At 37.3% G+C, this 60,948-nt stretch overlaps 2 protein-coding genes across 2 annotated transcripts; one reads left to right on the top strand and one right to left on the bottom strand.

The window, feature by feature from the left end:
* Positions 1–308: 308 nt before the first annotated feature.
* On the bottom strand, positions 309–12,778 carry LOC139694971 (ubiquitin-like protein 7). The gene is made up of 7 exons (XM_071593523.1): positions 12,355–12,778; positions 11,879–11,977; positions 11,694–11,800; positions 9,443–9,576; positions 8,866–9,013; positions 4,200–4,481; positions 309–1,099 (listed from the first exon to the last, which is right to left on the bottom strand). The coding sequence occupies exons 1-7, from the start codon at positions 12,572–12,574 to the stop codon at positions 857–859; spliced, it is 1,233 nt and encodes a 410-aa protein (XP_071449624.1). The 5' UTR covers positions 12,575–12,778; the 3' UTR covers positions 309–856.
* Positions 12,779–12,879: 101 nt separating this feature from the next.
* Impbeta11 (importin beta11) lies at positions 12,880–42,168 on the top strand. The gene is made up of 19 exons (XM_071593764.1): positions 12,880–13,141; positions 13,233–13,333; positions 13,412–13,525; positions 19,654–19,885; positions 20,875–21,043; positions 21,138–21,401; positions 23,379–23,534; positions 23,622–23,662; positions 24,686–24,868; positions 27,478–27,810; positions 30,209–30,373; positions 32,431–32,623; positions 32,999–33,078; positions 33,717–33,874; positions 34,008–34,104; positions 34,273–34,430; positions 38,319–38,411; positions 38,927–39,068; positions 40,655–42,168. Exons 1-19 carry the CDS (start codon positions 13,004–13,006, stop codon positions 40,757–40,759), a joined length of 2,922 nt encoding a protein of 973 aa, XP_071449865.1. The 5' UTR covers positions 12,880–13,003; the 3' UTR covers positions 40,760–42,168.
* The last annotated feature ends 18,780 nt before the right edge of the window (positions 42,169–60,948 follow it).

Here is a 60,948-nt window from a genome sequence, read left to right as displayed (position 1 = left end):
TCAAAATTAGGTCTTGAGAACTTTAATCAATTTTTTACGGGCTAATTTAAATGCTATCAAGAAAGTGATGAGGGCCTTTTTTACATAAAATTAGCTTCTCTATCGTATAAAAGTGTTAATTTCCGAAAAATTTCCATAATAAAGACAATATATACGTGATTTTTGTTATTTCCAATGCGGAGACAGAGAGACAGAAGTCATGCTGCAAACAACTTGCCCCTGGAAGATAGGCCACCGCGTGTATTGTCCCAGGACATACATTTTCTCCCTATTATTAGGGCATTGAAATAATAAATTTAGCAATATACATTTTTATTTCAAAACACCAACTGTATTTCATATTACACAAAGGATACAAAATAAAAGTGCACAATTATGAGATCAATGGCAAAATTGAGTCAGCTATATTTCAAAATAAACCAAATTAATAAGGATTTACTTCAAGAAGGCTACTTTTTGCAATTTAATGTTATGGACCCGAAGGTTGGTTTAATAGGCGAGGGTAAAGCTCACCCAGTAGTAAGCCCCATATGGCACGTGAAATTCACATATCAGGAAAATCAATTAGCTTGGGAGAGGCTGAGGATGTCCAGGGGCATCACCCAGAATTGGCCCGGGACCCTCCAAGTCGGTAACCCAGCGCTCTACCCACTGGGCTACCACACCTCCACCTTTTGCAATATAATCAATCTTAAGTGTGTATTTCATTCCATCCAGATCTTAGAGAATGATACAAAGTGTATCTATTTGACTACACCAATCAGTGAGACAAACTAAACACTTAAAGAGACCCTGCTATAGGAAAAATGATTTTCCCACAGGTCACAAAACAAAAGATGCATGCAATACCACCAAGTTACTCTGATTCTTGCATACTCTCGAGCTCCACTTCAGGGCCTTCATCACCAAGCCAGAGACCACCAAAAATCAAGTCTACTGCTCCTTGGACGTCCCCGCCAGTGATGCGCAAGGCTCTAAGGTTGACAGCCTCATCCACGAGACCCAACTCCTGCATTTGGCCCATTTGGTGGGAAAGCTGCTCCCTAGACAACTCGGGTGGACCTTCCGGCTGCCTACGGCTCAAACTGGACGGCCCATTCTTCAGGAATAACAAATTTGGTCAATTTTCTCATAATCATATTTCAAGTAATGAAAAAATGATTCAGTGGAAGCTTGCTTACTGAGCACCTTGCATAGTGAGTAATTCGTAAAATGAGCAGAAATATTTTTACCAAAAATGACTCGCATATTGAGTGGATTTTTGCACAATGAAGGCAATTCCTGGAATGATTGCACACCTGCTACTTCAGTTTGTGCACAGCACTCATTCTGCTAGCATATTTTTACTATTTTTTTCAAACATATATGTTCAGACACATTATACGCGAATTTTTGTGTAAAACTTAATAACCTTGGCAAAGATGTCCCCGTAAAAAAGATACCACAAGATAGCCACAGGAATATAAAAATATCCAGAAATTAGGTCTGTTCAAACAGTATCGCAAATTTTGAATTTCTGCGGGTGGCGTATACTTTATTTTTGATTGTTTTGAGGCGATATGTTGGTACTTATGTTTCTCACTCATGCTGAAAAGTTCAGTTAATTGTTGAAAGCTGTTTGGGTTGGACGTATTTTGGCTTGTCTTTGATATTTGCCTGTTCCAAAAAATGGATCAAAGAATCTGTATCTACTTCAGTGTGAAAAACAAAATTAAGTGCGTCGACGCATTCCGAATGTTGACTGTGGCATATATGGGACTATATACTTTGTGGCATACATACATATGTATATATGTGGCATACATACTTATGACTATACATATATGGCATATATACTTAGGACCGAAGCAACGTTTATCGTTGGTACAAAATGTTCTCAGAGGGCCGAGAAGATGCGAATTACAAAGAGCGTGCCGGACACCTGAGCACATCAACAACAGACGAAAACATAGATGAAGTGAAGAAAATAGTATTGGACTATCGTTGAATCACCATTAGAAAAGTTGCTGAGGACCTAAACATATCGATTGGCACGTGCCATTCGATTTTTACCAATCGAGGCTTGGTGCATCTGGAGTTCTTGCCACAGGGTAGAACAATAAATAATGAATATTACCTGCAAGTTATGCGCAATTTGTGCAAAGCAATCCGCCACAAACGCCCAGATTTGTAGAAGAACAAATATTGGCTTATGCACAATGACAACGCCCCCATCTCACACATTGTTGCTTGTGCATGAATTTTTGGCCAAAAACAACACACCAATCATGCCACAGCCACCGTATTCCCCAGATCTGGCCCCCATTACTTTTTCTTGATCCCGAAACTAAAGAGGCCCCTGAAAGGATGACGCTACACTACGATTGACTAGATAGAGACTGCATCGAAGGAGGAGCTGAACAAGATCACAAAAACTGATTTTTTGAAGTGCTTTGAGGATTGGAAGAACCATTGGCACAAGTGCATAATATCTAATGGGGATTACCTTGAAGGGGACAAAATAGATATTCATGAATAAATAAATAATTTTTGAAAAAAACACAAAAGTCGCGATACTTCTTGAACAGACCTCGTAGCGCAAAATTTCAAATGAATTAAATGAAAAGTACAAGGTCTGTACAAAAAAATGGAGAAGATGTGAATAAACACTTCATTTAATTAGTTACCCTTTAGTCATTGAATAGGGAGAACAAGATGTCAGTGTTGGTAGCATGGACATAGCATGCGGTCGACTTAAACAATTTACATTATCCTAGAGAACAAGGAGGATATCTTTCCAGATTGCGAGGACTATGCTCCATGGGTTTGCCGCATTATGCGAATCCTCATTTGCGGATTCATTAGTCTTATGGAATTGAATAAGTTACCTTCCATGGCAGGAAAACTATACATCCTATGGGTTTAAAAAAATTAAGACAATTTTCCCTGAAATCATAAAAAGCAGCATCTAATTGTTGCAAAGTTATACTCTACACTATAGAGTAAAATGTATTTAATAACTCTTTACAAAAGAATTTTCCCATTTTTTTGACAAAGTCAATTTTCACCTTCATAGTGTTCCCTTTCTGCCTATGAAGTACTAGCATGAATGATAACAAATGTGAAGACTTCCACAATTTTCCACTCAATTAAAATTTATTCACGACCAGTTTCGATTCACTATATCTTTTACGAGTCAAGCTCTCACTCGCAGATACATACAGACGCTGCACGTAGACATACAATCAAGTGGAAAAGCAATTAATGCTAAAGCAAAACCTCACTAAACGAAGCACGACTGTGATAAATAAAATTCAAATCGATAAAATCCAGGGTAAATGAAACAGTTTCTGGCGTCACTTGGTGGAAATTCTTCATATTGAAATTAAATTTAAAATACTTTGCCTTTCCACATAAACCACTTTTATTACTACCTAGGTTTCGTTATGGTACAGGGTTCGTCCGGGAAATAAGTGTACTGACTCCTGGGCTGGGCGCGCCGCTCCAGGCACGCCCAGCACCGCTCTGACGGGCTGCGATTGGAGGGGGGTATGTTGGCAAGCGACGCTGAAAAAGGCAGTCGGCTCTGAGCTGTGGTGTAGTGAGGAGCTCTGTTAACGCGAACCTCCACGCTCGACCCACGTCACAGAACGCGATGCCGAAGTTTTTGGAGCGGAGTTATTCCATCAAATTTGCGGTAAAGCTTGGGAAATCGTCTACCGAAACTGTCGGTATGATTAACCAGGCTTATGGGGAGTCAGCCATGTCCAGAAACATGATCTTTCGGTGGCACAAGATGTTCGTGGAGGGCAGAGAAGAGGTCGACGACGAGTCTTCGAGAGGTTCCCGATGATGCCTTCGCGGGAGCGTTCCAGGAATGGGAACGCCGCTGGAACAAGTGTATCGACTCACAAGGGTCCTATTTTGAGGAATATTAGCTTAAGATATGTAAAAGTGCAATACATTTTTTTTCCTGAGCTCAGTACACTTATTTTCCGGACGAACCCTGTATAACATCATCATCAACACCTGATGATGTTATACCATAACGAAACCTAGGTAGTAATAAAAGTGGTTTATGTAGAAAGGCGAAGTATTTTAAATTTAATTTCAAAATTCAGGGTAGCAAACAAGCAACAACTATTTCTCTTGAGTTTCATAAAGGATGCTTTACTGAAGCATTAGAGCGAATAGAAAACATGCAACTCCTGGTATCGTACCTCATGAGACCGAGATGGCATGTTTGCATAGGCACGCTGCACTGCATCATTAAACATTTCTGGAGTCACAAAGTCATGGCCGGTAGATGGTGGGTGGAACATTGGCGTGCGAGTTGAGAGTGGTGGCATTACTGGAGAGAGTTCAGACGAAGAAGACCTTGAGGTCGATGGCCCACCAAGTGCTGCGGCAAGTGCAGCGGCCAGTTGGGTGGCAGTGACGACGGGCTCATCTCGCAACCGCTGACCAAACTCAAGGGCCGGGGAAGGAAGGTGATCGGGGACCTGCAGCAGAGTAATTGCGTAATCATGAATGGCATTTACCAAATTACCCATTTTTAAATTTTTTAATCAAATCCATACATCTGCAATGCCCTTTAATCCAAAAAAACTATTCTTCCACCTTTTGTAAACGCACATCAAGTAAAAAATTAAAAATAATTTCAATAATAGACAAGTTTTTCACCTTTGCTGAATGCAAGTAACAATACTAGCACCAGAGTAGTCAATTTAACAGATTTTGTTACTCAAGCAGTCTTTTTCTACATGATAACTCCTAAGAAATCAGTGATAACTGGGGACTTTTGATGAATTCCAGCCTTACATCTATCTTTAAAGCTATTTTTTCCCCGTTTATCAGCTTATGAAATATTTTCTGATGTACCTAACAGCATCCGAGTGATAATTTTGACTGCTGGTCATAAAATCCTGTATCATCATTCTTTATATTAATTCTTTGCCTCTGATAACTCATTGTTTTCATTATATTTTTTCCATCAGTAATATTAAAAATGGACCACATTGACTTCTTGCTTCCTTGAAATTTTCCTTTCTAATTACAAAATTATTCCCAGTTAATATAAAATTTATCTGACATTCCAAGAAGCATTATGAACTAAGAATTTGTATAAATTCAGAAATATGAAACTAATTAACAATACTGACTTAATGATAATGTAAATGATGAAAATAATAAAACTGATCATGAAAGTCTTATACTTATACAAAAATTAGGAAATAAAAATGAGAGAATGTTGATGGAAAACCAAAGGTACACTAAGAGCAATAGGGCAATAATATGGGAAAAATTACTAAAATAGGAGTCATGAGTATATCATTGTGAATGTGTACATGAAATGTGTGATGTGAAAATTCTACAAGCAAATTAAACATACCATTGAAGAGTCAAGGGAGTTAACTGAGAACAATAACTTATTCAAAAAGTATGCAGTGAAATTTGTGAACTATAGCAACATTCATGTGAGTGACTCATGTAGGGACTTCATGAATGTAAGTTAAACTTAAAAATGAGATACCTATATTGAAACCAAATGTACGAGAATGTCTTGTATCTTTGTTAGGTTGGAAACTTTTCGGACCTCCCTCGTATCATACCAATGTGAAAAATATGTAGGTTTCAGTCATTGTAGAATATATTTAAAGGATCAGCAACTATCAAAAGGAAGGGGACAGGCACGAGTGATACCACAGCAATAATGAGGTCACTCATACAGAGGAACATACAATAAAATCAAGATGCGTTCGTTTTGTGGTTTTGAACATGTGCAAAAAAGTGAATCGAGTAGAATTAATAAAAGACTTAGGAGATGATAGGAGTAGATTAGAGTGATAAGCAACTTTATCTGGACACAACATTTATCAGATTGCTCAGGAACATTTGTTGGATGGAGTATGGGGTTTAGTCTAATTTTTTTTGGGGAGGTGACTGACATGTAAGGTAATTTGCACCATTAGGGATGGATGGGAAAAGAGGAAGGGTGGAGAGAAACCCAACATCGGAAGAAGCCAACTCTTGTCGAAAGGCGCCAATGGGTCCGCAGTTTAACGTTCCATCCGACGGACGTCGTACTCACTCAAAAGTGCTTTCCATAAAGCACCTCAAGTAAGAATTGGGATACCACTGAAAAATGTGTCTCCAGGATTTGAACCCGGATCCTCTCGGTGAGAAGCCTGTGCATTAGCCACCGCAACCCCTCGATCCCCCTGAGTATTGGGATGGGGAGAGTCAGAAAGAGGGGTGTAGAGAGAGTCCATTATCACCTGCGCTTTTCAACATATGCATGGAGGATATGGAGTTAGGAATGAAAGTGGGCAGGGGAATGCATAAAATCAGGTCAGCAGATGGTCAAGTTTTAACTTATCAGTCAGCTAAGAAGTTACAAGAATTGCTAGAAATTCGGTGCAATAGGTATGGGATAAGAATCACTGTTAACAAAGTGAAGGTAATGAGGTTCCTGAGAAAGAGAATGACCAAGTTATACATTTAAATAGGTCATCAATTACAGCAGGCAGAAAAGTTTACCTACCACAAAGGAAGCGCTCAGTACCAAAATAGTTGATATGTCAGGGACATGAGAAAAATTACATTAAGCAGAGAAGCTTTCACAAGGAAGAATTGATAACAGGGAGTAGGGATGCTAAGAAAAGATTAGTGAAAACCTTGAAACGGAGCACGGTTTTATTCAGCAGTACAGCAAGAAAAGATGGTACTTATACGAATGTTATAGGTGTACAATGAAGACCTTTGAAATGTGAGTGTGGGGAAGGATGGAATAGGTGAAACGCACAGAAAGGAAAAAAAATTAATTAAAAGGCATGGTGGGGGAGGAGAGGGGATTGGTGGAAGAGAGTCAAAGGAAGCATGAAAGGTATTTGCTGAGCATATTGATTGCACTGGGATGAAGACTTTAATAAAGAGAAGAGAATGTTGGGGAAGCGGGATGGGGAGGAAAAGGATGTTGGATGGAATGATGAGAAACAGGAAGTATGAGGATTTGAAGAAGGGTATGTTCCTGTCCTGTTGAGAGTCAGGCTGTGTTTCGTTAGAAGAGGCAGGGGACATTGTTGTTCAGTCTGTCTAAAACCTATAGTAAACAGTAGACTACATCATAATAATAATTATTGATCTTACTAAGAACAAAACTGTCAATAAAAATTATTGCCAATATGGACTATACAGTGGAACCTTGCACAGTAAATAATTCACAAAATGAGTTAAAACAGTGGTCCCAAAATTGCCTCGCTTAATGAGTGATGAGGCGCCTGTCGGTAGTGATCATATATTTTTTCAATCTTGTGTTCAGACATATTATGTGCTTTTTTTGTGCAAGGCTTAGTAATATTTTGATCATAGCTTTAAAAATGTCCCCAAAGAAAAATCCACAAGAAGACAACCATAGAAGAATAATGATAACGGGGAAATGAGAAGTAAAAGTGGGCACATGGCGTGAGAACAGCTGATCAAGAGTGCATGTCAACAATCAGTCAACATCAACGATTTACAATCACCAGATGGTCTCATCCGGAAAAAGATGTCGAGATGAACCTATATTTGTACACGCAACAGTAGAAGAGCCCAGCCACAAGCTAATGAAAGGCCGTCTCACGCTGTTAAACCTTGACTTGTTTACCATTTAGAAACTCTTTGAGCCTACAAGAAGTGTAAATCCCACAACAACAGGCTAAATGTAACGTAGATGTCATGGGAAGCTGTTGCATCGTATCATGCATACAAGGCATCACCATTATAAGGAAGCCGGGATTAGCACGAGAAATTTATGTAATGATAATTCTGAGCCACGTTTTTACAAAATTTTGGAGCGATGGTGAAAACAAATGTCTCTAGACAGCTTTCTAGTTAACAGGAATTAGCTACGTATCATAAAGAATTAAACATTTATTTTGACTCTTTATTGCTTTTACAAATGGAGTTTGCATTTGCGGTTGCTTCACTCTGCGATAGAAGAAAAGATTAACGAGATCCACGATTCTAAACAATGTATACATAACTTCCTTTGAATCAACCATCTACATAATTTATTTCTTCTTTTGGCATGGACCACATTATCATATTTTACATTAATTTATAAGCGAAAAGTCGTCCCACTATACAAGTGTTTCGCTTTATAAGAAACGTCAGTGAACGAATTATGCTCATTGTACAAGGGTCTACTGCATTGTCCAAGTGATGACATAGCTGCAAGAAGTAGTAGTATTTAGGGGAGATACAGACAGCCGAGGTTCATTTGCGCCATTAGGGATGGGCACGAAAGGATGGAGGGTGGAGAGAAACCCGGCGTTGGCATTAGCCTACTCTTTACGAAAGGCACCAAGGGGTCCGCAGCTTAACGTCCCATCCGACGGACGGCGTACTCACTCGAAGTGCCCTCCACAAAGCACCTCCAGTAGGGATCAAGATACCACACTAAAATATTCAACACCGCCGGGATTTGAACCCGGGCCTTCTGGGTGAGAATAGCCACCTCACCATCTTGAACCCCTAGCTGCAAGAAACTTAGCTCTATGTATGACATTGTGAAATTATCATGTGTCCAAGGATATTGGAATTTTTGATCAAAATACTTGAGAAATACACTTGCAACATCAGTGTGAATGCTATTTTGAATTTCCTTATTGCAAAATAAATATTGCACAGCCAAGTTATTAATATTAAAATATCAGAACTGATTACATATAATAAAATTTGTAAATTTAAGTTAAATAAAACTTTTCAAATTCAAACAAAAATTAAGATTCAACATTTAAGAGCACAGGCACTAATTTGAGTGTGATATTCCAGTTCTTCAACTGTTAAAAAACAACTAGGCTGAGCATTTTATTGTTTATGATACTTTAAACACCAGCACACCCGAGGAGTATCCCTGTCTTCATCGTCACTGAAACCCAAGAGGTTGTTGGCAGTCTCGGGTACGTCAGGCATGTTGACTCTTTCCTCTTCCACAATGGCCATGAAATTCCAGGCGGCCACAGCAACCCACGGGTGATGCTGAATTGCTCTGTGGAAATGAAAAATAATCATCACATCCTCCCAGACATATCCACTCAATCGACGCTAAATCACGTCTTCAAGACAACATGTACAGAATATTGGAATATTAATAAATGGGTGAATAAGGTGATTTGATGGCCAAGTTGACTTGAAGCCCACAAAACCAATTCCAGGAAGACATTTAGGTGCACCATATCATCTTTTGGGCTGAGAGGAGTTTAAAATCTCACCAAAAACTTCTAAGAAAATAATTAAAATTTACAAAAAAGAGGGAAAACATGAAGAACATTAATAAGTTATGGGAAGTATGATTGCCAAAACAGTTAAATTACAGCCTTGGGCACTGATGCAGGAATAATGGGACAACATAGATGCAAAGTTAAATGCATGGTGATTTACCACTAATATTCACTTACTAGCAACACATTAAACATACCTCCTAATAACGTCAGCATCTCCCATTTGGATAAACAAACGAGGGTTTGCAACCAATGAATATCCAGAAAGATCATCTTCCAAGCCAGGAACGGTGTCAATGAGTTTTTTCAGAAAACTGGCATCATGAAGTTTCTAAAAGTTAAATTGAAACAATATTTACCTAGTAATACCTCGATTTCAACAGTAATTCTAGTTGTCTACCTATGTAATCCACAAATACCTGGAAAGTATCACAAAGAATAACTAAGGAAATCCCTTTTCAAATCTGATAAATACACTCTGTAAGGTAGTAGCCACTTAGTTTGTTTTGTAGTTTTATCAAGGAGGCAACCGACAGTTGAGGTCATTTTTGCCATTAGGGGTGGATGGGAAAGGAGGAAGGGTGGAGAGAAACCTGGTGTCGGCATTAGCCTACTCTTGTTAAAGGTGCCAAGGTGTCCGCAGTGTAACGTCCCATCCGATGGACGTTGTACTCACTCGAAGTGCTCTCCACAAAGCACCTCAAGCAGGGATCGGGATACCACTGAAAAATATTTGTTGTGTCCTGGATTTGAACCCGGGCCCTCTCCATAGGTAGCCTGTACGTTAGCCTTTGCACCATAGTAGCCACTTAGTCACTAATATTTACATAGTTACACTAGTTACATAAATAAAATTGTTACAAGTGAAAATAATGAAATTGATAAAAATGCTTACTGATTTCAAATAATGATACCTGGCACCCTCGGGGTAAACAATGAATGTATCTGTATCTTCCCTGATTTTTTTAAAATTCAGGATTATTTTTTGGCTTCCGGTGTTTCTTTTTGATTATAAGAAAACATGATAATGGCATAAAAAGAGCCAATCAGACTGCATGATGACCACAGAAAAAGTGATATTATAAGTACTAAAAACAGTTAAAAAAAAGACAAAGACAAAAGAGTGTACCTTCAGATGTTCTAACAGATAGTCTCGGAATTTTTTCTCACACACATATTGCTTGCCATAAAACTGAGGCACTTTTGGCAAAAATAATGTTCATTCATGAGAAAAGAATCAAGATGAAGAAACTTCAAAACAAAATGTTTCATAATGCCCACTTATTTTCATATAACTGGACAATGGGTATCAAAAGTATGAGGGTCAGCATCAGGTACACATTAGTCTTGAGGGGATCATCCCATTGTGGAAGCTATGTGGTCAGTATGAGAGTCTGATATTTTTTGTCCATGAAGTATGGATGCCAAAAAATATTGGAGTTGGTCGTTAAAAGCTTATATGCCTCCACGTGTAGCCATACAAAATTCTTGCTTTGAAATTCAACTTTCATAGATGTGTCAAATATACTTAGGAAGAGCATATTAGCCCCTGAAGAAATACAGAGAAATGCTCAAGAATCCCTAAATTTGAAGGATAATAATGAGGAAGGCAGATGCCTTAGGAAAATATTTTGCAAAAACTGTAAACATGGTCACAGATAGTAGATCAAAACAAAGACCAGAAGTGCATAGTATGCAAGGGCTGCATCAAATATATATGTGCTTGGGGGCTATCAAAAAATCCTTCATTGTTTTTCAAAAATATGTACCTATGTGCATCAGAAATAATTTACATTTATCCATTAAAAAAAATACTGTCTGCCCAAATACCTTTTGGAAAAATATTAGAGAATAAATGTAATTCTTAGCAAAAAATTCCGGCCACCATTTAGTACTAATGAATTGCAACGTCAGATTCAACAGGATAGCAACAACGAACATAACATACGAACCGAATACTTTCTATTACCCAGCTATACAAAATCATCGAAATCGCTAAAACAGATTTAAATACAAAATATACCAAAATAAAACCACAGATATCGACCCGGAGATTATTTTGACAGGCGAGGATGTATCTCACGAAATATTTAGCTCAGCAACGCGTAAAATTCACACATGAGTGCACGGGGTAGAGTTGCTTTCCCTGCGCCGCCTATGATTTCACAGGAACAATCTCACTATTTAACCCGAAAAATCACCCTGCTTGGGTAAACCCGGTCGTGGTGCCCTAACGCGTGGTAAAACGCTCTAGCCACTGGTCTACCACGTCCCCCTACTTAATTAACATTACAAAAAACATAAAAAAATCGTCTTATCTGTCATAGTCATGTCTCAAACATTGGATTTGAGGATTGTTTTGACTTAGGAATGACAACTAAGTTAAGTCTAGATGTTTAAATCTAAAAAATAGGTATTTTGGAGCATATTAAACATTCAATACTGAACCTCAAACACTGCTTTACTTTTGGGATCCTTCTTATAACCTTTGTAGGCCTTGATGATAGTTTGAATTTCAGATTCAGTCAACTTCTTTGGCTCTGCTGGCTGCTCTCCTTTAAAATAAAATCTCAATAGTTAATATCAACTCCGTGAGCTCAGATTTATATCATAATTTTAGAAAAAATATTTACCCACAAATGCTCTTGTTATCATCAACGTGTCTCCAGTTTTAACTCCATATGATCTTAGAGAAGCCTCATCTCTCAGGACTCTCTCATTGTGGGTCACCACTAAAAAAAACATTTGGTATTCAGAGTAGTCATTTGGAACCATTAATGTTCGTTTGTACACACATGTATTATAATTAGAGGAGAGCTAATGGGACTTTTAGAAAGGCCTCATCTTCGTGCATATGGAATTCAGGACATCTTATGTTCTCAAAGAATCAATTATCTATGACCTACCAGAAATATTCCAGTTATGGGTAACCAGATAGTTGCTTATTCTTTACTGATTAACCTTAAATACTTGACAGACATAAACAATCATGATGAGTGACTAAAAACCCATATGCCACAAATAACTACAGCTGATAAGTGCAAGTTCCCCTTAGTTCACAAAAACTGAGTAAACGCGGCGTTTTTATCATTAGAGTCACGTTACTCACCCAGGGCATCTTTCGAGACATTGGATAATCTGGATGCCTCGGACTTCACATCGTCAACTGTACTGAGATCGATACTTTCATACCCCTTCATGAGAAAACATTCTGGATAAATAAACAATGCCAGGATCAGCGTTAGTTGTGTTGGATCGCTGGGTTCCCTACAGTCTCCTTCACTCATGTTATTCTCGCCTTCCTGGCCATTGCAAACGCTAATAACCATTAAAATGAATTTATTTGCGCAACTACCAAAATACTCTTCAGTACAAAGTTCAATGAACGGCCTGAAGACTATCACCCCGGCAGTTTTCTCTTGGAGGAATTATCTGAATAGTCTCTCGTCCGGATCAATTCTTAACCCACACCTGTCGTGTCAGGTAACGCAATTGACGAATTTCATTGACAGTGTGCACAGTGTAATCAATTTCGATTTAGAATATCGCATCAACTTTGCATCGCAAACAGCTAATCGAGATCTTTCAGGTTCAATGTGTCGATAGTGTCGATGCTTTCGACCTAAGTCTGTTAGAGAAGACAGGACCCAATTCTTTAATGATAATGAATTTACAATGACGGTGAAAATTTGCGTAATACATAGTAGTAGCAAAGATAAATACCTAATGACTGTTCTAAGTAAATACCATAGGTGAATATGGATATAAATATTGCTCGTTCAATGGTCTTGGATGCTCTTCAAAGAGCATCGAGTCAAAGTAGTGAGGTTCTCAAACCGGCGGAGACGAAGTTGAAAGAATGGGAAACTGAACCAGGGTTTTATGCTATTCTACTGGTAACAGATCCTGAGACTTACAGCAAATATGAACACTATGCTTATTGTTTATTTTAAATTATAGGCTTATAACATTTTTTATGCGTTACAGAACATATTTTCAGATCATTCCATAGACGTCCACGCCAGGTGGCTTGCTGTTTTATATTTTAAAAACGGTGTGGATCGTTATTGGAGGAAAACGGCACCTAAGTAATCTCATTAAAATATTTTTCTAACATGTTGTTGCTTTACTAACATATATGATGGAATGTATTTTATTTTGTTCAGTGCCATATCCGAGGCGGAGAAATCAACACTCCGACAAGGTCTGGTGTCCAACTTCAGGGAGCCAGTAAATCAAATTGCCGTTCAACTAGCTGTTTTGGTTTCTAAAGTCGCAAGGTATGTATTAGTTACAATATTCGAGGCAAGCTCCATTGTGGATTTTGGGCTTCTTGTTGGTAATATGAAATCTAGATTAACAGTAGCGATTTAAAAGTGCTGTTGTTAAAAAACAATTTTTGCGACGAAATTGGTTTGTTTATGAAATCGGCTCTCATGTTCACTGGGGCAACAGCGACACTTGAAAAACTAATGTGTATTCTAAAGATATTATCAACTTTAGTCTCTGAGAACGCAAAGATTTCTCATATACTACCTTTAAGTTTCTGAGTGAAATTTTTTTCCGCGAGTAATTGCTTCACGGAAGGACTATCGTCAGGTCATCTTCCCATGTTAAAGTAATAGGAAGTATTTATATATTGTCTCTTATTTGAATTGTTTTTTGCGTCGTGAAAAATGCTATTTTTAATGCGGTGGTATATCCGTTGCTAACAGTGTGTATGCGATTTTATTTTTCTGTAATACGAAGCCTCCCTCTCCTTCAGAAGTTAATTTGGGTTGCCTGGGCCTTATGCAAGCTCTGTTATTAGAGATGGTTTTAATTTCCCAATCTTTGGTTATTTAACATTGTGATTTTAGTTGGAAGAATTGTTCATCTTGCCTAATATTCGCAAAAATTGAGCTCTCTCCTTCTGCTTTATTCTCCTAGTGTCAACTGTTCAGCTCCAGTATCATATCTACTGAATTTATGTAATCAATTATTGTTGACATTCGGTGGAGTGGTTGAGAAATTATTGCCTAGCTAGTTTGTCAGTAATTGTTTTCCTCGCATTTTTGTTAGTTAATCACACAAAACAAAGTAATTGAGGACGTGGTAATCCAGTGGGTGGACTACCGACCGGAGAGCTCGAGTTCGATTCCCAGGGACTGGGATCTTTTTGGGAAACCATAGGCTGCACAGGGAATGGAACAGCCCCCACACCCGCACTCTGACATGTGAATTTTTACACGCCATAGGGCTTAGTACGAGGTGAGCTCTAAACAAACCATCCTGCGGGTAGTTAACTGTGGTTTTTTAATATAGAAAGTTATTGCTCTTATGAAAGAGCATAGATTTGTGTTGATTATATTTAATTTTCACTGGTGTAGTTAGACATTCAGGAAGGAATGTGTAGGCAAATAGAAGAAGTTAAATGACATGAGAGCGATAGATAACTTTTGGACATTTAATTCGAATGAGTAAATATCAGATTATTTCATTTTTTATGAAATTGCTGGGCTATCTCCTAGTGAATCAGCCTTTGGATTCAAAGTGAGACTGTATCCTGGTTTGACTCTTGGTTTTGTGCTATGAGAAAATCAGGGTTGAAGGCCGGAAAAGAATTTTGATTTTCGACTTATTATATTCTCTTATGTTGGATGAACTGGTTATTGACTTGATTATCTCACATGGCTGACTGAAAATGACACGATGATGATGCCTACTTCTATAGGGCTTTAGAAGTGATGGTTTGCCAAGCAGCCTTTGATTTCTGGAGTTATACCAAACCATGTCAGTTGGAACAGCTGTGTGGGATGATCTAGACAGCTTACTGGAGGATTCTGATCATAGACATCAGACCCGGTTGAGTTGGACTGGATTTTCATGATCTTTATGGTGCTGCCTGTCCTGCTGGGCCCAGGCTTTATGGTGCTTCATGATGCTCCTCCGAAAGAAAAAATGCTCCTGATGTCACATTACAACACTATTAAGGAAGACAATGGGAAACCACTTCCATTATTTATCTCAATACTTCAAGGATTGGCACCATAGTGAAAATGAGTCGTGGCAGCTGTGAGAATCAACCTGATTGGAAGTGGGATGGGCAAAGCTTCTGAAGTTGTCATCACACGAAATCCTTGTAGAGTGAAAGTAACAGCAGCAGACGAACAGAAGAGGACCAACTTTCTTTAAATAGGAATTTTATGATGATATGGAGGATGGGAAAGTTAGAAAATATAAGAGAGAGATGAAGAGTGGAAATATAGATGATTTAAGGCTGTGCGCGGTGAGATAGAAGAATAGCAGGGATTAAGGCTGTAAGGAAAATCATGAGTGAGGAAAAAGAAATGGGTGCAATAGAAGGAAAATGAGAACATTTACGAAAAGGGGCATTGAAAGCTATAGACGAAAAAATTAGAGCAGTAAATAGGAAAAGGTCAAGAAAATCATGGGTTAGGTGTGGAATTAGAAACAGATAAGAGAAGTAAACGGAAGAAAGTAAAAACAGAGGTAGGTTGAAGGAACTATAAATAGTTAAATATTAAACTGAGGTGGGAAACATATATGCAAGGAAAGGTGAAATGGGTGAACTATATAGAAAGGTGACAGGTCTATCAGGAAGGAAGAAGAGAAAATCGATCCGTACCATCAAAGATAAGTCAGAAAGGTTATTAATTGGACCAGGAAAGATTCAAGATAGATGGAAGGAGCATATAGAGGAACTGAATGGTAAATGCATTTGGCCAGCAAGCTTTGACACAGAAACAGAAAGAGAATATGATGTAGATGAGGGTAGTGTAGGAGCTGACGTACTTGATGACAAGAAAGAAGGGCCATCAAGTGGATTTACGTCAAAGAAGGTGTAATAATAATAATATGTTTATTCATTTTGAAAAATGGTACAACCATATTAAATGTTGTCAATATAAATATTACTTAAAATGTAAAAATAATTTCTTAAATGTGATGAAGATTGTCACAAAAGAATTCATCAAATGAGTAAAGTGGGTGACCAAGTGACCAGGTATATACCCTATTCTTGAAACTCTGGATGCAGTCAATTTTCATTTGAGTAGGCAGATAATTATCCAGTCATATTTTCACATTATGAAATGTGTTGTAAGTTGATGACAATCTACAATATGTAGTATTTAGATTTGATTTACCTCTTGTGGTGTAGTTATGGATATTAGATCTTAATTGGTAAGTTTTCTAGATTAACTTTCACATGAATCAGAGCCTTGAAGATATAGAAACTAAATACAGTCATGGTTCCATACCTAATAAAAAAAGGTTTGCAGGAATCACGAGGTGGTATATTAGCAAGAGAGCAAATAGCTCTCTTTTGTAGTAGCAAAATTTGTTTAACATGTGCGGAATGACCCCATAACTCAACACCATGATTCAAATGACATTGAAAGAAGGCATGATAAAGTATTAAACGATACTCATTTGAAATGAGAAAGTTGAGCTTTCTTAAAATGTAAAAAGCTTTCCTCAGTTTATTTCAGATCTGTTTGATGTGGGTCTCCTAGTTAAGTTTTGTATCAAAGATAGCATTCCTACAGAATTACTTAAGGATTTTGGAAAATGTTAGAGGGACAGTTTTTATGGACTAACTACTGCATATCATTTATGAGCGAATAACTTGGCTGGAAAATTTTTGGGGGCATTGTTTCCACTCCAGCCATATGTAGACTGTAGATCAATAAGTTTGATTTAGCATGCAGCCAAAATGGTTCTCAGGATCATTAACAAGAGGATGTAGAGAAGGGTAAATAAATTCTCAGTGGATAATTAGTTGGCTTCAGGAAGAGTAAAGGCACTTGTGATGCCCTTGTAGTAATGAAGTCATCAGTAGAGAGGATCACAGAATATAATTTTGTTTCTCATAGATTTCCAGAAAGCATTCAATAATGAAAGTGGGTAGAATTAATGAATGTATTGCAGAAAATAGGAGTAAATAATAGAGTCTGCAACCTGTACAGATCTCAGTCTTCTCAGGTGCATATGGTTGTCTTAAAGACATGGGAAGGACGACCCGACTTTGGGTAAGAGTGAAGCCAGCAAGACACTCTGCGATCCTCAGCCGTTTATTAGAGGGGTCAGATTGGTAATGTTGACTCGATCAAGCACCGGAACGGGTAAGGCAGGGAACTTACAGGGGAAAGGAAGTATTCGGGCGGGAATCATCCGCAGACGTGCTGGCAGCCGACTGATGAACGCGGGGCTTCGTCGATGGCGGTGGCCTAGCGGGGAGTCCGATGTCGGTGGTCTAGCGGGGAGTCCCTCGGATACTCCAATGCGGCGGCGACCAACGGGCGAACACAGGGTCTCGGCAGCAGGTTATATCAGTCGACTGACCCTCTATCGCGTCGGTCCGGATCGCCTCCCTGGTCCTCTCTTTCTCCACCCCCACACCACACTCCGACCCAAGCTGGTCCGTGCGCGGCGGCACCCCTCCCTAGGGCCTTCCCCGTGACGTTGGTCACTGGCCCGGTAGCCCCTCCTCCCACCTGGGATTCCCTCCCTGGAGGCGTAGGAAGGATCATTGCCCCCGAGGCCCTTTGGCGGTGCCCAAGAAACCGCTAGGGTTATAGAAACCCTTCCTACGACCTCGCCGAGGCTTTCCCGCTTTAGGTCTTCCGGGCCTTTCCCGTGACGTCAAAGAGTCCGTCGCCTATCACAGGCATTGTCTGGTCATGCCCCAAAAGCTTACAACGGCGAGAACAGAGCCCTCACCACATGGTGAATTGAGTGTGGAGGCTTAAGAAGAGGAGAATGTTTTCAAGAAAAAGAGAAGTCATAAAATGGTTAAGGATTTCAGGCATTCCGTGTCAGGATGTCTCTTGGCAACAACAGTGTCTCCAGAATTAATATGCATAGTGCCCTAAGTAATGATTGCATCGTTTGACTGACTAGCTAACTGATGCTTAATCATCTTCAGCTCTGATATAATGAATTTCCTACCTCCATTCACCCCAGCCCTTTTGCCATGACTCTCTTTTGCCATTTCCTTCAAATGTATGCATATTAGAAAGAAAAAGTGGTAATGGACATCTCTGTGCTGCTCTTCTGCCTAGCACTCCCCTTTCCAGACTCCATTTTCTATCCAAACTTGTGCTCTCTGGGACATTCGCAGGTTCTGGATAAGTCCTCTTTCTTTCCATTCTAGACCTGTCTTTGCAAAATATTCATTATTTGTGCCAGATTTGTTTTGTTGAATGCCTTTTCTATATCCATGGAAAATACAAATCTTGGCTTTATATTCCTTTCCTTCAATGACCTCATTATTGCTTTGGCATCTTGAGATTGAAGGGAATGATTCATAGGCATCATCACACTAATTAAGTGACACACGTGTGTACTCAGATAATTTTAATTTTAATTTGTTAACGAGCAGATTGGTAATGAACATTCAACCACGAATAGTTCAATACCATACCATGTGATGTCTCTAATTGTATAGTTGGTTACAAATTATTGAGATTTCAAGTACAAACCTGTGTTCACCGTGAAGTCTTCCATGCTGTGTAGCAATTGAAGATCCAAATCTTCCACGATTTCTTCCATGTGGATCCATTTTCCATTTGTGGTGGACAGTTTTGCCGGTGTTGCAGTCAGTGTCCTCAGAGCAGAAGTGGTTGATGTTTATTTTCACCCGTCTTATATAGGCCTCCCATCAAAGAAGATGAGCTGTTATGGGTCGACTTACATTTTTTGTCTAAAACACATTTCCAGAGAGCTTTCTTCATTGTTGAAATTGTTGGACTTGCTGTTATCACAGCTTCATGAATGAGTCGTGGGAAATAACAGCTTTCTTTAGCTTCCAGTTTAGTTTCTTTGAAGTTGATATTGTGTGGTGGACCTGTCCAGGTGTGCTCTGTGTAGGCTGAGACGCATAGTTTTGTATGCTTTGTAGCTGTCTTGTGTTCTTGAAAGTGACACTCTAGAAAATGCACCCACGTTTGCGAGATACTGGAAGGTTTAGATCCGCATTACCTATCTATTTATGTATTAATGTAGCATTCCATGACAAAAGAGTGCATATTTGCCCTGCAGAACTTTTATTATATATATATAATATATACATGATAATATATATATATATATATATATATATATATATACATACATACACACACACACATATATATATATACATACACACACACACACACATATATATATATATATATATATATATATATATATATATATATATATATATATACACACACACACATATATATATATATATATATACACACACACACACACACATATATATATATATATATATATATATATATATATATATATGTACATATATACTTACATACATGCATACATACATATATATAAACACACACACACACATATATATATTTATTCTGCAGAATATATAGAATATTCTATTTCATAGGTTTGATTGCCCAAGAGAATGGCCAGAGTTGGTCCCAACTCTGCTGAGTGCCGTGAGGAGTGAAGACCAACTTGTTCAGCACCGAGTCCTCCTAACTCTTCATCATGTAGTGAAGACACTCTCCTCTAAAAGACTAGCGGGTGACAGAAGGCTCTTTGAAGACCTCACCAGGACTGTTTTTACATTTGTCTACGAGCTATGGCATAATCATCTGGAAACCTTTTTAAAGCTGGTATGTAATGTCCTCAGTCTTTCTAAATTGTCCTTTGTGTTAGTGTATTGGTATATGTGAGGCAACTAGGCTAGGAAAGGCTGTAGTTATTTAAAGTTTTAAAAGAATTGAAAAAAATGTTTCATTCGTGTCTGATTCTTTCATGTATTTAAGGTGCTTAATCCAGATGTGTACTTATTTACATTTGGTTGTATTTTGTCATGTCATGGCAGTTTTTGCTTGAATTCAGTTGGTCTAAATATTTTCTTTCGCCTATGCCTAAACTATCCCGAATTTCCTCAAAAGTTAGAAAAATTGTCAAGGGATTAAAATTTTGGTGCATTACCAGTGAATAGTATATTCTTGGTAAAGCAGAAAAGTTGATACAGAAAGTATGAAAAGGTCTCTGTATTTTGACTAATCTTCTAGGTAGTTAGTGTGCAAGTTTCCTGGCAATGCATAGTTATCACTGTAATACATAATTATCATTGAAGCTTGGAATGATATCAGGACGAGGTTGCTATTTTTTTCATTTTTTGTTTATTATTCTTTATATATTATCCAAAGAAACTGCGGGAGATGCCGCAACAGTAACTTTTAACGGAGTCATCCGCTAATGTGCATTTCAATGCAACAATTTCAGAGTGTAAAAATCATTCGCCTTGACTGGGATCCCAGTCAAGGCGAATGATTTTTACACTCTGAAATTGTTGCATTTTTATATATTATATTATATATATTTCTCCTTATTTTTTGTCATTTATATGGTTTCTATTTGTTTTTCCCTAGTAATTTTGTGCTGGAAGAGTTCAGTTAAAACAGCTAAAAAAAGGCACAGTTGTTGTTAAATAACTTTAAAGTTTCACCATCTTCAATAAACAGAATTAAGTGGAAAGTGGATACATTTTGGTCTCTAGAGAACTAATATTTTATCCTCTCTTCATTATTCTCATTCTCAATGTTAGCATAGCCTCTCCTTATTTGATAGTCTTTGCCTGTTTACTCTGCAGATGTCTGAAGATGATTCTGGAATGGTATCATCCTTGGAGAAGGCACTCCTTTCCCTGAGAATCCTGAGGAAACTGACAGTTCACGGATTCAAGAGGCCACATGAATCTGTAGATGCAGTCACTTTCCTGAAAGTTGTGTTTGACCGCGCAAAAACAATGTTGGAATGCCGTAAGTGTACAGGGATTGTGTAAAGTTGTCATTTTATTTATTCTAGAAGAATGTTTGATTCACTGCTCATGATGTTTCCTCGTCCAATTTGCAGGGAAGTCTCTTCAGAACAAGAGTCAATCACCTGAACTCTGTGAGAAGTTCATAATCCATCTGACCAAAGTGTTAGCTGATGTTTTGGAACATCATCCTTTCTCATTCATTCCATTTATTCGAATGACCTTGGAGTTCTCTGTTTATTATATTTTCACCCCAGCTGGAGAAGGATTGCTCTTTGAAAGATTTGTGATTCAACAACTTAATCTAATTAAGGGAATTTTAATTTGTATTGAGTATAAACCATCAAAGGTTGTTGAAGGTGAGTTAATTATTACATTTGTTTACGCACATCTTTTGCGATACTAGATGTTGAGCACATCCATATGAGACTCAGTTTTAAGAATTACGGATGGCAAAATATTACTCGGGAAGAGATGTTGGCGGTGAACTAATCGGAGCACTCATGACAAGTCAACTTAAATTCAAGGAGTTGAAGGAAACAATGAAAGTTTAAGAAAAGAGAAATTGAGTGGCATTCCTGCAGGAACGAAAGAACAAATTGAATGATCAGCTCATTACTATGAGGGTAAGGTGAAAAGTTCTCGGCCCGACACAAGATGCCATTACAATCGGCGAAAATTTATGATTCCTACCCGAGTTCATGAGTCATTAGTTCGTAAGACAAATTTTGACTTGTTCTCTCAATTAGTTTTTGTACACCTATTCTTGCAGTCAAGGTCTTTCATGTTCTTCATCAAAATGGAAAAACTTGGAACTTCGTGTGGTCATAAAATTCATCGTTTTGGATTGATTGAACCCCTAAGGAAATTCATCCGAAGTTGACAGGAGAAAGTGCACTCTGCTCCTTCACTATCAACCGTTAAATAGTGGGCTGCTGAATTTCAATGTGGTCGCACATCTCTTGAAGATGACCTATCTGAAGGACGGCCAAAAACTAAGACCATACCGGAAACCATCAAAAAGGTGCATGTTATCAAGTTGGACGATGGGCGAGTGAAAGTGAGTGAGATAGTTTAGGCCATGTGGGGGATACATTGGAAGAAAGGGTGCGAAACATCTTGCACTAAGAATTAGGGATGCCAAAGCCGTGTCCAAGGTGGGTGTCGCATTTGCTCAGTGCCGATCAAAGGCAAATGCACAAATGATTTTCGCAGCAATGTTTGGACTGATTCAAGAGGGAACCGACCAATTTTGTGCCACAATTTGTCACCATGGATGAGACATGGGTCCCCCACTACAAGCCAGAAATGAAACAGTAGTCGAAGCAGTGAGTGGAAGCCAGTGGCTCAGTACCAAAGAAAGTGCAGTCGATGTCATCTGCCGGAAAGGTCATGGCGAGTGTGTTTTGGGATGCACAAGGGATCCTGTTAATTGATTACCTTGGGAGAGGAAGAAAAATTATGGGCAAGTATTACTCCAACCTTCTTGACCAGCTTGATGCCAAAATTCGTGAGAAGAGCCTGGCTTGAAGAAGAAAAAAAAATCATCTTTCACCGGGACAACCTGCTCTCACTTGCTCACAAAGGTGGGTTGGTGATGGGAAAACTATGGGATTTGGGGTACGATTTGCTCGGCCATCCCCCCTATTCTCCTGATTTAGCACCCTCAGACTTCCATCTGTTTCCTAATTTGAAGAATTTGTTCCTGGGAAGCACTTCGCATCCAAGATGAAGAAATTGGGAGGGCCATAGATGGATATTTTCACAGCCTTACACACTCTTACTCCTGGGAAGGAATTCTGGTGTTGGAGAAACGCTGGGCCAAGTTTTTTGAAGTCAAGGGTGATTATGTAGAAAAATAATATCATTTTTAACTAAAAATCACAGTATTTCATCGTCAGGCCGAGAACCTTTCACCTTACCACTTAGGGGACCTTGAAAGATTATTATAACTGATAATGCCCACCCTAATCCAATCTACAGTTAAAATAAATCCAGATGGGATGGATGAGTTTCAGCGTGAAACTAAACTAAGGCATTACGATCAGTGAAAATTCATTGTAGGGACATATCATTCCCCATTTAGTTTTACCCTTCCTGCTGTAAACCAAGCAGTACTTGATAATTTTTGCTATGAGTTGGTGCATATATTTTTCATATGAATATTTTGGGCAATTTCCCTATTTCCAAGGGATGCATGTGAATTTGTTTTACATTATAGTATTTTTTTTTGTTGTAATTTCGAAAGTGGCATGTGGTAATGCAGGTGATCAATTCAGTTTATTTTGCGTTAAAGATGGCACTGCATATATAGAACAGGCACTGTTTATTTCCAGTAACTAAAGAGCCTGCCACAGTGGAAGCTCACCAAATAAAAATGGCCTTTTTTGTACCACCCACGTTGACTGAAATGTGTCACAAGTTGGTGACACAGTACTTCCCTCTTACACGAGAGGAATTGAGGCTTTGGGATGACAATCCAGAAGGATTTGGTGAGTTGAGCAAGGAAGATGTATAATGAAGTTATTTGATGCCTAAATGTCCTCTCTTTTCAATGAGCTCTTGCATTTTTCTTACAGCAACTGATGAGGGAGGAGAATCTTGGAAGTACAGCTTAAGAGTATGCATTTAATTTTACATTAAGAGAATACACCCTAGAAATAAATCATTGGATATTATCTAACCACATTTCGTCTCTATATTTACTCTTATCATCTTTTTGTTTAGGCTTGTGGGATAAATTTATTTTTGGGTTTTGGGGAAGTTAAATGTTTCTCTATGCGTAAGCAGAAATTACACGTCAATTTTGATGATTCAAAAATGACTTAATTTTATTGAAAGAATTCTGTCTGCTTGGCACTATTGCCAAAAGCTTAAACATATTTTTTAATCATTGAATTATTTTTGCATGCTCTCATACCCATTTTATATGACAAGCATTATTGAATTACTTATCTATATTGAACAAGACATTTAATAGATGTATCAATTTTAGGTTTGAAATACTTAATCTTAAATTTTTGATTCTTATGTAAATATGCATTACCTCTTAAATGGACAAAAATAAAAAGTACATTAAAAGTCATGGAAGGGTTAACAACTCATTGACTATGGAATGGACTATAAGAAAGTCATCAATTTGAAATAAAGGGGGTTTATTCTGTCCAACACCTCAAGATATTTATTTGGCTCCGTTGCATATATTATAATGGGTATTTGGCTGGATGTGAGCCTATTAAAAAAAGCCAGTTTAATATTTTGAATGACAATAATAGCAGCAAAATCTTAAGTTTACACCAATCAGCCTGTCCATGATAGAACAATAGGTCCCTATCATTCTCTTATGAACTGACTTCTTAGTTTAAATTGCAAAAATGTGATTCCTTCATTTTACTAAATGAAAGTTTGGACCTTTAGTGAGACCTAAGTTGCTTTATTTGAGGTAAACATTGTAACATGCCTGACTTAACTGTTACAGTGAGGAAAACAATCTTGCATCATCATTCATGGGAGAATAAATTAATACTTTAACTATTGCATTAAATAATTTTGTTTATTGCAAAATTTGGGCTCTTTTCAATTTTGTCTCTTCAATCTTGCCCTCTGTTCAGTTGCTCTCTTCAAATGTCTATTTTATTTTCAGCCCTGCACGCAAACTTTGTTTGTTACAATCTTCCATGAATACCGAGATGTCCTGTCTCCTATTCTGCTTGAAATGATTCGCAATAATCATGATCCAGTGCCGCCATCAGATTTGGAGGGTATTTTACGCAAGGATGCTGTGTACAATGCTGTTGGCCTTGCTGCTTTTGATCTGTATGATGAGGTATGTATACTTATCCTCAGTCACCCTTTTTCGTGGTGCTCTCTCTGCCCTTACCAATCGTCCCTTACTCAAGGGATTCAATTCAAGTATGATTTTTAATATCTTTTTAAATGGATCATTACATCTTGATTTTTTCAGGCCTAACTTTGTGGAAATCCATTATCACTGAAGTAAAAAATACCATTGTATGTTTCCACTAAATTTTATTTGGTACGACTAGTTTCAATGCATCAGCGTCTTCCTCTGGTACAAATTAACAGGTACAGGTTGATTATATATGTATGATGGAGGATCCCTCTTCCCTTTCCCCTCTTCTCCTCCACCATAAAAACACAGTAATCAACCAGAAGGTCGGTTTAGAAGGTGATGGTAGAGTTCACCCAGTACTAAGCCCTATACGGCGTGTGAAAATTCACACATCAGGGTAGGGGGGCCAGTTCCTTTCCCTGTGCCGGTTATGGTTTCCCAGGAAGGCCTGGTACCCGAAAAATCACTTTAGCTTGGGTGGAGCTGCAGGTGCCCAGAGTGCCTTGCCCGGGAATCAAACCCGGGACCCTCCGGTCAGCAGTCCAACGCTTTACCCACTGGACTACTGCCACCCACTCTCCTCCACCATGTGTATAAATAACTGACCTTTATGTGTAACTTTGTACTGGAAAGTGACACTGATGCATCAAAACTCGTTGTACTGGATAAAAATTTACAAAGCTCCCTCCACCCGGTGTATGAATTTGAGGGGCGCAACTTGAACAGTGACAGCTCAAACCTCAACATTGCTGTATTCTTTCTATTAGGGGTGCAGCAGGTGGCAGCAGAGTTTACAACTTGAAAAATCTTTGAAAAATAACTTGGTGACTGAGGAAATCAGACAACAATCTAGAATTATCAAAAAGAAGTGGTTGTGAAAACCAAATTTTATAGTGAACCAGGTTTATTGAAAGATTATAAAGCTTGCAAAATGAAATATAAAAATTTATTGGCTATAGCTAAGCATACCTACAGATATAATAGAATTGTTTCTGCAGAAAACAAATCAAAAGAATCCTGGAGGATAATAAATAGTTTCGGATGACCCTCAAATCCCTCATACGCCACTTCAATAAAATGATCTACCCGGAAACTTTGTCACCAATCGTACACATATATCATCATTATTAAATACTGTCATTTTAACAGTAAACAAATCAGCTCTATTGCCTATGTTAATAAAAACTCCCACATCCCAAGGAGCAATGAGTCCTCCTTATATCCATGTCTGGAAAAAGAGTTAGGTACTGCAGTAAATCAACTGCGTACAAACTTTAGCCCTGGAATTGATGGAGTCCCAAGTTCTGTGATTAAATTCTGCTATCCTTTCATTGAAGAACCTTTTCTTTATTTAATTCACGAATCTTTCTCCTAAGGTATTTTTCGAATGCCTCTCAAGACTTCCAAAGTAAGTCCTATTTATAAAAATAAATGAAGCAAGAACAAGCCTGATAACTATTGACCGATTGCAAAACAGTCAGCGTGTGTTAAATTATTTGAGAAAATATTTCTAAATAGACTTGTATACCACTTCGGTAAAAATAATTTATCACCAAGTCATCAACATAGGTTCATGAAAAACACGTCCACCATTTCAGCCACATGCGAGACCATTAATTTCATTCTGAACTCTCTTGAAAAGGAGGAGGAGCTAACCGGCCTTTTCTTAGATTTAAGCAAAGCCTTTGACTTAACAGATCATAGCATTCTTGGCAAAAAATTGCAGTACTATGGAATTAGAGGAGTGCAAAGGCTGTAGGTCCAGTCATATTTAAAAGATCGTGAGTATACATTCGCTATAATAATCAGTGTTTTGAATACATTACCAAAGGAAAATCCAAACCCAGAGGAGTGCATGAGGGCTCGATTCTTGGTCCAGTACTTAATTTCTATTAATGGTCTGCCGTCAGTTTTAATGAGAGTAAGTGGGATTAAAACATTCTATAAGCTGATGATGTATGAAACATGAAACCAAATCTGTCAGATATCCATGCAAATTCTCACTACCACGGTCATGATACCAGATCCCAGTCAAACTTGCATGTAAAATATAATTGAACCAAAGTTGCAAGTCTAGGATCAAAGTCAATGGGATTAAACCTGTATAATAAATTACCATAGAAAAACAAAGACATATCACAGTTTAAAAGACAAATAAAAAAACTTCTAAGAAAAATTATTACAGTGTGTATGAATTTGTTAATGATAAAATGTTATCTTTTTTCATTTTTCTCAGAGAATGTGTATTATTTTTATGATGGACCCTGTATGGGTGTCTGTATATATTCATACATATGTGGGTATCTCTTTAGTCTTCTCTGTGCATGGATGCTCTGAATATCTATGTTTTTATGATTTGTCCTATATTGTTGTTGTACACCTATCCTTGGGCAAATCAAATTATTATAATTATTTGTCTTTACAATTAGTAAAACGTGACCTGTCTATGGTTCTAACCCTATGTCTTCAATTCCAAGGTGTCTGCAATGCATGTGTGTGTTAACATTGGGAACAACTTAGATTAGGAAAGTTGAGTATAAATTTCAGGAGAATTGTAATGGATGTATAATTTCTTTCTTTAGGTTGACTTTGACAGATGGTTCACATCGACTCTAGTGACGGAATTGGGCATCAGGGATCCCAACTACAGGATAATCCGAAGGAGAGTGGCGTGGTTGGTTGGTCACTGGGCAGGCGTGAAAATGTCAAGGGAATTGCGTCCTATGCTATATGCTGCCACTTTACCTCTTTTGTCTAGAGATGAAGATATGGCCGTGCGCATAGCTGCTGCAAATACACTCAAGCTAGCGATTGATGATTTTGAGTTCAACACCGAGCAGTTTCTTTCCTTCCTCGAGCCAGCTTTTGGATTACTCTTCTCTGTTCTTAGAGAAGCAAATGAGTGTGATACAAAGGTACTGGTGACCTCCAAAGGATCCTCTCGCATGAATCATCAAATATGTAGGTAGAGTGATGAATGAATGTTTACCTTGCAAGCACCACTATGCTCACCCAATAAGTTTTGCATTGCAGCAGGACCCTATTTCACTGTGTGTGCATTGAAATTAGCTGATTTTAAAGCGTTTCGTGGCAATGATATAATTTTTGCTATTTAAGCATATCTCATTGGTCTCTTCAAGGCCACAGGGATGAATTAATGTGGTGGCAATGGTGGTATCATTGCATGGACTTTCCATAATTTATAACCAGTTCCTAACTGGTGCATGGGAAAAGCTGCCAAACTAAGTTGTAGGTTCTATTGATCAACTAACTTCTTAATCCAATTTTGAGATGTAGTGGAGATGTAGTGTATGTTAGTCATTATGAGAAACACAAATTTGCACTTTTCCACAGATTTATTTGTGACGTGCAATGCATTTCAGCTCATCTAACCATCTTCAGGTACGTTACGAATTAATCCGTGGTAAAGTGCAAATTTGTTTTTCCCATAATACCGTGGATTTCTTAAAAGTATTTAACGTCACCAAATCAAAAGTTGTCAATAATATTTAATGTTTTAGTTTTAATCATTTTTATGTAATAATAATTTATTTTCCCCAATTGAAATATTCATAGTACTGTACAAAATGTCATACATTGTGTAATGATATAGGGTATGTCGAAAAGTACAGTCACTTAATAATCAATAGCCCAAAAAAAGATGAAATTTCGTCTACATGCACAATTATGTGCACAATATAAAATTCAAAATTATCCAGCATTGATGTAGGCATTTGCTTTGTAAAAATAATTTTCATTGAAGTGCATAAACAATTTCCTTTTAAAAATAAGAGTGAGTTCTCATTTTTTAAACTTATGGGAAGCTTAATTTGAAGAAACTTTGTTGGTGGTGAATCAACATGTTTCCACTGTTGTTTTGTCTCTGGGGCATAGTAGTTAACTCATGTTACAAACTTCAGTCACAAACCTTGTCAAGATCTTGTTGGTTGCTCTGAAAATGGGTCAAACATTGTTTGAAAATTTCCATTTGATTCATTCATGATCCGGCGTCAAGAGTACCCATCTAGCAGGTACGAATTTTCTCATATCCAATTCCACTGTTAAAACATGGCATGCCCATTCAGATGACATCCCTACGGCTTCAGCGATTTTTCAAACTTTCGGTTGGTGATTCTTCCCCAACATTTTATGCACTTTCGCAAGAATTTCTGGGACCTCAATTTTTTCCACCTTCACAAATCACTATAAGGGAACAACAGCAGAGCGACTACCTCACCACAGATTTCTTCCCGGGGCACTGATGCATTACGTCTTCGCTCATAAACAATTACCTATTACTACGCAGGAAACTTGTTGTGCTAGTTTTGACATCTGGTGGTGAGAGAACCTCTCAAAATACCCTAGATTTACTCATTTGTGGGCCATTCAATAAGTCAATAGGAACAAAGAGAAAAATATTTTATTTGGTAGATTTTTTTCTTTTTCAACATAATATCCTTATAGCTTCATACACTTTTCCTAGCATTTCCCTAACTTTTTAAGCCATCGAAGAAGTAGGATTTTGGAAGGTCCTCAAAATGTGCATCTGTGTTGGCGATGACCTCCTCATTCAATGTGCATCATTTTTTGCCTTGCCAATTTTTCAAGTTAGGAGAAAAAATGTCCCTGGGAGCCAAATCTGCTGAATATGGTGGATGCTGTAATAATTTTAACTTTAATTTCATAATTTTTGCCATCAAAACACTGCACATATGTGTGTTACCTCAATGGAAGGAAGAACATTTTTCCTTGCTAAATGAGGACATTTTTCTTGAGTCAATCGCTCAACTGGTGCAATAATTGTGCATAATGCTCTCCATCAATCGTTTGTTCTTTTTGCAATTAATCAATGTAGATAATTCCGCATACATAGCAAAAAAAACTGGCCATAACCTTGTTGGCCGATTTCACCATCTTGGCCTCCCTCCGTATGGCCTAAAGAAACTTACTGTTTCGACCGTTCCTTTGTCTGTGATGTGTAGTGATGTGTTCATGTTTTGTCCACAATTGTATGTTTATGCCAAAAATCAACATATACATTAAAAATGTTTAAGTGCATTGTTATAGTTTCTATTTTCACTGTCAATTTTGAAACTATGTAGGCTCATTTTCTTGCATCATGTAAAAATTAATAATTTAAATTCAGAACTAAGTTTTGACTAATAAGCGAAACTTTTTCCCAAGCACACTTTCTCTATGATGGTGCACAAATTTATAATTAATGGTGAAATTGTATGTGTGGTTCATCATTCATGATTGTACCAATGCGTATGCCTTTAGTATTATACATTTTCTCTCCTGTTTTGCTTTCAGATGCAGATTTTATATGTTTTATCCTTCATAGTTGAGAGAGTTGGGGCTGCGGTGAGGCCCCATTCAACTGCTTTGGTTAGATATTTGCCTTCACTTTGGGAGGAATCTGCTGAACATAATATGCTCAGGTGTGCCATTGTTTCCACTCTGGTGCATTTAGTTCAGGTAATAGCTTCATTTTAATTAGTAATATCAATTGTGGCACTATAGTATATTTTTAATCATATGCACTGAACTAATGACACAAGAGAAGCACTTGTGTAGAGTATTATGCAATGCAAACTCATACTAACATTCTTTGAAGCCCATCGAGACACATCTCTAAATAATTAACATTAAACCCTTTTCATCTATGCCTTTAGTACTAACACATGCTTCTAATCTTGACCATTTAATATTATATTATTTTAAAATTATATCTAAAACCAGTTGCAAATTAGGTAACTAGAGGGATGTATAAATTTAACCCAAGAATAATTTTGCAAAAGTTACACATTTAATGAGTAATTACATTTTTCTATGAAAATGAGGCATGGTTGGGCTAAATTTGCATTATGATATGTGCTGTGAAAAACTCGTGGCTCGCTTTATGATGTCTGCATTTCGAGTGTGCTACTCTTCAGAAAGTTCACACCTAATAAGATTTAAGTGCTTCTATCACCATTTTCCCTGTATTCCATGCCAGTAATGAATTTTTGGCCGGTGAACAGTTTTGTAAAGTAAGAGCTTTGATTTTCAATGGCAGGTGAAAAATAGGCAGGGATCTTAATGCAAACTTTGTATCACCTCAATGCAACGAGTTCATAGTGTAAAAATCATTTGCCTTGACCAGGATTCAGAGTTTAAGAGGACGCCTCGATATCTTAACTGGCTAAAGCTGTCCGCCAGACATTGAAGGATCCAGGCTTGTATCCTGGTCAAGCGAATGACACTGAAATTGTTGCATTGGAATGCATATTAGCGGATGACTCCGTTAAAAGTTACTGTAGCGGCATCTCCCGCAGTTTCTTGGAATTTGTATCACCTCTTTCAAAGCTCTTTAAAAGAATAGTATTTACTTCTGACTGTGGACCCAATTTCTTATTGAGATTTTTATTGTCTTCCACCTTTATAACTTTGAACCATTCAGATTCCTTAATCTCTTGCGTTAAGATTTCCTCAACTTTGACAAATATTTTTTGTTTGATTGGGTGTTCATTGGGGGTTTATTGTTTGGGTGTTGGAATGTTATACCATTATAAAAACATACTGATAAATCAGCCATTGAACTACAACCATGTCTGTTGTAGACATTTTCAACAGATAGAACATGACATGACACAGGAAAGTGGTTTAACAAACCACATTTAAAACATTTCTTGCCAAACGCTGGTAATTCTCTTGCCCAATGTTGTTTCTGGCATCTTTTACTTTTGAAGTCTTGGTTTCTGCTGGATTCCGTTGTTCTTTGATTTCTTATTATTTTTTGCTGTGTCAATCATTGACATTTGGGAACTGGATGTTGCATTGACATCTTGGGACTCCATCTTCCTGGCTTAATTTCTTCTCTGCCCCCTCACTGCCATATATCACATCTGTCCTCAAAGCTAGAGCATCAATACGCAGAAATGCAATGATAGACTTAACTGTGATGCCATGCATAATCTTATCCCTCTAAATTTTATCCACTACAGTTTCTGTATTGTCTTTTTAATTATTATAACTGCAAATGTTCACTAAACTGTGCGTACAATCAAAATATGGGTTGAATGATTCTCCTTCTCATTGTTACCATTCAATTTAATGATGCTAGGCATTGGGAATCCACCTGAGAATTGATTGATTTGGGATCATAACTAATCTGTTGCAAGATATGTTTAGTAATTTAATGTAACCTTTGTTTATTTTACCCTGCATTTTGTAAGCAGTTGTGCAATATAAAATTCAATTTACATTTGTTCAAATTAAGCATTATCTTGAGTAATTCATCACCAATTCATGGGTGATCATTTGGTTAGCTTCATGATGTTTGAGCAGTATGAATGGCTATGTTGGCTGGATGACAGCTGTTAATTTAGGGGCCTGTTGTATTGAGTTCTATATTCCCTCATAGTATTTCATGTGCATATACCAATAGTCATGTTTTGTGTGCAGTTGGATAAGGCTTTTGCCTTTTCACAGAGTTTTCTCTACTCCGTAGATATGCCACTTATTGAGTCATCATGTATTGGTTCTTGTTGCAGGCCATGGGATCTGAATGTGTGTCTCTGAGTCCATTTTTGCTGCCTGTTATACGTTTGAGCACTGATGTCACTCAGGATTGCCATGTATACCTCCTAGAAGATGGACTTGATCTGTGGTTGGCTGTACTTGAGAATTCCGCTTACATCACCAATGAGTTAATGCTGCTATTCAGAAATATGCCTCCCCTTTTAGGTTGGCCTCAAATGATATCTTCAATTTTTTTAGTAATTTTAATATTTAGTTTGATGCTAACGCTCTGCCATCTGCTTGTGCCATGTCATCTCTGTCACTTCTAAATCAGATGAGAAAAATTGATTGGGTTTGTATGTATAGCAAAAATGTAATAATGTCAATGATTTATGAACAATGGTATTTTGTGTAATGTAATAAGGCTACATATTAAAACATGTCTTACGATTTGAGAATCTTTAAAGTTCATGTTAAATTTTTCTAATGAGTATTCATTATAAGTGTGTTGGGAAATGATAAGTTTTCAATGGAAATATTTGTTGGCCTTTTTAATGTTGATGATTTATCGAAATTTATGATTGATATTTTTAATTTCAGAATTTTCCTCAGAAAACCTTCGTACGTGTTTCTATATCATCCAAGCATATGTCCTTCTAGCACCAAATGAATTTTTAAAGGTATGGCCCTATGAAATAATTTTTATTTCGTGTTTTCCATTAAAGTAGATATTAGATGAAAATATTATTTATGAGAGTTATGTGAGTGGGTAAGAGAGCAATGTGTGATCTGTTTAACTGTCAATGTGAGTCAAAATGTAAAGATTTGCCTAATCTTGTGAGACAATGTTGTTAACCCTTTCACTGCTGTTCTCTCTCCGGAATCCTAATCCTTAACTGCTGCAAATAGGGAAGGTATCATGTCTTTTTAACCTTTATTGCTCCTGAAATAATAAAATAATAAAAACATGGTAATAATAAAAATAATCAAGATTCACTGTTTGGTTAATGAAAATTTTTTTGTTGAATTTTTATAAAACTTTTAAGTATAATATTGCAGCACATAGGGGATGAAAATGTACATTTGCAGCAGGAAAAGGTTAAAAAACCTGTGTTTTTGATGAATTTAGGGCTTTAATGCCCTCTTTCAGAAGATTGTTTAGTTGTCATTCACTTAATCTGTAATCACTTGGCCCATTGCCAGATATTTGTATAAAACATTTTGTGTGTGAATAGTGAGGTATGTCAGCACTAGGGTGTTCATTGTTCGTTTGTACATCCACTTGAGAGGGCATTACAGCTTTTTTCTTGTACCTCAGGAGTATGGCACTGCAGTAGTGAGCGCATGCAATGATATGCTGTCTGATATGAGGTCGGAGGGTATAGTCATGACAATGCACTTGCTTGAGTTATGTCTGAGGGCCGAGCCTGCCCAATCAATGGAGCTGCTGAAACCAATGCTTCCTCGAATTTTTGAGTAAGGAACTATGTTCATATTATTTTTTAATCTTTTAACTGTTGTATTTGGTTTGAGTGCTTATTTTTCACTCTATCGCTCTACTTGAATTGTGTAATGGAAGTACCTTCATGAATTGTAATTATCTCCTCAGGGCTGTGTATAGAGGAGAAGAGTATCCCATGGTTATGTCAGTGTATTTATCAATAGTGGCCCGAGTTCTTCTTGGGTCTCGAAATGTGTTTGGGGAGGTAAGTTTTTAAAAAAAAAAGTATAATTTAGAATAATTTAAATTAAATTTATTTGAATTGATAAAAAAATATTATTTTTGGTTTTTTGGTGAATTTACGATTTAAGTAAAGAGTACACCATCTGAGTTCATGTTGAATAATTGGCCTGATGTGGATGTCTCATTGCAGATGGTAGAAAAAGTTTCTCAACATGTTAGTTTGCCTCAGGAACAGGTGCTAGATAAATTGATGGATGTTTGGTTGGATAAGATGGATGTAGTCACACAGCTGGAGAGGAGGAAGCTTTTAGGATTGGCTTTATCATCATTGTTGACTGCTGGCTCAAGGTTTGTATTTTCTTCCTGGGTGAGGAGGAAAAAGCTCTTTCTTGTTAGTACAAGGTATGTTCAAAATGTGTTCAACCTTCGGCCCAGAAATATATCTTTAATGATATGAAATCCTGATTCTCCTCGAAGTGGTCTCCTCAGTACTGACGACACCTCCTCAGTAGCGACCACACCATTGTGTCAATCAATTCTGAAATGCTTCTTTGGGAATAATAGCACCGCTGTGCCATGAAATTTAGTATAATTTCTTCTCGTGACTTAAATTAGGTCCCTTTCAGCTTCGAGAACAGCAAGAAATTATAAGAAACTCTGGCTGGAGAGTAAAGAGTTGGGCTGCACACAGATGTTCTGTGTTTGGCTAAGAAACTGAATCAAATGTAAGGAATAAAATGGTGCATTGTCATGATGCATCTGTCAAATTGACCTTCTCTCCAAAAATCCAGCTTTTCCACCAAATGATGTGATGAAAGTGGCGGGGGACCTCTAGGTAGTACTTATTGGTAATGTTTTGACATTGTGGTTCATTCTCATGGTATGCCAACCCAATCTAGTCTAAGAAAATGCTCAACATCACTTCGATGTTGCTCCACACCTGCTATGCTTATTTTGTCCCTAGGGAATGCCTTGAGAACATGCACATTGGTTGTATTCTTAGGCATCACCTTTAATCATAGTACATATTCCTGAAGTCAGGGTCACCCACTCTTTGTGGAGCCCAACATATCATTTGTGACTTCCAGACAGAGTCTCATCTGTTGCATCGGTAGCAGTTTGGTATAAATTTTGTGTGACGTTTTCCACTAGGTCAATTCCTACCTTAGAGTGATATGAGTGGAACCAGAACTCACCCTTTTCCTGTCCTCAATTTCTTTGAATATGAATTTATGATCAGGAATCACAAAAGTTCAAACTTGGACGAAGACTATGCCCTTTCAGCATGTTGAGAGGCCAATGGAATGTGAGCCACCCTCCGCTGATGAACATGAGCATGAAAACTGTGGGCATGAAAAAATCACAAATGCATCTAAGTTACCCTCTTGTCATGATTAGTTCTGCTATAGTCACATCATGCGTGGAGAAAAGGAAGAGGCAGACCTGGTGGCCTATGGAAGGAGATGCAGCACTAGAAGAGTATCAGAGGGCTTGAGTGGATTGTTGATCCTGGAAAACACTTGAAAATATGGAAATCGATGCTTCGAGTGAAGCAAAACAACCACTAACACCATCTGGAATGTTGAGAGAAAATGCTTCACTCAGGACTAACTGGACTTACAAAAAAACAGCAATTGGGATTTTCATTGAGCATTCAAGACCAACTTGAGTAGGCATGCCCCCCCAAAACCTCAATTTCAAAAACCAGGAAGAAAAGATAACATATGATGATATAGAAAGACTGGTTCTGGCAGCCTCTTGAAAGAAATCCCTTAATTGTGATAACACAATCCCAAAGATTTGATCATAACCAATGAGAACCGCATCCAGACTCAGCAGCCCCCTATTAAGGAAGAAGTGAAAAAGATTGCAAAGATCTGGATGAATATGAAGCACCATAAAACATTTCAGAGCTCTGAAAGTATGCTCATGACAGGGTGATCTTAAAGCTGACATATTCTAAATAATATATGGGAAGACAAGTTCCTGTATGGATGGAGTTTGGCGTAGTAAGACCCTCTCCACAAAAAGGGAAATAAGCCAGACACTGGGAATTACAAGTGAATGTTAATAGTAGGAGTGACAGACAACACACTTGAGACCATCATCATAGAACCAAAGAATGACAAGTACCAGGTGAGTTTTTGGAGGGGCCCGACACATGCATGGAGCAGATTTTGAAAAGACAGTTGGCCATTGCATATTTATTAATTTTATTTATTATGCATTAGTCCAAAAACAGCACTTCGACCTTTACATCGGACTTTAAACAATGATATAACAGTATTACAATTACATACACCCAAGCCCTGGGTGGAGGAGAAACCACCTAGGCGGGAGTCGAACCCGCGACCTCTGGATTGGCAGGCGAGGACGTTACCCCGCCACCACCAGAGTCAGCAAAAGCATATGAGCAAGAAGTAGGTGCTGATATTTGTGGACTTAAAGAAGGCTTACAATTTGGCAGTTGGAGAAACACAGATCCAAGATCTGTAAGATTTAGAGACAGGAAAGCTATATAGCTGACCTAGCAGATGGTGACCAATATGGCATCCACGGTCAATTTGGAGGAGCCCAATCAAACTTTATTGAGATTAAGGGTGGACTCAAGCAGGGAGATGAGCTGTCCCCCCTGCTCTTTAACTGTGTCCTTGACTAGGTGTTCAGAGAATGGAAACATAAGAAAATGGGCTATGAGGATAAACGAATTCAGATTGATTGGCCATTGCAGACAACATTGTGATCATGTCATATTCATGAGAGGAAACAGGTGAACAAGTGACACAATCCCAGAAACAGGTGAGTGAGGCAGGTTTTCAGATGTTTTTCAAGATGATGCTGTGTATGACAAACATTAAAACAGCGCCTTAATTGATCTGTGTATCAGGTGGGAGAACCAAGAATTAAAACAATTGCGTGGGAATGATCTCGGACTGCAATCAGAGAAAGAAGAACTATGTTTTTCAGACACTTCCATCAAATTGGTCAATTAACACTAACCAATAAAATATTGAAATTCATTTAGAATGGGAAAACCACAGTCCTACCCTGTCCAATAAATACGCAAACTGATGCCGTAAAAACTTAATTTCGCAAAATTTAGTCTACAATGATTTTTTTCCATTCAAATTACTCTCCATTCGTGGGGTATGCACTTTTCCATCTTCTTTTACACTGTTTAAAGCACCCTTGGAAGTCCTCTTGGCAGTTAGACTTTTTGGTTTTCTCGTCGTTTCTTGCTTTATTGTGTCCACATCTACCCAGTGATGTCCCCTCTTCACTTTTTTGCATTTTCGGAATAGGAAAATGTCGCAGGGGGCGAGATCTGGCAAATGAGGAGGATGTTCAAGGATGGTGATTGAATTTTTTGCCAGAAATTGGCGAACAATCAATGCTGAATGTTCAGGTGCATTGTCATGGTGAAGGATCCATCCATCATGTTCAGTTAAAAGAGTGTGCACTGTTGATTTTCCTGAATTCAGTTCATCAGCTATCACTCGGTCAGTTTTTCGAAGATCAATAAGGACAAGGGACCTCACCAAAAACTTGATGTTGATTCATTGCTCTGTGATTTCACCAGTTTCCATTTTGGACAAACAATAAAAAAAAAGGATGAGAGAAACTAACGTAACCAGCACCATATGCACACCTTGTCGATCCACCAATGACAGACGGTTTGCTAGAGGCGCTAGTTGCCTGAAACATTGGGTCTCAGGCAACTAGCGCCTCTAGTGGGTGTGGCTATAATCATGGCCGCCAGATTGCACCAAATTCGTGTATTTATTGGATAGACTATGCATACAATTGGGTGGGAAAGATCTCAGGCAGCAATCAGAGAAAGAAGAGCTATGCTTTTCAGACACTTCTACCAAATGGGTCAGGGAACACTGACCAATGAAATATTGAAATACATTTAGAATGGGGAAACAGCGGTGCACTGGCTTCAAGAGGTTTGCAATAGGGAAACAATGGGTATACGAGAGTGAGGCGGTGGAGGAATGGTGGGTGAAAAATACTGATTTGAATAGAGGTGATCCACAGTTGGCCAAGAGGGAAACAAGGTGCCCTCCACCCTACTGCTGGAGCTCATGCTTCATTTTTATAAATGTGCAAAATTCAGTTTGGATAATTTTGGAACTGGGCTTGTAGTGTGCTTGTTTGTTGATTTGATGGAATAGTTTCCCTCATTCTATGTTTCAAAATTGTCATTTTTGTTTAATCTTCTTGTGTTTTCAGGGTTGTTTTGGAAAAATTTTGTGGAATATTGCTCAAGGTGACAGAAGCACTGAATGATGTGATAAAAGCAGATGAGATGGGTGCCCAATTAGAGTAAGTATCACCACACTTGTTGGTTTTTTAGGCCTGGCTAATTAAGTTATAATCAAAACTAGAACTTATATCCCCAGCATATGCCCACCATAAAGAAGTTGTTTGCATTTTTTCCCTAATTCTTGTGGTGACTTTTTAAAAATAGGCTATTTACCTTTTTATTTACTATTCAGTTGTTTTGCTGATTAGTGGCATTTGTATATTGTCATGAGTGACATTTTATGGAAAGAAATTTACTCTGACCAATATATTTTAAAGAAGTCTTTTGCATTTTTTCCCTAATTCTTGTGGTGACTTTTTAAAAAATAGGCTATTTACCTTTTTATTTACTATTCAGTTGTTTTGCTGATTAGTGGCATTTGTATATTGTCATGAGTGACATTTTATGGAAAGAAATTTACTCTGACCAATATATTTTAAAGCTCAATTAAATTTGTTGATATCAGAAATTCATTAAATTTGGTCTTGATGTTTCCTCCGAAAAGATAGTTCACCATCTGTTGAATCAATTTCAGTTCGTTGATGATATCGGATGCATCAGGATCTTTTCCGTATGAAGAAGTAGAACAGCATACAGAACATGATTTGAGAAGGAAGAGATTGACCACTCAAGATCCTGTGCATACGGTTGTTTTGAGGGACTATTTCCAGCAGCAGGTAACAATTCAGTGCACATACGTAACATGAAATACAATTGGAGTGATGTTTGCAAAGCGTTGAGGGTAGGAATGTATGGAACGAACTTTGGCACTTCTCTTCTCCCTACCACTTCTTCCCCTGAATATCCTTATACCTCCCCTTGAATTCTATGCCTGATGACCATTATTCTCAAGGAAAAGAAATTTAAGCTCATAATCGAGGTAAGAGACTTTGGAATCCTCCCAGGAGGTGAGAGAAGCTGTAGCCAAGCTTAATTGTATTTTCTCTTAAGTCATTAGCTGCGAGTTACATAATAGTGTGAAGCTTCAATTTTATAGATGCTGAATTTCCATAATTCTTAAATGAATATTTAGTCTTGACAGCTCTCTATTTTGTCATCTTATGTTACCACGTGACGAAATGGTCGAATTGTAACTATTTTATTAATAATAGTAATTCAATGAAATTAAAACCTCAAATTAACTTTATCTAAAACTGGAATTCCGGTGCATCTTGCTGCCCACAGAAAAGATGAGCCATTATTTGTTTCACTTTAGATTCAAAGGAAGAGAGCATAATGCATGTTAGTGTCTGCTGATGCCTTCAATCTTGTATAATAATTTCTTAGTATTGTCCTTTGTATTTAATTGAACTGTAAGTGAAAAGTTGTTCGGTTATCAGGAGTAATGTTGATTGTCATATACCACAGGTTTTGTTGATATAATTTCTAATGCACTAGCAAATTTTACTGCAAACATGTACTTAAAATGTAGGTAATTCATCCTCTGCCTACTTATCTCTTATTCTCTACGCCTACAACACCCTCCCATTACTCCCCCGAAGTTACTAATACATTTTTTTCTCCTTCCATGAATGTATTTTTGGGACCAATAAACATTATCATTGCCTAATTCTGGCCACCCCACCATCATTCATCTACCAATATTAAATTTTACACATTGAGTTAAAATATTTTAATAAATATTTTAAATCTTATTAAGTACGATGACTTTTAGTGACCAGTGTAAATTATCAATTACTATTGTGGTGTATCAATTAGCAAGACTTGGACCTTCACGAATATGTTGAAGAAGAATATAAAAAAGGCAAATTTAATGCATGCTGAACTCCCAGGCATTTGACATTAATTCACTTAAACTATTAACATAACCAACTTGAACCTGATGTTCATTAAAGGTGAATCGAACTTAGTATTCATGCGCATTGTTGAGAGTGCAATAAAATTACCTCCTCTTGAGTGGCTTCCTTCAAGCAGTTCTAGCTAGTACATATTTCAGTGCTTGAAATGAAGTGTTTCACTTATAATTAATTGATATAGTGAATATTACATTTTGGATTCATGATCTTTGTTCTTGTGTATGAAATAGCTTAAAATGAATCTGTATCAGGAGATTTCTGAAGCTTGTACTAAAGGATGATCACTAAAAGTGAATAACTTTTACTGATTGGTGTACTGTATCCAGTCTAAGATGATAGTTATGAGTATTCAGTCTAGAGGTCAATAATTTCATAAACATTTTTTTGGTGTTTCTTGATTAATGGTTATCAATCCTAATATGAAAATGGAAAAATTACTTTTGCAGGTGATGCAATTGAAAAGTCAACTTGGCAGTGTTCAGTATGAGGATTTGCTGCAGACTGTTGATGTGGAAACTATGGCTCAGACAAAAGAATACATAGTTTTGTGAATTGTGTGCTGAAAAGTTCTTTTTTTTTCTTAAAATGCCTATCAGCACTTTTGCTAGCATAAACGTTTTATGCTGTTTGTCAGTTATCCGAATTTTTGTTGATTCGGAACTCATTAGTGATAATGGGAATGGAAAAAGACTTTCAGCTTTTCTTTCCAAACTTGTGTCAGCCGCTGGTACGAGAGTAGAAATTGTTTTTATGTTTTATTGGGAGGTAACATGCCAACAAGTAAAAGATCAGCTGAGGGAATGCTTTTCCAATTCTTTGTGCTTGCATGAAACAAATGATGTATACTTTTCCCTGCTGTTTTTCTCATGGTTCATAAAATATTTTGTCTGTAATGCAGGACTTTTTTATTTATGTATAAATTTCAACTGTTGTATTATGTTTCCCTGAATCCATTTACTCATTTGATTGTAACATGACATCCCTGTTTTTTTAATGGTTGTATTAAAAAAATATTACTCCATATAATTTGGCTGGGAAGGGTTTGTATTTGAGTGCCTCATAGTTTCCCTAAAAGGTTAATGGTTCAAATCAAATACCACACCTATTGGACTAGAAACCTATTTTTAATACATAGTATGATATATTCAACTGGCATGACCCTGTATGTGTTGAATGAAATGCTATCATTATTCTCTGATATGTTTCAAGTGGAGTTATGCTTTTGAGTCTTAAAAGAGGTTCACCTTCATCCTCCCGTAGTTTTTCAGGTGTTATGGTTTAAAATTATTAAGGTGATGACTAGGGGTCTGTGGGTTACTTAAAATTTGGGTAATTGTGTTTGCCTAAGCCCAGGAGGTTAATATTTCTCCAGGCCAAATAAATGTAGGGCCGGCAATTGAGGAAGTGTATTTTCAAAGATGATGTGCATTTATGCTTTTAAACTGTTCATTTACTTTTTAGCTTCTGATATTTCATCCACTTGGGCCATGATCAAGACTCTAATGTCACATCCAATTTAACCTCTGTTAGGATTATGTTTATGCACTTAATTGCTTTTTGAATAAAGATTCCATAATATACTTTTAATAATCCTCTTGTTATGATTTGCCTTTTTTGATAGCTATAATTTTTGTAAAGTAGGGATTTAAGTGTGTTTTTTCACTCTGCTTTTTATATAATATCTTCAAAATAAAACACTCTTCTACGACACACACGTATAAGAGCACATATAGATTTTTAAAACATAGAAAGACAAAGAAAGGGCACGTGTGTAGTTTCGAGATATAACTGTCATTACGTCAAAACAACATGTGTGTGTGTCCTTTCTCTGTGTTTCTCATGTTTTAAAATTCTATATCTGTGTTTTTATATATTTGCACACGCACATATATATATACACGTGTGTGTGTATATCTCTATACACACACACTCGTGTATATACATATACATCACAATCGAAACCATGAAAAAATATGAGAGTGTGCGTGTATAAATTTATATGTATATATATAGTACAACACACAGTAACACACAATATAGAAACACAAAAAAAGAAGAACACTCACACGTTATTTCTTGATATTTCGACGGAAACACTCAGTCTTCATCTGAAGATATAGAAGTAATCATTGTAATATAGAAGTAATGATCATTGTAATATAGAAGTAATGATTACTTCTATATCTTCAGATGAAGACGGAGTGTTTCCGTCGATATATCAAGAAATAACGTGTGAGTGTTCTTTTTTTGTGCTTCTATATTATGTGTTACTGTATATATATATATGTATATATATATATATATATGTATGTATATATATATGTATATATATATATGTATATATATATGTATATATGTATATATATATGTATATATATATATATATACATATATATATATATATGTATGTATATATATGTATGTATATATATGTATGTATATATATATGTATATATATATGTGTGTATATATATATATATGTATGTATATATATGTATGTATATATATATATGTATATATATATATATGTATATATGTATATATATGTATATATATATATATATATATATCTGTATATATATGTATTTATATATATGTATGTATATATATGTATGTATATATATGTATATATATGTATGTATATATATATGTATATATACATATATATATATATGTATATATACACATATATATATGAATATAATATATATATATATATATATGTATATATATTAATATGTATGTATGCATATGTACATGTGTCTATATATACATGTATATACTCCAGGGTTAGAGCATTGGACTGCTGACTGCAGGACCCAGGTTTGATTCCCGGGCAAGCCTTTCTGGGCACTTGCAGCTCAACCCAACCTGTGTAATTTTTTGGGCACAGGGAAAGGCATGTAGGCTCCCCTACCCTGATGTGTGTGAATTTCACATGCTGTCGGGCTTCATACTAGGCGAGCTCTATCACCACCTACCAAATCGACCTTCGGGTTGATGAATGTGTTTATGGTTACTGGATTTTACGAGGTACTTGTATGGTTAAAAAAAAATGTAATGTCTGGATAAATTATTTCTTTAAATTATGTGAGGCCCTAATTTATTGATGGGTACCCACTGAATCTTTCGAATGCTAAGAACTTGATACTCACAGACCCCTGGTGATGTGCTTTTGAATGTTGTCTACTCATTCTTAAAATGTTCTTTATTTCTTTCCCAACATTCTCCTTTCAATAAGGCTTCTTATTAGTGGATATTTTTTTTAATTCTAAAAAATCAATTTTTTTTATTTCTCAGTTATCATAGTATGGCCATAATGTAATGGAGTGCTTTTACATTCCATTTTATAATTATTTTTCATACATTTTTAGTTGTTAGTATAAATCCAAAGGAATTGCAAAATAAATTTTGCCTGTAACATTGGTGGATGTGTGTGCTTCCTCTGTTTTCTTGGTTTTTCTATTTTTTTTTTTTAATCTTGTGCTATGGGAATCACCCCAACACTTGCTCACCTGATTTTTGATTCAAGATTTTTACATATATAGGTCATGTTGAAGTCCTTCATATGTGATATAGGATAAGATGTATGAGAATGAAGTGCGATATTTCAGGCAGGCTAGATAGATACAGTTCTTGCCTGCTTGTAATCAAAAAAAGACTGCCGACATCAAACTACTTGTAACTACAATGTTTGTGGCAACATTAATTTCCTTAATAGTTCCTTGGTGCATGTTGACAAAAGTTGAAGAAGATCTAATATTTTGTGAGTGTGATGTTATGTCATGGTGGAAACTTCCATTGTTGCCCATTTGCTTTATCCTATCTCTTTTCTACACTGTGAATCATGCATGTTTTCTCAGGTTTTTAGTTTTGTGCCCATTAACTTTTCACTGCAGTACACATACTGAGAGCTGATAGTAATATAAATTGTGCTATTTAAACTTCTGCCAACAAATTATAATGTGGAGAATATCAACATGCTGAGAGATCAAGTTCATTCTGATGTGAACAAATAGTATTTATAACCACTTGCAAATTTCTGAAGCCTAATTACCTATTGTTGGTTGGCATCATCATGGTTGGCGGCCATCCCTCAGTGTGTTTGAGTACATGCCCACATTCTTCTAATGGAGGTTTTTATTCACTGATTTCCAAAAGTGTTGGTGTGAAATGTTATTCATTGGTCACTTCTATTCATTTATCATAAAATAGTACACAGGTGTGCACAATTGTGTGTGAAACCTAATTTAAATGCGTGTTCTCACATTGGAATAAGTGGTTTCAAGGGTTCCTTTGAATTAAAATGCATCATATGTGTCTACATACCCAAGAAAGGTACATATGTATATATATACATACATTTATAACAATATGTATGAATGAATGTATTTATTATTATTAATCAGTTGAGTTGATGACTGTATGGTTGTTCATGAGTTCAGATTCCACTTTGAGTTTGAATATTGTACAATCGATGTATTTTATGTTTAGAGTTGTCTTATGTCTCCTGCTATTGTCAGATATTCGTAAGCAAAAATGCCATTACTGCAGTTCTTTTTGTGGTTTTACCACTTAATTTGTTTTGGTTTATTCTATTATATTTTATTTCCAAAATCTATTGTGCATTCTCCAAAAATTGAAATAATTTACGGGAAGGCATGATTTTAGCCTGATTTAGTGGTAGCACCTAAACACTTTATAGACATGATAATTTAATACCTAAGAGACCTCGTCTGTTTAATTGTATGTCAAAAATTTTTAATTAGTGTGGAAATGATTTTTTTTTAATTTTTAAAATGGCCTCTTGAAATAATAAAAAAATGAACTGTATAGGCTGTGTAGACTTAAACATTTCTCTGACTGACTAAGACTTTTTAGAACTTAACTTTTAATTAAGGGATACAGAAAATGTTAATAGATGTGAATGCTGTATATATGCTTAATGAAGGACTCAAGTTCCAAATTTCCCTAGTATTTTTGAGGGACATATTTAACAGTATCCCTCTGCAGCCTGAGACATAATCAAAAATACAGTAGATAGCTATTTTCTGTTTTGATGCTGGACCATGATGATTGTCGTTGCTGGTTGTTATGTTGACTAGGAATAAGTTTTCAGTTGTGGTAACTTCCTTACAGGCTCTTCCTCAGTGGTACCACTCTGGTTGTCAAATTGGTATTTGAGCTGTCCAAGATATTTTATTGTGAGGTGCCGTATGGCTATACTGATTGTTTGATAACTAAGGCAGTATCTTTCAGGCACTGTAAAACAAGTTAATTTTTTAGGATATGGCTAACGGTTTTATGAATTTGAAATATGGTTAACTCTCTTGAGGTTATGTACCTAGTGTAATATTTTAATTGTTCGCCCATCTGGTGATGGGCAACCATTTGTGTTGACATTTTGCCTTTGCATTTCTGTTAACTATACATGTAAATTTGAAGCATTGGATTACTTAATGTGGTTTTTATATTTACTTGCAAGAGAGAAAAGCACAGTGATAAAAATGGGACTTACTTAGATTCTGGATAAGGGCCATGCACACATGAACCATAACCCTTAATTGAAATTTTTGCATCATCGTTTAATCCCAAAGTAGTGGATCTATTGTATGTGATTACTTCTGTCATTCAATGTTGTGGAAAAGATAGGATAAGAACAACCATTCAATTCCTGTAAAACTCAAATTTATTGTATCTCACCAAGGACAATCGTTTGATCTGCATAAAATGTTGTCAATTATTACTTTTTTAATCACATGGATTAAATTAACCCTTATCCTTTACCTCCAAATGAACAGAATTAGGCAATGAGTATTTTGTTTGCAGGATGTGATGGCTACATTGTTCTAATAGCCATATGCTTATATGGAGTTGATCATTTTATGTGGAACAAAATGACTTCCCAAGTCTTGCTTCATTCCCCTCAAATATTTGGTCTACTGGTGCCTTATCTGTAAACCACATAAACAAATCGTGATTATCAAAATAAAATTTACTATAAGCTATTACTTATTTATTTACATATGTGAAGACATTGTGTAACAGATAAGGTTTATAATTACAAAATGGACTAATCATCATTTGAATACTGTGGATATAAATTGTTAGGCCCCTGAAAAATCTGAGAGTTACAAATTGGTGGGGTTTGGTCGTCACATTTAAGCAAGAGGGTGGGCTTTTCCACCTGGTGAATTCCAATTTATTTTTTGTTTGTGAGTGTGTAGAATAAGTAAATGAACTCAAGTGAGAGGATCACTCATGAATTGGATAATTAGGCACCAATAATTCTTTTATTTTGCATTGCTTGGAAACTTTTGATGGAAAACAGCAGGAGTGTGAATACTTGGCTATCTGCAGTCAGAACCAAAAAAGACAACAATTTAATGGTATCCTGCAAGTTAAGATGTCTGGAATTTGAATGTGTGAATATCTATCAGGTATAAGAGACTGTTTTAGCCGTTACTCTGTGGAATTTTTCCATCGTATAGAAAGAAAGAAAACACAGCAATTCCACATTTACACTTTATTCAGACGACCATGGTTTCACCACCTGAAGATGCCACGCAGTGGTGAAACCATGGTCGTCTGAATAAAGTGTAAATGTGGAAGTGCTGTGTTTTCTTTCTTTCTATACGATCTATCAGGTAATCAAACTGAAAGGTATATTGCTTAGCTTAATAACACAGTAAATTGCAAATTATCAATGAGCCTTAGGTAGAGTTCTCACAACACGTGCTTAGTAGTAAATAGCTATTAGGGTCTGCCCAAAACCTTCATTTATATAGAATCAACCATAAATGAATGATCTTTAGGTATAATAGAATCTAGTTGGATGCTGACAAGACAGCAAATGTTTAACAAGAAAAAAACTAGTAAAATCTGTCGTAGATTAGTCATGATATCATAACACATTCAAGCAACTGCAGAAAAGCTAATTGTAAATGTAGCTATGCTAACAACAACATTAAGTCTTCTAATTATAAAGCCAGTTTTAATATTTGAGAAGCAAAGGAGGATTAAATTGGATTTATAAGTAAGTGTAAGTACGTAAACTGATTTGATGCAAACTTATAAAAAGCATCTTTTGAACAAATGGATGGGTTTTGTTTTCTGAGATTACCTCAAGGAAAAGGAAGTTTGTCTCCATGTCTTCCTACTAGGGTGGTGACAGTTCCTTTGCTGATAACTCTAATTATATTTTTTATAAGTAAAACTCTGGATTTATTTAATTTAGTAGGATAATATGCAACTATTTTTACCAAATACATTTTTCTTCTGTACTACCAACTAGTTTTCTGCAATTTTCTATCAACCAGAAAATGATACGCTTGGATTTTTCAGTCTTTTGCTCTAAAGCATCCCTCAGGACCCTTTGGTAATGAGGCAAATGCTATACCCACCTGGTTACCCTGCCTTTTCCTAAATGAGTTAAAGTCTCAGCTTTTCACTAAATTTATCATTGAGTAATTTATTCAAGTTACAAAATTTGGAGTTTAGCTGTCAATATCATAAGGAAAATTGAATAGCCTCAAGTTCTAATGTATGAACAGCCAACACTCATGATATCATAGCATATGCTGTAGCTATATATAGTAATAATTACACTTTTTAAGAAAATTCCTGATATTTTTTTGGAAAAGCCAAGGAATTTCAACAATATTCCTGAAAATTTTCAACTGAACAAAATTGTAAATTAAGACAAAATTATATGAAAACCAATTTCATTTATAAATACCTCAAATTATGTAAAATGATATCTTGATTTAATTGCAAGTGGTATGGTTAGCATTATTTCAATTGCAATTTTCACGTAAGTACACTTGAAATTGAATTATCAATTTCATCAGTCTTTCTTCTCTAATATTCTGTGATTTGGAAAAATGTACATGCATTGGGTATTCAGTGAGATAAGTCATGCATGAAACATTTGAATTGCCAAAGTATTTCTTCCCACTGAACTGAATAAAATTTCACTTCTTCCATGAGAAGAGTAGACAAGAGAGTGACTATTTGGTCTGAATATTCTGGAAAGTTCAGAAAGTCATCTGAATCCATTTAAAAGGCCATGCTGTTACATAGCCTGCATGAAAATTTATTACAGTTAACCTATAGTCAAAGGAAGTTTTCAAAAGATTCTCAACCCATACTGATACATTCACCAGAACTTTTGAATTGTACGCAAAAATTTTGTAAATGTCTTTTGTCATATTCTCATAATTGTAGACCCCTTTGTCAGTTTTAAATGTTTGTTCTCCTCTTTCACCAATAATATTTATCATTTAGCAACAGTCTTTCATATCTAAACATTAGCCTATAGTATCTTTTCTAATCACTTTTCCTATTTCTCTCTGCCATTTCACCCATTTTAATCTTTATTCAGCTTATTTTTTCCTTCCTTATCCAGAAGTATATCTTAAAAACTTCTCCAGTTTATGCTCAGCAACAGCTAAGTTTCTTCTTTAAACGTTATCATTTTGCTCATCACATTCAAATTACACTATTCTTTTATTTAAAGAATTCATTCATTAAGCTGCTGAAATGGCGATAAAAACAAGATAATGGCGAGAATACATTCCAGAAACTTATAATGTGAAATCCTCAAGGAGCGAAACAATTTTCCCAAATGAGTTAATGGAAAAGCCAGAAATGCATTTCATGCCAAAAAAGTAAATGATATATGGTTGTGAAATATATTGTGTATAACATTCTTTACTCAAAGAAAATAATAGAGACTTTGTTTAGGATTGTGAATCATCTTTTCTTTAATCACGGAATGATTATCACAAAATTTACATGAAAAATCACAAATAATATGTCTGAGCAAAAGTTTGGAAAAGTATCACTAGCTTCTGGTACTAAAATGCAGGGGGAGTCAGTGCTAAACTTAATCGGCAGCAGCAGGCACAAAATAAATTGGGAATTCCCCTTATTGCTCATTATGCAAAACTTCGAACACTACAAGAGTCATTTTAAGAAATATTTGTTGCTTTTGCGAATTACTCAATATGCAAGGTGCATGTTAAGGGAGATTCCACTCAACTGTTATTGCACTGAAGCTGGTCATTTTTAAATTGGATTTGCTAAATAAAAAATAATGATATTAATAAATTATTGTACATAGAATAACTGATGACTAAAAGAAGTAGAGTCTAGTATTATTATTTTTCTATAGTATAGCCATTACTTAAAGGTTATTTGCCACCATTTTAATAGTAATATATTGGTATATAAATACTCTTAGCGTTCAAGGAATATAGTAATTTTACTCTTCATAATCTTAATTGCAGAACACATGAAAAATTTTCAAAATTGTTTGTGGGTAATAAATTTTTACTCAAAAAATGAGAATGTATCCACGAGTACAAGTACATAGAGACCACCCTATTTTACGTACATCTTACCCTAATCCTGGTTGCCAGATATAATATTTTTGGGAATAATTTATTTCATGTAGTGAATATTCTCGTACATATTCAGAAGTTTGTTCACAGTACCAGTAGTAGTAGCTTTAGAGGAGGCGGCTAACAGCTGAGGTCATTCGTGCCATTAGGGATGGATGGGGAAGGAGGAAGGGTGGAGAGTTACCCTTTGTTGGCATTTGCCTACTTTCAACAAAAGATGCCAATGGATCCGCAGTTTAACATTCTATTCGACGGACGGCGTTCTAACTTAAAGTGCTCTCCACAAAGCATCTCAAGTAAGGATCAGGAAACCACTGAAAATTATCTACCGTCTCCAGGATTCAAACCCAGCCCCTCTGGGTGGGAAGCCAGTACATAAGATCCATAAAGATTTAGCATGTTCAGAAAATATGAGAAGGCGGTCAAGGTTCTTGTTTTTTTAATTGAAAGGAATATAGTGTGAATATAACGTTGACCATGGAAAACTTTCAAATAATTTTGTACACCTCCCACTCCGCCCTCTTAAACCTATCTCTACTTGATACCTGTACTAATGAGGGGTAAGAAACCCTCTTCTTCCCCGACACTCTCCCTGGACCTCAGAGGCTTTGTAAAGGGCTTTGTATTTATGCCTATGAACAGTTAAAAACCCATCCACTTTCTTCTGCCATTAGGAGAAGTGCTACCCATAGAGGGCCTCCTCCTGCTTTCTACCCTTCCCTCCAACAATCATTGCTCACTTCCCTCCCCCATCCATCCTCTGACCCTCTCACCTTTACTGGAGTGTAATATATATAGATGGATGTTTGTGAGAGTTTTTACCTGAATATGACGCTGAACGTCAAAACACAGGTCGTATTGTAATAAACTTTCTGTTAAATCACAAAGTTGCTATTTTTTCATTTCCAATAGGTAGGATATGTTGAAGGAAATGTTCCATGCAGTTCGACTGTTGAATATGATGGTTTGAGGCTCTATGTTGTGAAAATTCATGATCACTGAATAAATAAACTTGGTATTTTTTCGCCCAAAAACTTTATTGTATCACTACTGGTTTTGATGCATAGGTACAGAAATCATCAGGTATAAAATGTCATACATGGCCAGGACACATGCAAATTCTCGTTAGAAGGATATGGAAGGGAATTCTCTCCAGCAATGAGTGGCAAGGGGAAGTATCGGTTAAGATGCAGCGGCATTGAGAAGGGGGAGGGGGAAGAGGGGCATGGGATGATACAATGGGGTGGCTGGCGGGAGAGGGGAAGAGACAATTTGCAGGAAGGAAAGGATTATGAACCAGGGGGGAAGACAGAGTTTACAAATACTCTTTGTTGAAGAACAATAAAACTTCCATCAGGGGTGAGTATCTTACAAAGATGTTTTCGTATATGTCCAGTAATTCGTATGTATATGTCCAGTAATGCACTCTTTTTATTTCTAGCTGTTCGAGCATGTCCAATTTTTGTCCCTTCTCCTCGAGGTGAAATATGCCCGGAACAAAGTCACTATGGTGGTCCACCATCTCCCATGGGTGCTTGGCGAAGTGAGATTGGGTGACATGCCCATTCCTGAGATCCCGCTTGTGTTCCTCGGCGTGTAGCTTGAAAGATTTCTTCCGTTTGTCTTTCAGAGACTGCACTATAATCTGTGTGTTTAAGTTTGTAAATTCCAATTTTTTACACGCTTTCCACTTTGTCCTTGGTCCTATTCAAAAATGTTTGCAGTTTGTTTCTGTTGTTATATCCAAGCCTAAATACTCCTTCCGGGAAGAGATTGGCTATTTTTTTCAGAGATGTGTCCGTAATATGGAAGTTTACACCGGTGAAACTTTTTCTTCCTCATTACCTTGGAATGAATATATTAGATTCCTTACTCTGATGGAGCGTTTCTTATTAAGCATTCCTACAATTAAGTCCCGACTGTGTCCGTTTTTCACGGCAATCATTTTAATTAGCATTTAGCAATATTTCTAATTCCCGATTACGCTGTTCCTAAACCTGTGCCTAGCCATAATATAATTTAACGGATACCTTTCTGATTCACCAGACATTTTCCATTCATACCGACGCCTTTTGTGGGGTCTCAACCAAGTGGTGTCAAATTAGTTAAATATTTTTATGACCGCGACCGCGCTATGAGGGAAATTATTTTGGGTCAAAAGTAGCCTGGTGTTTAATATCCCCTGGCACAAACCATATCGAAGGCTTGCAGGGTGCTAGAAAGATAAATACATAAAATAAAAATTATCATTTCGTATACTTCACTTTAAAGTCTAACCAAAATCCTTCAGTTAATTATCTGCAAAGAATTCGTGAATCATTTCAGTTTATGCGAATTGAGGTAACCTAGGTTTCAAGGTAAAATTAGGTTTTTCTTTAGTCTTTCAATACGTAAACACGAGGGTGATTCGAAAAGTTAAGGTCCCCTATTTTTTCATAAAAAAATCAACACTTTTTGCATTCTTGTAACCAGCTTTTTAATACCAGCGTCGTATTTTTCTCCCGCCGCGTCGCGAAGCCAACTGACGATATTTTTCATGAAAAAAATAGGGGACCTTATTTTTCGAATCGCCCACGTAGTTTTTCCCGCTGACCTTTTCTCTCGGAAATTACACAATGACCTTCTTTGTAAGAAATTTCTAACGTCTTGTTATTGGCCATTCATTCATTCCATGGTTCATGCCACAGAATTACGGATAGGGATAGTGCCTTTACGGTTATGGACTTCAATGTGATTACATTTCCGAACATCATAAAAATTTCCATTCCTGGAATTGGGTGGAGTATTAAGAGCGACCTCAGAACTTTTTGGTGAATATCCGCATAGGATCGCCACCCTCTGCACCGACCATGGTTAAATAGCTTTTAATAATGTACGTAGACTGTAACTAATCATTAGGCAATATGTTCAGAGCCCATTAGCGGCTCGTAGTTGGAGTCGAACCGGACAGCTCGGCAGTTGTCTGGCTTTCCGGCTAATCTTAGGATCGAGGAATCGAACTTCGCCCCGAGAATGACTTTTGTATAGCTGCGCGGTGTCGTTTATCTCTTCGGTGCAACATGACCTCAGTCGTCGGATTACCATAAAGTAACCAATTATATTTTATCGGAAAAATAAAAAAAATTGAGGATGTAATGGGCGAAAGATAAGCACAAACTGCAGAAAGAGGATGGAGGGGTCGACATTTTCGACCTCTTGCTTCCGACACCTCATTTTCCCATTGCAATGGAATTGAATGCGTTGATTTATTAATTCTGACCAAACTGTTTTACAAAGAAAGCAGGTCGCCTCAACCTAGGGAGAACTTCTGGGCATCATGGATTTTTTTAGTCCTCCTAGAGGAGTACTTGTATGTGTAATCAACGCCTTGTGTTCGAGCGATGCAGGTAATAATAATGTTCGGGGAAAGAATCCGATCTCAACGAAAAATCAGTTTTTACAAGCAGTAGCATCAAACGGGAAACTACCGCACATTGGATAGGAATGCCAAAAATGTGCAGTTGTCTTAATCTGTACGGATTCTATTTTATATTGCGGGGAAAATATGGGAATTTATTCGATACCATTCACCAGACGCTGAAACGACTTACTCAAATTTAAGTTTGGCTTCATTGAGGAGTGTTCTGCAGTTTCGCAATCGAATGCTGGAAAACCATTGGCTAACATGCATCAATTTGCCTATAAAAATACGATATTGTAAAATGAAGGACTTGATTCACACTGTTTTTAAACAGTCAACCTTAGCTTCGATCTTTAGAGGTCATACTTGTAAATTTGATGTTGAGTTGTCACCGTTTCCATTTTAGCATTTGTCAAGTGTTTTTCAAAATGTCATGAATTTGAGGTATATATTATAACATACATCTTTTTTATCCAGTTTACGTGCATGCCCCAACATTTGCCTCTGATATTTTAGTTCTCGCGTCAAAATCACTAGCATTTTCCAGTTGAGGGGAAAATTATCTCTTTCCTATGAGCACAAGAAACCCGACCATTTACTACAGGAACTAGTTTTCATGTTCCATTAATATGTACAGATTTTGAGCACTAATTGAACTTCCAAGCACTCTCTCTATAAATGTGTATAAATCTCTGCGAATTTTATTGCGTGCATTTAGAAAAGGCAAGAAACCAGTACAATCGATATGGCGAAAGCTCTCTTGGTGATACTACGAACCTTTCCCCTGTCATTATTTTGCAATTCACCCGCCGTAAATTTTCAGGATTTTTGAGACGTAAGCATTGGTACGTTCTAAAATGTCTTTTAAGAATTTTAGATGAAAAATTTAGCATTGCCACTCGGTAAGGGGGAACTCTTACGTATTCATTACGGTAGAGGGCCAATTTACGTATTTATTTGATGTATTTATCAACATAGTACCCTGCAAGCCTCCGATAGGTTGTGAGACGGGCTGATTACATGCCACACAACGTTTGACTCAAAATACTTAAATACCTCGGCCATAAAAAGATTTAATAATTTGGCACCACTTAGTATAGGCACCACAAAAGGCGTAGAGGCATACATGAAAATACCAGATGAATCAGAAAGGTATCAGTTGATAGATGGGAGTTTTATTTGCGCGAAATTGAGACCAAATGGTCCCTTCTTCTATTTAACCCATCGTCTAATACATATTATATTAGCCATAAGATTTATAATTACATGCATGCATACACATAAATATGTATAGAGAGACAGACATACATTATGCACAGTTTTGCACATCGAAAAAAAATATATATACATCCATGTGTACATACATATACAAATTAAGAATACAGCTAAACATACACACATACTCAGAGTAAATGGCAGTGAAGAAAGAGAACATTAAAATCGGGTAAGTCTAAGCAAAGAATGAGGTTTGTGGAAAAAGCTAGGGAGAGCGTGGCATTGCTCACCTAGTAAAAACCCACGCAGGAAACCACCCACGAAGAGAAGGGGTGTGTGGAAAACCGTAGAAAACCCTTTTAATTAGAAGATATATATATATATATATGTTAGTATATATATATATATATATATATATATATATATATATATATATATATATATATATATATATATATATATATATATATATATATATATATATACACTGTAGCAATTTTTTCACATAGCATACCTGTGTATATTATTATGTGAATGAAATTGAAATGAAGAAATTAATTCTATTAACAACATATGAAGAGTAATGAGAAACCTAACATTATAAGGAGTATCATCAAGCTGCAGAGCAAACTCATAGAGAGGAGAGGCAGTTGAATCCTAGTAAGGAAAAATGGGAATTTTTCAAGAAAGGGATATCGGTAGCAGGAATTTGACAGGTCACTTCAGTGCTGTGTTATTCAAACTTCACGAACTGAAATTGAACGTAGAGCAAAGTTCAAGATTACCAATATAGAAAGCACTTATTTTCTTGGGAAAAAGAAATAATTCAAATCAATGACTTACTACTGTAACAAGAAGTTAGAAGCTGAATACGAAGAGTGGAGATCTTTGCACAGCCATTTCTAATGGACATCAGAATTTCAGAGAAATACAATTAAAATAAGTCTCCAAACAGGGTGATCTTTTCAATTTAGCTCAGACAGTTGTTTCTCCAAACAGGGTGATCTTTTCAATTTAGCTCAGACAGTCGTTTTGGGAACTTTGGGAATTGTTTCAAATTAGTCAACAGCAGAAAATCTGGCCAAGTTTTAATCCATGGACTCAAAGATTGATGGTACAAACTAACCAAATCACAGTAATCAACTGGAAGTTTGGTTTTATTTTTGAGTTTGCCTAATTCTAACCTCAACGGTGGGTGAAAGTTTCATGTAAGTGGAGGGGATGGGCAGTTCCTTATCCCCAGGGGTGTCCCATGAATATCTAGTTCCTGAGAAAACGCATCGCTTGGGAGAAGCTGAGGATACGCAGAGGTATCCAAGAGCCAGGGAAAAACTAAATTAATGGAAAAAGTGGGGGATAAGTTATAAATTCAGGAATGTAAGATTAGAAAGTACCTTTTTTCAGTGGAATAGCTGTTCGCGTTTGAGAGAGCCTATGTGTGAAGGCCCTGAAAAGACCAAAACAACATGACGAGGGACGGCGGTGATGCGTACTTTCGTAGGGAGCGGAAGGCAGACAGAAATTAATATTCAATGAGAAAATGCGTACATTTTCCAATATGCTGTGGAATGACGTCGCTGAATGCTTGATTTATATTCGATTTTACTTATTCTTACTCGTAAAAACTTTATACAGTATAAGTTAGTTCAAAGGGTTTCTTTATAGCATCAAAAAGGCTATATAATTACCAGGAAATAATGGTCTTTTCAAAATTAATTCGAATGTTTTTTCTATTGATTCTTAATGAATAAGCAGTAGTTTGAAAAGGGGTCTTCGCTTTCTCACCGATGCCTTTTTTTTAATTAATAGAAATGCCAACTTCGAGGTATTTCCATTAAATCGTTGCCTTTGAGTTCAAGCAGAAATCATGAGCTGAAGATACATTTCCAATCCCGGATCACTCAACGTTGAATAATGAGACAGTGTACGATAGGTTAAACATGATTTTCTTTTCATTTGACCGAGAATAAAATCACCGGGGTTACTGTATTGTTTTCCTTTAATTCAATGTTCAAGTTTCCTTCCTTTTTTGTTGATCGCGATTTTTAATTGTCGCGCTTATGCCAATTTCATGTATTTAGTGCAAAGAGAGCTCGCATGTGGTTCCCGAGCCTAAGCATTTGAGGGCACAATAGAGTAGTTGAGTTCTAATAAGGAAATACACTTTGAATTGTGTACAGGTAATATTTTGGAATTGAGAAAGGTATAGATTGTGACGTACATCCTCTTATGTTTATTCTCTGAAAAAAATTGCAAGATGAAAAGATACACGATTTTAACTTTACATTTCCTGAGCGATAATAAACAGAATTATGCATTGTTTACATGGTAATTATGCTCTTGCAGTGATACGTACCCATTCATTTGGAATTATCTGGAAATATAAGCCAGACATTTACGAGTGACTCTTTGTAAGCTCCAATAATACTACACTGGTCCTACAGTGTAGTAATATTTGAGTCTGAGTAGTCATTACTTCCGACCAGCGGATATGGAAATGGGCTTCCATTTTTTCTCCTAATAAAATGCGAACGTACGGTCTCGTAACACAGTGTTACAACTCCAAAGTTCTTTTGGTACTAGTGTATTCCTTACGTGACCATCATTTCCGCAATAACGGTGCAACTGATGAGAAGGGCTCCGACTGGTCACAATATTTGCAACAGTTAACTTTATGTGTGAAATACGGTTTCAGTATAATTAAAATAACGGTCGTGTATTTACGTGTGTCTGAATGGATTGCGCTCAACCCTTTGCTTACTTCACGTTCGGCTTCGTGACAAAAATTCCGATCATGTATTGCATGACTTCTGATTCAGATATTTCGGGGGCTTGTGATGCTGTGCAGACAATAATGAAAGATTCAATCGCTGGTTGAAGAGCTTGAATACCTATAATAATTCATCAAACAAATAGTCGTGTAATTAAATCATACAATATAAACGAACCTAAATAAAGGGATTAAAAAAAGTTAAGTTAAATAGACAAGGCGATTGTTTGTACTAACATTTAAAATGCTAATTACGTCATTTATTTTTAGGTCAACTCCTCCTAGTTTGTAAACAAATCCCGTTGATCTTTTAAGGAAATTTATCGCAGAATGTTTGTTATGTTTAAATGACAATCCCTATTTTGTACACCAACTAATTACATAACCCGATGTCTATGCCGAAGCAGCTCTAGGCAATCAATGGGATCGGGTTGGTGTACCACCCTCCCACCCAGGGTGTTTAGATTCAATTCCCGTGGGTAGCAGGAGTTTTAAGTCGTATCTAAACTACAGGTTCTGTGCAGAGGGCATTTTGATTGGACTGCGCCGTCTGTCGGATGAGTCGTACACGTTTAAGCGGTAGTGGTGCCTGTCGTCATGAGTGGGCTAAAGCGGAAGCTGGGTTTCCATCCGCCAAGCCTCCATCCCCTGATCATATATACCTCCCCTTTTCCGCATCGCTCAACCCACATGTCTTCACTCGAAGCAATCATATCGGGGTTCACCATTTGAATTCACTTTTTGCTACTACGCTCCCGCGAAGGCATCATCGGGAACCTCTCGAAGACACGTCGTCACGGCCTCTTTGACGGCGTCCAAAGTCCCGTACCGCGTTCCTTTCAAACTCCTCTTTATCTTCGGGAACAGAAAGAAGTCCGGTGGTGCCAAGTCCGGGCTGTAGGGCGGGTGCGGCAGCGTTGCCACGCCGTGCTTGGCCAAGAATTCCGACACGACAAGCGCGGTGTGAGACGGCGCATTGTCGTGATGCAGCCGCCAGATGTTTTTGATCGCTGGCCGGACGCGGGCGACTCGTTTTCGAAGCCTGTCAAGCACTTGGACGTAAAATGCAGCATTTACAGTTTGTCGTTCAGGTACAAATTCGTAGTGGACGACTCCCCTTTTGTCAAAAAAGACAATGAGCATCGCCTTGATCCGAGATTTGCTCATGCGAGCTTTCTTTTGACGGGGTGATGATGGGGTGTGCCACTCCGCACTTTGTCTCTTCGACTCCGGGTCGTACTCAAAGATCCACGTCTCGTCACCCGAAACAACGTTCTCTAAAAAATGTGGATCATTTTTGCAGTGATCCGCAAGTTGTGTCGCGATTTCCAAACGATTGAGTCTTTGATCATCACTGAGCACTTTCGGCACCAAATTTGCACAAATTTTTCGCATCTGTAATTGGTGCCTAATAATCTCGTGCACTATTGTTTTTGGCACATTACACTGCTCTGCTATCATCCGAACACTAAGACGACGATCAGAGTTCAGTACATCGCGAACTTTTCGCACATTTTCGTCGGTGAGTGTCGTTGATGGGCGTCCAGGCCGTCGTTCGTCGTCGACCTCTTCTCTGCCCTCCACGAACATCTTGTGCCACCGAAAGATCATGTTTCTGGACATGTCTGACTCCCCGTAAGCCTGGTTAATCATACCGACAGTTTCGGTAGACGATTTCCCAAGCTTTACCGCAAATTTGATGGAATAACGCTGCTCCAAAAACTTCGGCATCGCGTTCCGTGACGTGGGTTGAGCGTGGAGGTTCGCGTTAACAGAGCTCCTCACTACACCACAGCTCAGAGCCGACTGCCTTTTTCAGCGTCGCTTGCCAACATACCCCCCTCCAATCGCAGTCCGTCAGAGCGGTGCTGGGCGCGCCTGGAGCGGCGGGAAAAAATCAGTACACTTATTTTCCGGACGAACCCTGTAGGAAGCGTGGGAAAGGAGAGGTAGGGGTACATTGGGGAAGAGAGTGGGGGGTGGAGGGGAGGGTGTGGTAGCATACCGGACGTAAAGAAGAGCACCATGAAATATGGCAAATGTACAAAGTCCCAAACATTTCTCTCTTTGTCGAACAATTCCTCCCAACTTGCTTTCCTGTACCTTTCATGCGTGAGACCACCTTGGCCCGAAATGTTTATCCAATCCCTCGGCAGCCTTTCCCTCTCCACCGGCTTTCTAATCCTCTCTGCCCTCTAGGCTCCTGACGTCCTAGGGGTTGGGGTAGGGTGGTCAAATTTCTTGGGTCCCAAACACCGTTCTCAGATGTGCTGGTTTCCTAGGCATCAACTTTTTTATTCCTCTCCAGGTTTTATAGAGGCTCATCCTCTGAGGCGACGCGCATCTTCAACGCTTGCCCCATCTACCGTCTTTCCCTGGACCAATGTCCTCCTCCCCTCCCCCGTTGCCGCTGCCCCTCAAAACGCCCCGGCGTCCTCTCCTTTTTACGATCCCGACATATTTTGAGATGCCCTAATAAGGTGAAACCGGTCGCATTTGATCGAATTAATACAAGCGTTTTATTATGCTTTCCTGCGCTGGTAGGTTTTTTTTCTCTCTCTATCTCCAAAATTTACTTCGTTCCGCTTTCTTTGTCGTGGTCAATTGCATAACCAGTCCGGTTTTGTAGATTGAGTGGTCGGTTTCCATAACTCAGCATACACGATAATGGCCACGTGGACTCTTACGCCCTCATTATAAAATTACGTATGGTAGGCGCAATTAATGAGAGTTTTTGGGAAAGAGGCAAAGAAATAACGGATGCCTTTATTATATTTCAATTCAAGGGTATTTTCAGACTGCTCAGCGTGAATTTACGTTTTCATTAAGTCTACTCCCGTTGATATTATTTATTTATTTATTTATTCAGTATAAGTCCGAAAACAGCACATTCTGGCCTTTACATCGAACTATTAACAACGATAACAATGATCACATTTACAAATACCCAAGCCCTAGGTGGAGGAAAATTCACCCAGGCGGGAATCGAACCCGCGACCCTTGGAATGGCAGACGAGGACGTTACCCCGCCGCCAACGGGGTCGGCATCAGTTTGCGTGAAGGTAGCGTTGGAAAACTTCAAAAGTCCAGCGAGACGCGCGTATTGTATTACTGCAATAAGTATGACACATCCATGAAGTTAAAAACATTTAAATATGAAGTATCCTCAAAGAACCTGAAGGCTGCAGGGGAAAAATTAATTTTTGATTTACTCGTGGTCAGGAAAATCAACCCGAATGTACAATTCGCGAAGTTTTACCGAAAAACACCGAGTTACAGATATAAATTGTTTATTTTTACTGTCATGTAAAACAGTTCACTATTCGTTTGTAAGGTGCAGCATTTATAATAATGCGAAAACCAAAATCTTACCAATCATACAGATGTAATTCAGACTAATGCGTTCTTTCACAGTCCATTATTTCGCCTCTCAGGGTAACCAATGGCCAATCAATCCGCTATATTTATTCTGCCATTGCTATTAGACTCGAGATTTTTTAGGGAGTAAGACATGTGATATGTCCTCAGTGAATAATGGCAAATTTAGCGCAATGGAGAGCACTTTAATAGGTTGTTGCAAATACAGAACTTACCGTAGTTTTCCCTGCTCTCGTGAATCCAAACGAATGCCACTGCGAAAATAGAACGAAGTAAAATGTAGAAACGCCAAACAGAATGAAGGGCTTGAAAAAATCTAGCATTGCAAAATTACAAAAGAGTTAAAGGCAATAAATACAATGGATTTGGATATTGCGAAACTTAAGAAGTGATCGAAATAAATCAAAATTACACCAAACAAAGTTATTCATTGAGAGGATTCGAAACGCTGAGGTCACGGAATACAGGCTAGGTCTACTCTGGTCAATAATAACAACAAAATTCACAGCCTGAAAGACCGAAAGTTTCAATAACGCTAACGGAGTAAGAAGGGATGTGACTCGTTACGTACGA

The sequence above is a fragment of the Hetaerina americana genome, unplaced genomic scaffold (assembly GCF_022747635.1).
Source record: "Hetaerina americana unplaced genomic scaffold, ioHetAmer1.1.p SCAF_6, whole genome shotgun sequence".
In the NCBI taxonomy this organism is placed as follows: Eukaryota; Metazoa; Arthropoda; class Insecta; order Odonata; family Calopterygidae; genus Hetaerina; species Hetaerina americana.
This window is presented reverse-complemented; position numbering and strand designations above follow the sequence as displayed.

What these genes read in the sequence shown, in the direction of transcription:
- LOC139694971 (XM_071593523.1), bottom strand. Translation starts at nt 12,574, where the DNA reads ATGGTTATTAGCGTTTGCAATGGCCAGGAAGGCGAGAATAACATGAGT. An exon ending in AAAGTAAAGCAGTGTTTGAG is followed by an intron (nt 9,577 to 11,693) that starts GTTCAGTATTGA and finishes TTTAACTTTTAG; the next exon opens with AAACTTCATGATGCCAGTTT. An exon ending in AAGACAGGGATACTCCTCGG is followed by an intron (nt 4,482 to 8,865) that starts GTGTGCTGGTGT and finishes ACTCTGCTGCAG; the next exon opens with GTCCCCGATCACCTTCCTTC.
- Impbeta11 (XM_071593764.1), top strand. Translation starts at nt 13,004, where the DNA reads ATGGATATAAATATTGCTCGTTCAATGGTCTTGGATGCTCTTCAAAGA. An exon ending in CTCTGGTGCATTTAGTTCAG is followed by an intron (nt 30,374 to 32,430) that starts GTAATAGCTTCA and finishes TTCTTGTTGCAG; the next exon opens with GCCATGGGATCTGAATGTGT. An exon ending in TTGTTGACTGCTGGCTCAAG is followed by an intron (nt 34,431 to 38,318) that starts GTTTGTATTTTC and finishes TTGTGTTTTCAG; the next exon opens with GGTTGTTTTGGAAAAATTTT.